General features: G+C 36.2%; 5 protein-coding genes and 1 long non-coding RNA gene across 7 annotated transcripts; 2 read left to right on the forward strand and 4 right to left on the reverse strand.

Annotated features, from left to right (window-relative positions):
- Nucleotides 1-2,840: 2,840 nt before the first annotated feature.
- LOC128128819 (protein GOS9-like) lies at nt 2,841-3,904 on the reverse strand. The gene is made up of 3 exons (XM_052767599.1): nt 3,758-3,904; nt 3,432-3,632; nt 2,841-3,331 (listed from the first exon to the last, which is right to left on the reverse strand). The coding sequence occupies exons 1-3, from the start codon at nt 3,821-3,823 to the stop codon at nt 3,095-3,097; spliced, it is 504 nt and encodes a 167-aa protein (XP_052623559.1). The 5' UTR covers nt 3,824-3,904; the 3' UTR covers nt 2,841-3,094.
- Nucleotides 3,905-11,770: 7,866 nt separating this feature from the next.
- On the reverse strand, nt 11,771-12,834 carry LOC128128823 (protein GOS9-like). The gene is made up of 3 exons (XM_052767602.1): nt 12,688-12,834; nt 12,362-12,562; nt 11,771-12,261 (listed from the first exon to the last, which is right to left on the reverse strand). Exons 1-3 carry the CDS (start codon nt 12,751-12,753, stop codon nt 12,025-12,027), a joined length of 504 nt encoding a protein of 167 aa, XP_052623562.1. The 5' UTR covers nt 12,754-12,834; the 3' UTR covers nt 11,771-12,024.
- Nucleotides 12,835-18,292: 5,458 nt separating this feature from the next.
- Nucleotides 18,293-19,356, reverse strand: LOC128128825 (protein GOS9-like). The gene is made up of 3 exons (XM_052767603.1): nt 19,210-19,356; nt 18,884-19,084; nt 18,293-18,783 (listed from the first exon to the last, which is right to left on the reverse strand). The coding sequence occupies exons 1-3, from the start codon at nt 19,273-19,275 to the stop codon at nt 18,547-18,549; spliced, it is 504 nt and encodes a 167-aa protein (XP_052623563.1). The 5' UTR covers nt 19,276-19,356; the 3' UTR covers nt 18,293-18,546.
- A 4,484-nt stretch (nt 19,357-23,840) lies between these two features.
- LOC111882841 (uncharacterized) lies at nt 23,841-29,188 on the forward strand. Of its 2 annotated transcripts, none has more exons than XR_002847247.3 (5): nt 23,841-24,196; nt 24,311-24,401; nt 26,567-26,663; nt 27,810-27,885; nt 28,127-28,336. It is a non-coding gene; the product is annotated as an uncharacterized LOC111882841 (long non-coding RNA). The 2 variants fall into 2 exon arrangements; XR_002847248.3 differs by lacking the exon at nt 28,127-28,336 and adding an exon at nt 28,761-29,188 and having other exon boundaries at nt 23,845-24,196.
- Nucleotides 28,791-29,591, reverse strand: LOC111882838 (protein GOS9). The gene is made up of 3 exons (XM_023879211.3): nt 29,454-29,591; nt 29,128-29,328; nt 28,791-29,027 (listed from the first exon to the last, which is right to left on the reverse strand). The coding sequence occupies exons 1-3, from the start codon at nt 29,517-29,519 to the stop codon at nt 28,791-28,793; spliced, it is 504 nt and encodes a 167-aa protein (XP_023734979.1). The 5' UTR covers nt 29,520-29,591.
- A 21,163-nt stretch (nt 29,592-50,754) lies between these two features.
- On the forward strand, nt 50,755-60,791 carry LOC111882849 (UDP-glucose:glycoprotein glucosyltransferase). The gene is made up of 36 exons (XM_023879222.3): nt 50,755-51,239; nt 51,343-51,702; nt 51,780-51,933; nt 52,025-52,196; nt 52,308-52,381; nt 52,547-52,643; nt 52,739-52,851; nt 53,255-53,370; nt 53,451-53,508; nt 53,595-53,747; nt 53,827-53,925; nt 54,204-54,356; nt 54,453-54,521; nt 54,638-54,720; nt 54,919-55,081; nt 55,174-55,308; nt 55,401-55,503; nt 55,586-55,680; nt 55,751-55,863; nt 55,944-56,127; nt 56,211-56,279; nt 56,377-56,522; nt 56,620-56,869; nt 57,004-57,060; nt 57,144-57,274; nt 57,366-57,454; nt 57,554-57,888; nt 58,244-58,339; nt 58,415-58,479; nt 58,567-58,669; nt 58,846-59,004; nt 59,098-59,238; nt 59,739-59,782; nt 59,875-59,989; nt 60,113-60,265; nt 60,375-60,791. Exons 1-36 carry the CDS (start codon nt 51,079-51,081, stop codon nt 60,564-60,566), a joined length of 4,800 nt encoding a protein of 1,599 aa, XP_023734990.1. The 5' UTR covers nt 50,755-51,078; the 3' UTR covers nt 60,567-60,791.
- Nucleotides 60,792-71,348: the final 10,557 nt, after the last annotated feature.

Raw genomic sequence — 71,348 nt, forward strand, 5'->3', positions numbered from 1 at the left:
AAGTTTGAAGTGGACGACTTGGTAGTTCTCTTATGTGGAAGATCCGAGCGGAGTTCCAAGGCTCGGGAGAACTCCGTCCACGTGCACAATAGGTGGATGTTTGCTAGATGCTTGTACCGACTCTAGGCATCTACGGCGAAGTAAAAGATAACAATGGTAACTCGTTGAGCTTGTGCGATGGTATAGTAATCAAAGTAGGTTACCATAGAAGTTGGATAGGGAAATTTTGGTGGTCGGAGGTGGTTCGGTGGTGGTGGTGGTGGTGATTTTTGTTGTTGTTGTTGTAAGGATGTTGACAAGTTGATCCAACTTGGTGGCGGTAGTGATGGAGAGACGGATAAGGGTTACCATTTGGTCTTGGAGGGTTGAGTTAGGGTTGTTAGAGGAGGAGCACGATTAGCTTTCAGGAGGCATTGAAATGAGAATGAAAGCACCAGTTGATAGCAAGCCAATTTGAGATGGTGAATCTCCCAAGAGAAGTAAGAACAAGAAACTTGGGGCAGTTTTCTGCTTACTTTAACCAAATGTAGGGTACAATTTACCGAAATGTGAAAGATATCATTCTAGCTAAATTAAGGAAACATACATGCAGGAACAATCGTTAGCTCGTAACTTAATGCAATTAGCTTTTACCGGAAAAGTGGAAGTAGGCCAAGCCTTCAAGTATGTGGACAGGGGTGGATGCTTTAAGGGGCCAGGAGGGGCCATGGCCCCTCCGTTTTTTAGCTTTCCAACTCCAATACTCAAGGAGTATGAATGTAGAAGCGGATCTCTTAGGGCTGATGCGGTTGTGTCCTCCCTGTTGTGTGGGACATATATGTGATGATTGACGAGACCAAGTAGGGCCTTCGAAGAATACATGCAAAACGTTCCCGTTATCCATTCAATGCCCTTATTCATACTCAAACCTTCTTGCTTCAACGATTCTTCGAGTGACTAATTACCGGTGGCAGAATTGTTGACTCCTACATTGCTAAATTGCTCATGTTTTATGGAAATCTACCCAAATTAATCTGTATGTTTCTTTCTCCGTCTCCATTTTAGTTATTTTCTTTTCCAAAATTGCTATATATTTGTAGTTAGAGTTCAATTATTAGGGTTTTGCAACCCAATTTTGATACAAATTCATTTTCATTTTTCAATGTTAACATCAATTTTGGCTTTGAAATCAGATTTCATACTCATAACATGTAGATTTGAATATGTATATGAATGAGTATTTTGAGATTCAATAATCAAAATTATCAACAATAAAACCAGGGTCATCGCTCCTACTCTTTTCCCGGTTGAAAAGTTGAAAAGGTTGGCTATTGATCTTTTGAGGTAAATGTATTATATTTTTTTTTTATTTCTCTTAGTTTTTTGGAATCTGATTCATATTGGTATGGCAGCATCATATTTTGTTAGTTTAAGCAAAATATTTGATTAAAGGATTAAAATCCTTTAAGGCTTTTGTAGGATGTAATACTTTGAGCTAAATATCTGATTACATGATTAAAAGATTAGAATCCTTTAAGACCTTTGCAGGCTGTTCTACTTTAAATTAATGACAGTTCATGATCATTGCATTTTTTTTATTACAGGGTTAAATGTGTCTTTTTAGTTACTAGATGAATAATGAGCTCATAAGTCCAATTCAATTAAATAGTTGTGTTTGGTTTATTTAGATCCATCATTTGGGCATTCTATATGCTTTATTTCACATATGAATATCTTGAAAGTAGCTAATAAATAGGTTTGATGCTTGGAGATTCTCACACACAGTAACTGTTGCTTTTACACTATGTACTTGTATGTTTTTGAGGCTCTCTATACTTAATCTCTTATGATCACTTGTTAGCCCTTTTTGGTGCTATTCACAGACGTAACTATGATGATATCAAAGAATATGAGCAAACTCTTACTAAACAGATCATGAATGATCATACTTTCTTTGTTAATGTTTACTTGATACGGTTATAGTTTTTCTTTTTATTGTAATAAATTTTCTTTACTTTTTATATGATTTATTTTGAAAGTTGGATTCGGCCCCCTAGTTCAAATGTCTGTGTTCCGCCCATGTATGTGGAGTTCCATACTTGTGCTTCAATCCTTGTAATGGGCCTTTCAAACTTATTTTTTGATGGACTTCAGTTTGCTGACTCTTTTCTAGTGTATGCGCGGTATCACTTCCCCATGGTTGAGTTGACAATACCCTTATAGCACTTAATACCCCCATTGTTGCCATATAAATAAATAAATAAATAAATAAATAAATAAACTGATGACAGCTTCTTGTTACACCCATTATCACCATTTAATTTTCATACATCGCTACAAAAAATATGGATGAATTTAAATGTATTAGAAGAAATTCTTCTTCGCCAAACAAATGCTCATTATGTGTGATTGTAGAGTCATAATTGCTATTTTTCCATAACTAGTTCATATGGCTAACTTCAAAACAAAGAAAAAAATATTTTCATTATATACAATTCCATACAACTTGTTTTTAACTATATTTAAGTGTAGCAAAATTTATCATTATTTACCAGATAATCAATTATCTAGTATTGTGAAAGAACACCTACAAACTTAATTCTTATTTGGTGTAATGGTTGACCAAAGAAAACATGGGTTTTGATGTCCTGATCATCTGAAGCCTCGTTTGAACAATGTAAAGTGCGACTTATGTTGTGTTGATGCAGCTGGACTATGAAGATGTTTCCTATTATTTAATTTTCTTACATATATAAGAAGAAATACGGCGAGTCAAAATATGTACAGTCCGTTATGTCTACAAGATTGTAGAGCGATCAACCATGCAATGAAGAAAACAAAAACGAAATTCAAGGGGGACATATTAGCAAACAGCCAAACTGAAAATATCCCATTAGAAGTGTTTGAGAGTACATGATCAAGACACCTAGTGCACAAGGGTGCTTATTGTAATTATATTTAGGAAACAAGATACGATCTTAAAACATAAAGCAATAATACGAGTTGAACATCAAAACAAGATAACACAACAATTTCACAAACACATCTCTCAGGCTTCTTTATTTTGACAAGGTTATGTATGCAGGCTGCAAATACATGATATTTGTCCGCGTTACTAATAGGGATGAAGAATGACACTGAAAGAGTCGAGGTAATCCCCGTAGTTTCCGCTGAATCCACCAAAGCTACCCTTAGCGACTGGCAGCGAGAAACTAGTCCCCTGGGTTGTGCCATATGGCCCATACTTCTTTTTGTTGGTTAGGAAAGACAATGACGTAATCACAGTGTAGCCGGCATATACTCCCACAGTTCCGCTAATCCCGATGAGGTTCTCATCATCAGCAAATGTAAACTGAAGATATACCCAAATAGATGATAAATGATGTATGATAAAACTAGAATATAAGTGCAGTACATGTTTAGGTAACAGATGTAATGAAAGCCCACTATACCGTATGAGGTGAACCACCATCACCACCATATGTTTCAGAATGGTGTTTGACATTATCACGATCCTTGTAAGTGAACCTGATTGAATCTACACACCCTGAGGCACTGATACGGATCTCGCAAATCCTGCCCTCAGGGATGAATGTCCAGGGATTAACTCCACCCTTACCTCCCCACGGTCCAACCTGTACGCCATTGCCTGCCTGCATATAGGGGTGAAATAAAATATATAACTAAGAAGTGGACATATCTTAGCAATCAACAGATGAAATACACCAGGTTAACCATAAACCCAGCATTTCCAAATATATATGGTGAAAGAGTATACCATGTTTGATCTGAATGTATTCTCAAAGGAAAAGATGAAACTCGTGGAAAGTAATAAGTTATACATTTAGCCCCATTAAGAGAAGGACTATTTATAGACCTGATCAGGTAGGGTTTTTAAAGTATAATGGATTCAGATAAGATGTCCGGTCTTCCTGTAATGAAAACATAAAAGTTTATATTGATTTACTATGATTGGGTAAATGTAATTCTTTAGTAAAAGATGTCGGTAGAATATGTTAGGGTGTAGTAACTTAAGGATGAATAGTAGTTTCACATGTGTCAATGTACGGTATCAATTTTTAGAGCACATGCTTGTTAGGTAGTAATTCAATAAGATGACAATAGATGCTTCTGTCATCAGTTTTCAAAGGCTTCCATCACAGACATTTATTCTAACAACCAAGCTTTTGAACACAAGTTTGGAGGTTTTTGAGCACATGTGGGTGATCTTTCTATTTCAATTTTGTACCAATCGTTTTTTCTGCATTTCTAGTTTGAGCAGCAAATTGTGTCCCTCTTCTTGTACTTTGAAATCTACAAGTAACTTGTTCTGAAACCCACCCATTTAATTATCATATCTTGTCGTGTCAACAAGTGTATTTTTGTGTTGTGTTCATGTCGGATTTGCAGTTTAGGGTTTAGACGTTTAAATATGTCGATAGATTGAAGGAGTAGGAGTTAGAGACGTTGAAAAGTAAATGTGAAAAATAGGAAGACTAGTAGTTTGGGGGTATTGGAATGAATATCACGATAAGTTTAGAGGAGGAAAGTCACATTGAAATGGAAATGGGTGAGTAAGATTGTGGAGTATAACATGTTAATGAAAAAGTGAAAAACTAAAAGTAAGTTTCAGCGGGACGGCTAATTAGTATATGATGTTAATTAAAAAGTGAAAAACTAAAAGCAGGGGCGGAACACGAGAAGTTAAATTAGGGGGGCCAAAATCAAATTTAAAAAAAAAACATATTAATAAGTTTAATTTGATTAAAGGATATGAGATATAGAAATTTTTAAATAAAACAACTAGTATGAAATATATTTATGTCGCTCATAAAAATGGAACCTTTTCGAATAGTGATCTTGATTCGGCTTACAAGTCTACTGTTCCTCAATTTAAATAAAATAAAATAAAATGCTTTATAATATTATTATTGAGGAGGTCTATAATCTCAACTCTAAACCAAAACAAAATTTTGATCATCATTTATCTTGGTGGAATAACCTTACCTTAGCTAAGCAGCTTATTTTTTTTCCAAAATCTCACTAAATGAGAATTTTGTACACGCTTTCAAGTATACGTTTGGTATTAACCAAGTGCTTTCTCTATGTATTACTATTTTTTATTTTTATATATATTACTATATTGAGATTGAGATGTTTAATTAAACATAAAAGAATAACCAAAATATTTATAAAACGTGGAAATAAATGCAAATAAAAGAACTGAAATTATAGTCTTAAAAAAGGAGAATGCACTCGGTAGGCCCACATTGGTTTAATGAAATAAATAAATAATACTCAACTTTGAAATATCTCATCCAATTCAAGTTTGCTAACGAGTTGCAAATAGACTAATAGGTTGGAACTTAGAACCCAAAAAAGCAAGGGGGCCATGGCCCCCCTTGGCTATAACTAAGTTCCGCCACTGACTAAAAGTAAATATTGACTGGAACGGTTAATTAGTAGCTTCCAAATTATAAAACGATTCAACCAAAGTTTTCTTTTACCACTAGTTTTTATTCTAGGCATGCTGAGTTTACCTAAAAGATGAATAGAAGTTGTCTATATATAAACGTCTCATTTTTGTGTTAGAAAGTTTAGACTTTAACATTACCCGTTTAATATTCGTGACATATCTACTCGTTCAATAAAATAGGTGGAAATCTTTTACCCATACTCGTCTATTTGCATGTCGTGTCGATAATTTCCACCCTTCAGTTTTTTATGGATTTCAGTTAGAGAAAATGGTTCTAGTCTCTCTTTAGGGTGAGTAATCCAATTACTACCGCAACGATATGGTAGTTTAAAATATTAATCTAATTACTCAATCGTTGTAGTTCAACCCACTTTTTATTTAGCGGAATTTGCAAGAATGGTCATGTGGTTTATAATTTTTTGTGTTTCGGTCAAAAAAACGTTTGTGCATAAACTAGTACTACAAAATGATATATTTATTTATTTTTGTTCGGTCTCAACTTAAAAAACTACTATAACACTTATAATTGTTTTTTCATTGGTTTTTTTGGTTTTATTTTAATTTTTCTAAAATGAAAAATACAAAAAGCATGTAACAACAATCCCATCCTTACTCCCCTCTCTTTAAAGACGTTGACTCAAAATCTTCTCCGAATGCTCTCGCTCAACTATCTAGGACCTAGCATCTACAACCCCTTCTCGCCGGAAAGTACCTTCGTCTCACTGCCTCCATTCCCCTATCATTCTCTATTTCTTGTCCCATTTTTCGTCTTTTGATAACGGTGAAACCACCACCACCATAATGTTTCCTAATCCATGGTATTGGTGCAACCATGGTAAATTATGCGATTTAAAATTATGGGTGTTACAAGTTGGTATCAAAGCCATGGTTTACGCTAATTACGTTGGATTATCCTTCCTAGGTTTAAACAATAAAAATAACGGTGTGTGTTCCTTGTGAAAGTGGTGTGATTATTTTTAGATTTGCGTGCCTGGTTTGGTAAGAGTTATGATTCGGATAATATCTCCCTATATAGATTAGGAGGTTATGTTAATTTTTTGTGGCAATGAGAACTGATTGGGAATTTCTATTACCATGTGAGACATAGGTAACTAGGAATTACCGAAAAAGAAAGCCATATAGTTTGTCTCTATGATAAAGTTGGAATTCTAATAGAGAACTAGAACTTTGAAAGTTATGAGAGTCCTGTTATTTATGTAGTAAAACTGTAGGAGCGGTTCGCAAGGGTGATGTTTTTTATCAAAGGAGTCTGGAAAAAGTCTTGGTGTCATGGAAGAAAGTCGTAACGGTTTACATTTATACCGATTAACTCACAAACTTGTTAGCATTGTTCGTCAATGCGTGGTTTACAGAAGAAAGGAAGATCTAATGTAATTTGAAAGGCATACCCTCAGAATATTAGAATATTATGCAGGTGAAATGATAGTGTGTATTATATAATGCGACGGTGGTAGTATTATTTATGAGAGGCTTTTAAGAAGATTAAAACGGGTGTGAAGAAGAGGACAATGGTACAACTAGTGTTGTCATAGACACTTGGCGAAAAGTTTAACCGGAACATGACTGTGTTGCTGACGTGGATAGAAAGGCATGAAGGTAAGAAATGCAAAGAGTACACAGAAGAAAAAGTTATGAAGAAGAGAGAACTTATAACTCCTAATTTGAGGCAACGTGTGGATCTGTAACGTATTAATAAATCTAGGGATGATTTATGTGTGTGTGAAAGGTTGTTATTTCCTTTTGTGAATCAGTTGAAAAGGTTGTATTAAACCTTATGATGGTAAGGAGTCATAAAAAAGGGATCAAAGAGTCATATGGATTCGTGAGAGTATAACAATCTCTTGTTAAGAGCTTAAGGCAAGTATTGAATTGAGTAAGGAACTTAATGATCAAGTGACTGATGAAATATGAGATATGAAACTTCAAGGACGTGTGACTCCTTGATGTGAGGGACTAGTGTATAATTACATCTCGTTAATGTACTAGTTATAGACCTGAGGTGCAAGGATATGAAACTTTTAGAAGCTGACTAGGTGATCAACGAATAGATATAATGGTACACTTCCAAATTCTCATATAGAGAAGGTAATAAGAAGAATAAGGAAATTGGTTCGGTAAAACTTGTGAATCGGGAAATAGAATGGTAAAGCAGAACTACACGACAATCATTTGCATGCAATTTTATGGCACGCGTATCACTACACACATATCAGTCGTTGTGATTTGAAAAAAACATGATGTTGTTCGTAATTGGAGTATGAGATGGGAAATTCTAGTTGGGTATGTTGGAATACTAACGGTGTGTGAATAAAGACATTTAGGTATCATGTGTTAAGTAACATTAGAACGTGTAATGTGTAATGTCTAGTGTACGAACATTATGCAATTATTAGACAAAGGATGTATTTGGATGTGATAGTTATGGTTAGTTGTGGAGTGATCATGTTTGATACTTCATTAAAGAAGTTAGAAGGAAGCCCGTTAAGTGGTTGCCCAATTACCGTTAGAATTAGAGTACCTTAGTTGAAGCATGATGGGAAAGGGATATGGTAATGGGATGCGTAAAAGATTCCAATGGTGAATCTGATTAGGGGCAAAAGAAAATCTGCTACAATTTGGTCCAGTGTTCTTAGTTTAGTTAACACGAGTATGAATTCAACTTCTTCAGCCGGTTGTGTGAAAATTAGAATTCTTAAAGGTGTTTGTGTCAAGTGGCACAAAAGGTCTGGGCATACTCCATCATGTTTTCACCCATAACCATGACTGAAAATTTCGAAATATGTTTGTGAGGTTGATTGAAGCAATTGATGAGACAAGGTTGGATGATGTTATAAGTACTACCACAATTGACTAAAACGGTAACGGTTTAGTTTTTAGAGAGAGGAAAACCCAAAAAAACGTTGTGGTGGAAAATGTAAGGAATTGATTTTTGGCGTAGTTGAGGTTCTCGGTAGTCGGTATGGGTTCAAGGAGATGGTCTTCGTCGAAGTGATCTGCATTGTCAACGACGAGCATGAACTGTGGGAGGTTACACTTGTCGCACAATGTTTTTTTTTACTGATTCAGGGGATAAGAAGGAGAATCGACGAGGATGTTTTGGTGTGGGTAAGACGGTCAGCATGGGTTAGGAAGTGGTAGTTGTTGGTGATGATGGTGTGATACTGGTTGCTGGTAAATTCTTGGGATATGTTATAGTAGATGAAGAACATGAGTTTAGAAAGTGTGGTTTTGCAAATCCGAGTTTATCTTCCAAGAGTTTGACTAACCCATATGCTTGATGAAGGGAAGTGGGGTGATGAAGTGCTAACTCGTTCTGAATGTTAGGAATATAGAATTCAACACAGAGAGTTGAGAGGAAGCAATTTAGAAGGGAATTGGTATCGTGACCTGAGAGGATGCAATTGCTGACTTTTTCGAACTCTAATTGATAGGCCGAAACAATGGTCAGTTGCCGAAGTTTGAAGTGGACGACTTGGTAGTTCTCTTATGTGGAAGATCCGAGCGGAGTTCCAAGGCTCGGGAGAACTCCGTCCACGTGCACAATAGGTGGATGTTTGCTAGATGCTTGTACCGACTCTAGGCATCTACGGCGAAGTAAAAGATAACAATGGTAACTCGTTGAGCTTGTGCGATGGTATAGTAATCAAAGTAGGTTACCATAGAAGTTGGATAGGGAAATTTTGGTGGTCGGAGGTGGTTCGGTGGTGGTGGTGGTGGTGATTTTTGTTGTTGTTGTTGTAAGGATGTTGACAAGTTGATCCAACTTGGTGGCGGTAGTGATGGAGAGACGGATAAGGGTTACCATTTGGTCTTGGAGGGTTGAGTTAGGGTTGTTAGAGGAGGAGCACGATTAGCTTTCAGGAGGCATTGAAATGAGAATGAAAGCACCAGTTGATAGCAAGCCAATTTGAGATGGTGAATCTCCCAAGAGAAGTAAGAACAAGAAACTTGGGGCAGTTTTCTGCTTACTTTAACCAAATGTAGGGTACAATTTACCGAAATGTGAAAGATATCATTCTAGCTAAATTAAGGAAACATACATGCAGGAACAATCGTTAGCTCGTAACTTAATGCAATTAGCTTTTACCGGAAAAGTGGAAGTAGGCCAAGCCTTCAAGTATGTGGACAGGGGTGGATGCTTTAAGGGGCCAGGAGGGGCCATGGCCCCTCCGTTTTTTAGCTTTCCAACTCCAATACTCAAGGAGTATGAATGTAGAAGCGGATCTCTTAGGGCTGATGCGGTTGTGTCCTCCCTGTTGTGTGGGACATATATGTGATGATTGACGAGACCAAGTAGGGCCTTCGAAGAATACATGCAAAACGTTCCCGTTATCCATTCAATGCCCTTATTCATACTCAAACCTTCTTGCTTCAACGATTCTTCGAGTGACTAATTACCGGTGGCAGAATTGTTGACTCCTACATTGCTAAATTGCTCATGTTTTATGGAAATCTACCCAAATTAATCTGTATGTTTCTTTCTCCGTCTCCATTTTAGTTATTTTCTTTTCCAAAATTGCTATATATTTGTAGTTAGAGTTCAATTATTAGGGTTTTGCAACCCAATTTTGATACAAATTCATTTTCATTTTTCAATGTTAACATCAATTTTGGCTTTGAAATCAGATTTCATACTCATAACATGTAGATTTGAATATGTATATGAATGAGTATTTTGAGATTCAATAATCAAAATTATCAACAATAAAACCAGGGTCATCGCTCCTACTCTTTTCCCGGTTGAAAAGTTGAAAAGGTTGGCTATTGATCTTTTGAGGTAAATGTATTATATTTTTTTTTTATTTCTCTTAGTTTTTTGGAATCTGATTCATATTGGTATGGCAGCATCATATTTTGTTAGTTTAAGCAAAATATTTGATTAAAGGATTAAAATCCTTTAAGGCTTTTGTAGGATGTAATACTTTGAGCTAAATATCTGATTACATGATTAAAAGATTAGAATCCTTTAAGACCTTTGCAGGCTGTTCTACTTTAAATTAATGACAGTTCATGATCATTGCATTTTTTTTATTACAGGGTTAAATGTGTCTTTTTAGTTACTAGATGAATAATGAGCTCATAAGTCCAATTCAATTAAATAGTTGTGTTTGGTTTATTTAGATCCATCATTTGGGCATTCTATATGCTTTATTTCACATATGAATATCTTGAAAGTAGCTAATAAATAGGTTTGATGCTTGGAGATTCTCACACACAGTAACTGTTGCTTTTACACTATGTACTTGTATGTTTTTGAGGCTCTCTATACTTAATCTCTTATGATCACTTGTTAGCCCTTTTTGGTGCTATTCACAGACGTAACTATGATGATATCAAAGAATATGAGCAAACTCTTACTAAACAGATCATGAATGATCATACTTTCTTTGTTAATGTTTACTTGATACGGTTATAGTTTTTCTTTTTATTGTAATAAATTTTCTTTACTTTTTATATGATTTATTTTGAAAGTTGGATTCGGCCCCCTAGTTCAAATGTCTGTGTTCCGCCCATGTATGTGGAGTTCCATACTTGTGCTTCAATCCTTGTAATGGGCCTTTCAAACTTATTTTTTGATGGACTTCAGTTTGCTGACTCTTTTCTAGTGTATGCGCGGTATCACTTCCCCATGGTTGAGTTGACAATACCCTTATAGCACTTAATACCCCCATTGTTGCCATATAAATAAATAAATAAATAAATAAATAAATAAACTGATGACAGCTTCTTGTTACACCCATTATCACCATTTAATTTTCATACATCGCTACAAAAAATATGGATGAATTTAAATGTATTAGAAGAAATTCTTCTTCGCCAAACAAATGCTCATTATGTGTGATTGTAGAGTCATAATTGCTATTTTTCCATAACTAGTTCATATGGCTAACTTCAAAACAAAGAAAAAAATATTTTCATTATATACAATTCCATACAACTTGTTTTTAACTATATTTAAGTGTAGCAAAATTTATCATTATTTACCAGATAATCAATTATCTAGTATTGTGAAAGAACACCTACAAACTTAATTCTTATTTGGTGTAATGGTTGACCAAAGAAAACATGGGTTTTGATGTCCTGATCATCTGAAGCCTCGTTTGAACAATGTAAAGTGCGACTTATGTTGTGTTGATGCAGCTGGACTATGAAGATGTTTCCTATTATTTAATTTTCTTACATATATAAGAAGAAATACGGCGAGTCAAAATATGTACAGTCCGTTATGTCTACAAGATTGTAGAGCGATCAACCATGCAATGAAGAAAACAAAAACGAAATTCAAGGGGGACATATTAGCAAACAGCCAAACTGAAAATATCCCATTAGAAGTGTTTGAGAGTACATGATCAAGACACCTAGTGCACAAGGGTGCTTATTGTAATTATATTTAGGAAACAAGATACGATCTTAAAACATAAAGCAATAATACGAGTTGAACATCAAAACAAGATAACACAACAATTTCACAAACACATCTCTCAGGCTTCTTTATTTTGACAAGGTTATGTATGCAGGCTGCAAATACATGATATTTGTCCGCGTTACTAATAGGGATGAAGAATGACACTGAAAGAGTCGAGGTAATCCCCGTAGTTTCCGCTGAATCCACCAAAGCTACCCTTAGCGACTGGCAGCGAGAAACTAGTCCCCTGGGTTGTGCCATATGGCCCATACTTCTTTTTGTTGGTTAGGAAAGACAATGACGTAATCACAGTGTAGCCGGCATATACTCCCACAGTTCCGCTAATCCCGATGAGGTTCTCATCATCAGCAAATGTAAACTGAAGATATACCCAAATAGATGATAAATGATGTATGATAAAACTAGAATATAAGTGCAGTACATGTTTAGGTAACAGATGTAATGAAAGCCCACTATACCGTATGAGGTGAACCACCATCACCACCATATGTTTCAGAATGGTGTTTGACATTATCACGATCCTTGTAAGTGAACCTGATTGAATCTACACACCCTGAGGCACTGATACGGATCTCGCAAATCCTGCCCTCAGGGATGAATGTCCAGGGATTAACTCCACCCTTACCTCCCCACGGTCCAACCTGTACGCCATTGCCTGCCTGCATATAGGGGTGAAATAAAATATATAACTAAGAAGTGGACATATCTTAGCAATCAACAGATGAAATACACCAGGTTAACCATAAACCCAGCATTTCCAAATATATATGGTGAAAGAGTATACCATGTTTGATCTGAATGTATTCTCAAAGGAAAAGATGAAACTCGTGGAAAGTAATAAGTTATACATTTAGCCCCATTAAGAGAAGGACTATTTATAGACCTGATCAGGTAGGGTTTTTAAAGTATAATGGATTCAGATAAGATGTCCGGTCTTCCTGTAATGAAAACATAAAAGTTTATATTGATTTACTATGATTGGGTAAATGTAATTCTTTAGTAAAAGATGTCGGTAGAATATGTTAGGGTGTAGTAACTTAAGGATGAATAGTAGTTTCACATGTGTCAATGTACGGTATCAATTTTTAGAGCACATGCTTGTTAGGTAGTAATTCAATAAGATGACAATAGATGCTTCAGTCATCAGTTTTCAAAGGCTTCCATCACAGACATTTATTCTAACAACCAAGCTTTTGAACACAAGTTTGGAGGTTTTTGAGCACATGTGGGTGATCTTTCTATTTCAATTTTGTACCAATCGTTTTTTCTGCATTTCTAGTTTGAGCAGCAAATTGTGTCCCTCTTCTTGTACTTTGAAATCTACAAGTAACTTGTTCTGAAACCCACCCATTTAATTATCATATCTTGTCGTGTCAACAAGTGTATTTTTGTGCTGTGTTCATGTCGGATTTACAGTTTAGGGTTTAGACGTTTAAATATGTCGATAGATTGAAGGAGTAGGAGTTAGAGACGTTGAAAAGTAAATGTGAAAAATAGGAAGACTAGTAGTTTGGGGGTATTGGGATGAATATCACGATAAGTTTAGAGGAGGAAAGTCACATTGAAATGGAAATGGGTGAGTAAGATTGTGGAGTATAACATGTTAATGAAAAAGTGAAAAACTAAAAGTAAGTATCAGCGGGACGGCTAATTAGTATATGATGTTAATTAAAAAGTGAAAAACTAAAAGTAAATATTGACTGGAACGGTTAATTAGTAGCTTCCAAATTATAAAACGAGTACACAGAAGAAAAAGTTATGAATAACAGAGAAGTTATAACTCCTAATTTGAGGCAACGTGTGGATCTGTAACGTATTAGTAAATCTAGGGATGATTTATGTGTGTGTGAAAGGTTGTTATTTCCTTTTGTGAATCAGTTGAAAAGGTTGTATTAAACCTTATGATGGTAAGGAGTCATACAAAAGGGATCGAAGAGTCATATGGATACGTGAGAGTATAACAATCTCTTGTTAAGAGCTTAATGCAAGTATTGAATTGAGTAAGGAACTTAATGATCAAGTGACTGATGAAATATGTGATATGAAACTTCAAGGACGTGTGACTCCTTGATGTGAGGGACTAGTGTATAATTACATCTCGTTAATGTACTAGTTATAGACCTGAGGTGCAAGGATATGAAACTTTTAGAAGCTGACTAGGTGATCAACGAATAGATATAATGGTACACTTCCAAATTCTCATATAGAGAAGGTAATAAGAAGAATAACGAAATTGGTTTGGTAAAACTTGTGAATCGGGAAATAGAATGGTAAAGTCAGAACTACATGATAATCATTTGCATGCAATGTTATGGCTCGCATATCACTACACACACATATCACTCGTTGTGATTTGAAAAAAACATGATGTTGTTCGAAATTGGAGTATGAGATGGGAAATTCTAGTTGGGTATGTTGGAATACTAACGGTGTGTGAATAAAGACCTTTAGGTATCATGTTTACGAACATTATGCAATTATTAGACAAAGGATGTATTTGGATTTGATAGTTATGGTTAGTTGTGGAGTGATCATGTTTGATACTTCATTAAAGAAGTTAGAAGGAAGCCTGGTAAGTGGTTGCCCAATTACCGATAAAATTAGAATACCTTAGTTGAAGCATGATGGGAAAGGGATATGGTAATGGGATGCGTAAAAGATTCCAATGGTGAATCTGATTAGGGGCAAAAGAAAATCTGCTACAATTTGGTCCAGTGTTCTTAGTTTAGTTAACACGAGTATGAATTCAACTTCTTCAGCCGGTTGTGTGAAAATTAGAATTCTTAAAGGTGTTTGTGTCAAGTGGCACAAAAGGTCTGGGCATACTCCATCATGTTTTCACCCATAACCATGACTGAAAATTTCGAAATATGTTTGTGAGGTTGATTGAAGCAATTGATGAGACAAGGTTGGATGATGTTATAAGTACTACCACAATTGACTAAAACGGTAACGGTTTAGTTTTTAGAGAGAGGAAAACCCAAAAAAACGTTGTGGTGGAAAATGTAAGGAATTGATTTTTGGCGTAGTTGAGGTTCTCGGTAGTCGGTATGGGTTCAAGGAGATGGTCTTCGTCGAAGTGATCTGCATTGTCAACGACGAGCATGAACTGTGGGAGGTTACACTTGTCGCACAATGTTTTTTTTTACTGATTCAGGGGATAAGAAGGAGAATCGACGAGGATGTTTTGGTGTGGGTAAGACGGTCAGCATGGGTTAGGAAGTGGTAGTTGTTGGTGATGATGGTGTGATACTGGTTGCTGGTAAATTCTTGGGATATGTTATAGTAGATGAAGAACATGAGTTTAGAAAGTGTGGTTTTGCAAATCCGAGTTTATCTTCCAAGAGTTTGACTAACCCATATGCTTGATGAAGGGAAGTGGGGTGATGAAGTGCTAACTCGTTCTGAATGTTAGGAATATAGAATTCAACACAGAGAGTTGAGAGGAAGCAATTTAGAAGGGAATTGGTATCGTGACCTGAGAGGATGCAATTGCTGACTTTTTCGAACTCTAATTGATAGGCCGAAACAATGGTCAGTTGCCGAAGTTTGAAGTGGACGACTTGGTAGTTCTCTTATGTGGAAGATCCGAGCGGAGTTCCAAGGCTCGGGAGAACTCCGTCCACGTGCACAATAGGTGGATGTTTGCTAGATGCTTGTACCGACTCTAGGCATCTACGGCGAAGTAAAAGATAACAATGGTAACTCGTTGAGCTTGTGCGATGGTATAGTAATCAAAGTAGGTTACCATAGAAGTTGGATAGGGAAATTTTGGTGGTCGGAGGTGGTTCGGTGGTGGTGGTGGTGGTGATTTTTGTTGTTGTTGTTGTAAGGATGTTGACAAGTTGATCCAACTTGGTGGCGGTAGTGATGGAGAGACGGATAAGGGTTACCATTTGGTCTTGGAGGGTTGAGTTAGGGTTGTTAGAGGAGGAGCACGATTAGCTTTCAGGAGGCATTGAAATGAGAATGAAAGCACCAGTTGATAGCAAGCCAATTTGAGATGGTGAATCTCCCAAGAGAAGTAAGAACAAGAAACTTGGGGCAGTTTTCTGCTTACTTTAACCAAATGTAGGGTACAATTTACCGAAATGTGAAAGATATCATTCTAGCTAAATTAAGGAAACATACATGCAGGAACAATCGTTAGCTCGTAACTTAATGCAATTAGCTTTTACCGGAAAAGTGGAAGTAGGCCAAGCCTTCAAGTATGTGGACAGGGGTGGATGCTTTAAGGGGCCAGGAGGGGCCATGGCCCCTCCGTTTTTTAGCTTTCCAACTCCAATACTCAAGGAGTATGAATGTAGAAGCGGATCTCTTAGGGCTGATGCGGTTGTGTCCTCCCTGTTGTGTGGGACATATATGTGATGATTGACGAGACCAAGTAGGGCCTTCGAAGAATACATGCAAAACGTTCCCGTTATCCATTCAATGCCCTTATTCATACTCAAACCTTCTTGCTTCAACGATTCTTCGAGTGACTAATTACCGGTGGCAGAATTGTTGACTCCTACATTGCTAAATTGCTCATGTTTTATGGAAATCTACCCAAATTAATCTGTATGTTTCTTTCTCCGTCTCCATTTTAGTTATTTTCTTTTCCAAAATTGCTATATATTTGTAGTTAGAGTTCAATTATTAGGGTTTTGCAACCCAATTTTGATACAAATTCATTTTCATTTTTCAATGTTAACATCAATTTTGGCTTTGAAATCAGATTTCATACTCATAACATGTAGATTTGAATATGTATATGAATGAGTATTTTGAGATTCAATAATCAAAATTATCAACAATAAAACCAGGGTCATCGCTCCTACTCTTTTCCCGGTTGAAAAGTTGAAAAGGTTGGCTATTGATCTTTTGAGGTAAATGTATTATATTTTTTTTTTATTTCTCTTAGTTTTTTGGAATCTGATTCATATTGGTATGGCAGCATCATATTTTGTTAGTTTAAGCAAAATATTTGATTAAAGGATTAAAATCCTTTAAGGCTTTTGTAGGATGTAATACTTTGAGCTAAATATCTGATTACATGATTAAAAGATTAGAATCCTTTAAGACCTTTGCAGGCTGTTCTACTTTAAATTAATGACAGTTCATGATCATTGCATTTTTTTTATTACAGGGTTAAATGTGTCTTTTTAGTTACTAGATGAATAATGAGCTCATAAGTCCAATTCAATTAAATAGTTGTGTTTGGTTTATTTAGATCCATCATTTGGGCATTCTATATGCTTTATTTCACATATGAATATCTTGAAAGTAGCTAATAAATAGGTTTGATGCTTGGAGATTCTCACACACAGTAACTGTTGCTTTTACACTATGTACTTGTATGTTTTTGAGGCTCTCTATACTTAATCTCTTATGATCACTTGTTAGCCCTTTTTGGTGCTATTCACAGACGTAACTATGATGATATCAAAGAATATGAGCAAACTCTTACTAAACAGATCATGAATGATCATACTTTCTTTGTTAATGTTTACTTGATACGGTTATAGTTTTTCTTTTTATTGTAATAAATTTTCTTTACTTTTTATATGATTTATTTTGAAAGTTGGATTCGGCCCCCTAGTTCAAATGTCTGTGTTCCGCCCATGTATGTGGAGTTCCATACTTGTGCTTCAATCCTTGTAATGGGCCTTTCAAACTTATTTTTTGAAGGACTTCAGTTTGCTGACTCTTTTCTAGTGTATGCGCGGTATCACTTCCCCATGGTTGAGTTGACAATACCCTTATAGCACTTAATACCCCCATTGTTGCCATATAAATAAATAAATAAATAAATAAATAAATAAATAAACTGATGACAGCTTCTTGTTACACCCATTATCACCATTTAATTTTCATACATCGCTACAAAAAATATGGATGAATTTAAATGTATTAGAAGAAATTCTTCTTCGCCAAACAAATGCTCATTATGTGTGATTGTAGAGTCATAATTGCTATTTTTCCATAACTAGTTCATATGGCTAACTTCAAAACAAAGAAAAAAATATTTTCATTATATACAATTCCATACAACTTGTTTTTAACTATATTTAAGTGTAGCAAAATTTATCATTATTTACCAGATAATCAATTATCTAGTATTGTGAAAGAACACCTACAAACTTAATTCTTATTTGGTGTAATGGTTGACCAAAGAAAACATGGGTTTTGATGTCCTGATCATCTGAAGCCTCGTTTGAACAATGTAAAGTGCGACTTATGTTGTGTTGATGCAGCTGGACTATGAAGATGTTTCCTATTATTTAATTTTCTTACATATATAAGAAGAAATACGGCGAGTCAAAATATGTACAGTCCGTTATGTCTACAAGATTGTAGAGCGATCAACCATGCAATGAAGAAAACAAAAACGAAATTCAAGGGGGACATATTAGCAAACAGCCAAACTGAAAATATCCCATTAGAAGTGTTTGAGAGTACATGATCAAGACACCTAGTGCACAAGGGTGCTTATTGTAATTATATTTAGGAAACAAGATACGATCTTAAAACATAAAGCAATAATACGAGTTGAACATCAAAACAAGATAACACAACAATTTCACAAACACATCTCTCAGGCTTCTTTATTTTGACAAGGTTATGTATGCAGGCTGCAAATACATGATATTTGTCCGCGTTACTAATAGGGATGAAGAATGACACTGAAAGAGTCGAGGTAATCCCCGTAGTTTCCGCTGAATCCACCAAAGCTACCCTTAGCGACTGGCAGCGAGAAACTAGTCCCCTGGGTTGTGCCATATGGCCCATACTTCTTTTTGTTGGTTAGGAAAGACAATGACGTAATCACAGTGTAGCCGGCATATACTCCCACAGTTCCGCTAATCCCGATGAGGTTCTCATCATCAGCAAATGTAAACTGAAGATATACCCAAATAGATGATAAATGATGTATGATAAAACTAGAATATAAGTGCAGTACATGTTTAGGTAACAGATGTAATGAAAGCCCACTATACCGTATGAGGTGAACCACCATCACCACCATATGTTTCAGAATGGTGTTTGACATTATCACGATCCTTGTAAGTGAACCTGATTGAATCTACACACCCTGAGGCACTGATACGGATCTCGCAAATCCTGCCCTCAGGGATGAATGTCCAGGGATTAACTCCACCCTTACCTCCCCACGGTCCAACCTGTACGCCATTGCCTGCCTGCATATAGGGGTGAAATAAAATATATAACTAAGAAGTGGACATATCTTAGCAATCAACAGATGAAATACACCAGGTTAACCATAAACCCAGCATTTCCAAATATATATGGTGAAAGAGTATACCATGTTTGATCTGAATGTATTCTCAAAGGAAAAGATGAAACTCGTGGAAAGTAATAAGTTATACATTTAGCCCCATTAAGAGAAGGACTATTTATAGACCTGATCAGGTAGGGTTTTTAAAGTATAATGGATTCAGATAAGATGTCCGGTCTTCCTGTAATGAAAACATAAAAGTTTATATTGATTTACTATGATTGGGTAAATGTAATTCTTTAGTAAAAGATGTCGGTAGAATATGTTAGGGTGTAGTAACTTAAGGATGAATAGTAGTTTCACATGTGTCAATGTACGGTATCAATTTTTAGAGCACATGCTTGTTAGGTAGTAATTCAATAAGATGACAATAGATGCTTCAGTCATCAGTTTTCAAAGGCTTCCATCACAGACATTTATTCTAACAACCAAGCTTTTGAACACAAGTTTGGAGGTTTTTGAGCACATGTGGGTGATCTTTCTATTTCAATTTTGTACCAATCGTTTTTTCTGCATTTCTAGTTTGAGCAGCAAATTGTGTCCCTCTTCTTGTACTTTGAAATCTACAAGTAACTTGTTCTGAAACCCACCCATTTAATTATCATATCTTGTCGTGTCAACAAGTGTATTTTTGTGCTGTGTTCATGTCGGATTTACAGTTTAGGGTTTAGACGTTTAAATATGTCGATAGATTGAAGGAGTAGGAGTTAGAGACGTTGAAAAGTAAATGTGAAAAATAGGAAGACTAGTAGTTTGGGGGTATTGGGATGAATATCACGATAAGTTTAGAGGAGGAAAGTCACATTGAAATGGAAATGGGTGAGTAAGATTGTGGAGTATAACATGTTAATGAAAAAGTGAAAAACTAAAAGTAAGTATCAGCGGGACGGCTAATTAGTATATGATGTTAATTAAAAAGTGAAAAACTAAAAGTAAATATTGACTGGAACGGTTAATTAGTAGCTTCCAAATTATAAAACGAGTACACAGAAGAAAAAGTTATGAATAACAGAGAAGTTATAACTCCTAATTTGAGGCAACGTGTGGATCTGTAACGTATTAGTAAATCTAGGGATGATTTATGTGTGTGTGAAAGGTTGTTATTTCCTTTTGTGAATCAGTTGAAAAGGTTGTATTAAACCTTATGATGGTAAGGAGTCATACAAAAGGGATCGAAGAGTCATATGGATACGTGAGAGTATAACAATCTCTTGTTAAGAGCTTAATGCAAGTATTGAATTGAGTAAGGAACTTAATGATCAAGTGACTGATGAAATATGTGATATGAAACTTCAAGGACGTGTGACTCCTTGATGTGAGGGACTAGTGTATAATTACATCTCGTTAATGTACTAGTTATAGACCTGAGGTGCAAGGATATGAAACTTTTAGAAGCTGACTAGGTGATCAACGAATAGATATAATGGTACACTTCCAAATTCTCATATAGAGAAGGTAATAAGAAGAATAAGGAAATTGGTTTGGTAAAACTTGTGAATCGGGAAATAGAATGGTAAAGTGAGAACTACATGATAATCATTTGCATGCAATGTTATGGCTCGCGTATCACTACACACACATATCACTCGTTGTGATTTGAAAAAAACATGATGTTGTTCGAAATTGGAGTATGAGATGGGAAATTCTAGTTGGGTATGTTGGAATACTAACGGTGTGTGAATAAAGACCTTTAGGTATCATGTGTACGAACATTATGCAATTATTAGACAAAGGATGTATTTGGATTTGATAGTTATGGTTAGTTGTGGAGTGATCATGTTTGATACTTCATTAAAGAAGTTAGAAGGAAGCCCGGTAAGTGGTTGCCCAATTACCGATAAAATTAGAGTACCTTAGTTGAAGCATGATGGGAAAGGGATATGGTAATGGGATGCGTAAAAGATTCCAATGGTGAATCTGATTTGGGGCAAAAAAAAATCTGCTACAATTTGGTCCAGTGTTTTTAGTTTAGTTAACACAAGTATGAATTCAACTTCTTCAACCGGTTGTGTGAAAATTAGACTTCTGAAAGGTGTTTGTGTCAAGTGGCACAAAAGGTATAGGCATACTCCATCATGTTTTCACCCATAACCATGACTGAAAATTTCGAAATATGTTTGTGAGGTTGATTGAAGCAATTGATGAGACAAGGTTGGATGATGTTATAAGTACTACCACAATTGACTAAAACGGTAACGGTTTAGTTTTTAGGGAGAGGAAAACCCAAAAAACGTTGTCGTTGAAAATGTAAGGAATTGATTTTTGGCGTAGTTGAGGTTCTCGGTAGTCGGTATGGGTTCAAGGAGATTGTCTTCGTCGAAGTGATCTGCATTGTCAACGACGAGCGTGAACTGTGGGAGGTTACACTCATCGCACAATGTTTTTTTTACTGATTCAGGGGATAAGAAGGAGAATCGACGAGGATGTTTTGGTGTGGGTAAGACGGTCAGCATGGGTTAGGAAGTGGTAGTTGTTGGTGATGATGGTGTGATACTGGTTGCTGGTAAATTCTTGGGATATGTTATAGTAGATGAAGAACATGAGTTTGGAAAGTGTGGTTTTGCAAATCCGAGTTTATCTTCCAAGAGTTTGACTAACCCATATGCTTGATGAAGGGAAGTGGGGTGATGAAGTGCTAACTCGTTCTGAATGTTAGGAATATAGAATTCAACATAGAGAGTTGAGAGGAAGCAATTTAGAAGGGAATTGGTATCGTGACTTGAGAGGATGCAATTGCTGACTTTTTCGAACTCTAATTGATAGGCCGAAACAATGAGTATTTTGAGATTCAATAATCAAAATTATCAACAATAAAACCAGGGTCATCGCTCCTACTCTTTTCCCGGTTGAAAAGTTGAAAAAGTTGGCTATTGATCTTTTGAGGTAAATCTATTATATATATTTTTTTTATTTCTCTTAGTTTTTTGGAATCTGATTCATATTGGTATAGCAGCATCATATTTTGTTAGTTTAAGCAAAATATTTGATTAAAGGATTAAAATCCTTTAAGGCTTTTGTAGGATGTAATACTTTGAGCTAAATATCTGATTACATGATTAAAAGATTAGAATCCTTTAAGACCTTTGCAGGCTGTTCTACTTTAAATTAATGACAGTTCATGATCATTGCATTTTTTTATTACAGGGTTAAATGTGTCTTTTTAGTTACTAGATGAATAATGAGCTCGTAAGTCCAATTCAATTAAATAGTTGTGTTTGGTTTATTTAGATCCATCATTTGGGCATTCTATATGCTTTATTTCACATATGAATATCTTGAAAGTAGCTAATAAATAGGTTTGATGCTTGGAGATTCTCACACACACAGTAACCGTTGCTTTTACACTATGTACTTGTATGTTTTTGAGGTTGTCTATACTTAATCTCTTATGATCACTTGTTAGCCCTTTTTGGTGCTATTCACAGACGTAACTATGATGATACCAAATAATATGAGCAAACTCTTACTAAACAGATCATGAATGATCATACTTTCTTTGTTAATGTTTACTACGATTGGTATTTGGTATAGTTACTACTTGATATGGTTATAGTTTTTCTTTTTATTGTAATAAATTTTCTTTACTTTTTATATGATTTATTTTGAAAGTTGGATTCGGCCCCCCTAGTTCAAATGTCTGTGTTCCGCCCCTGTATGTGGAGTTCCATACTTGTGCTTCAATCCTTGTAATGGGCCTTTCAAACTTATTTTTTGATGGACTTCAGTTTGCTGACTCTTTTCTAGTGTATGCGCGGTATCACTTCCCCATGGTTGAGTTGACAATACACTTGTAGCACTTAATACCCCCATTGTTGCCATATAAATAAATAAAAAAAATAAAAAAAAAAAAAAAAAAAAAAAACTGATGACAGCTTCCTGTTACACCCATTATCACCATTTAATTTTCATACATCGCTACAAAAAATATGGATGAATTTAAATGTATTAGGAGAAATTCTTCTTCGCCAAACAAATGCTCATTATGTGTGATTGTAGAGTCATAATTGCTATTTTTCCATAACTAGTTCATATGGCTAACTTCAAAACAAAGAAAAAAATATTTTCATTATATACAATTCCATACAACTTGTTTTTAACTATATTTAAGTGTAGCAAAATTTATCATTATTTACCAGATAATCAATTATCTAGTATTGTGAAAGAACACCTACAAACTTAATTCTTATTTGGTGTAATGGTTGACCAAAGAAAACATGGGTTTTGATGTCCTGATCATCTGAAGCCTCGTTTGAACAATGTAAAGTGCGACTTATGTTGTGTTGATGCAGCTGGACTATGAAGATGTTTCCTATTATTTAATTTTCTTACATATATAAGAAGAAATACGGCGAGTCAAAATATGTACAGTCCGTTATGTCTACAAGATTGTAGAGCGATCAACCATGCAATGAAGAAAACAAAAACGAAATTCAAGGTGGACATATTAGCAAACAGCCAAACTGAAAATATCCCATTAGAAGTGTTTGAGAGTACATGATCAAGACACCTAGTGCACAAGGGTGCTTATTGTAATTATATTTAGGAAACAAGATACGATCTTAAAACGTAAAGCAATAATACGAGTTGAACATCAAAACAAGATAACACAACAATTTCACAAACACACACTACTAGAAACTTGAGTTTCAGCTACGGATTTAGAGAGAGATTTATTCCGTAGCAAAATTTTGGTTTATAGAGAGGGAATTACGAGAGATCTACGATGGTTTAAAAAAGTATTTTATTTATTCAACATATAGCGAATTAGAGAGGGTTTAGCGAGTGATAAGTTACGGATCTTACAAGTCTTTATCGACGCGCCCTTATTCGTCGGTAATCGGTGGAAAACGAAGGCATTTGGCGAGGGTTCAACGAGGGAAAAAAAATCGGCGACTTTTTGTCTTCTGGTATGTATTTAGCGAGAGAATGCCGATGGAGCATACACACGTTATGTTTTTTTAATTGAAGATCTCTCGCTGATTGACAAATCCAATTCCAGTTTCACGAAGTTTGTGTAAGTCTCCTTCCCTCCCAAATCTGCTTTATCACTCCAATTGAACACGAAGTTTGTGTAAGTTTGACTCTCGAGTTGCAGCTTAACCTAATCTCACCATCTCCGTTCAAACAGATGACGACACCATGGACCATTGCAGCTTCGGATTCCGACAGCCTCCACATTTTTGAAACCTAAAATTATTCTTCCTTAACTTCCGATTCAGGTAAACCTGTTGATTTTATTTGCTTTAGTCATATATTAGGTTAGGTTTGGTTCAATTGCACAATATATTACGTTAGGGTTTAATTTCTCCATTTTTTTCCTTTTTCAATCGTCATTCCTCTTATATCGATTGCATCTATATTAGAATAGATACTTAGAATTAGAACTTGATATAGGGCTTGATTGGTTGCTTTAGTCCTATATAAACCTGGTAGCATAAGTTTTGTGCATCAAAGCTTCACCTTGAAGCTCTCCTGTCATCTCTGTACATGCATCCACATGCTCTGCAACAAGCCCAACAACACCAGTTTCATAGGCAATCATAGTAAACTGATAAATCCTCCAATCCGTGTCAGCTGTTTTCACCTGTGTAATATGCCTAAATGCAAGTCAAAATAAGTTTACTGATCAAGTAAAAAAACATTATATAGAATGCCCTAAAGTGATCAAGGTCTATGGGATTTTGAAATAGTGGTGGAGACAAATTCTTATTACTAGTATGTCCATGGAGAACTTTTTTTAAGGTGGGACACCTAGGATCCCTGTCACAAGATCAAACATGCTGTCAATAGCAAGCTGTCACTATTGTTCTCATGGCTTTATTGTGTTATGTGGAGACTTTGTAAAGAGGTTGAATTGAAGAAAAAAAAAGATAAATATAAAAGAAAGAAAGATGATAGTTAAATGTATGAGAGGTAAAAATGTAAAACATACATCAGGGGTTTTTGACATTCTTTGAAAATGGGGAAGACTTCTATCTATGAATCCATTTGGAGCTCGTTGACCTCCTACTGATTTGTTGACCAACACATGCAATCATTTGACTTATGTTGATTGTTTGGAAAAGAAATTAATTCTATTGAATTTGTTGTTCATAGAGTTATGGAAGATATTAGATTGAAGTTATTTGGTCTTAAAATTGGTTATTTGGGGCTGAATATAGAGATTTGTAAAAGTTGGAACATCCCAATCAAAAATGTCAATGGTTCTGATGGGGATTGATTTGAATTGTTTTTTGGTTAAAAGGAAGTGCTGGCAGGTTTGCTGTCGTGGTTTCAGGTTGATGAGAATAAGGATGGATTATAATAAATGTGTTGTTTTGAGCAATTGGCTTAAAGGGTATTTTTGTCAATTTTAGAAAATAAGAAATTTAGAAGAAGGTATCGTGAGTTGCAATTTCAAAAGTATCTATTTTTCTTTGATCTTTTTGGATTCTTGGTGGGATAATATTTTGAAGAATAGAGATTGCTGGATGCGAATTCAAGAACAAGGTCTGATTGTGATTTTTTTGGATAATGAGGAGGATTGGATTTTTTTATCTCAGGCATGCTATCGCACGATCATATGGAGGGAGGGATACTTGCGATTTGGAGATTTTTATTACTGGGATGGGAGAATTTTGGGTCAGGGGCATATTGGGTATATCCTAATTTTTGGTGAGTTTCGTTTCTGGTCGGAAAAGATTGCTGGTCGGTGTAGGGTGAATAGTACTTGGGATCTTTGTTTTAATGGAGGTTTAAGTGGTGAGGGCATTTTGGGAATTTCTTTTTTCCTCAATGAATTTTGGGGCTGGAGCGATCTGATTGCTAGTTGGATTGCTGTGCATATTAATTGCTTCCATGTATTCGATTTCCTTTTCATATATTCTTCTGGGTTTTTTTATTATCGGAAATGGTGGGAGTTCTTTTTTGACTGTTCTGAGAAGAAAGGTGTGAGGCAATTTAATCAATTTTTTATTATGGCGGTTTGGACCTGTGATTGGCATTTGAAGAATGATGTTCGGATTGGGAGTCATATTTGGTATTGTTTTGATCCTTTGGATGTTGAACATGAGGTGAATAAAAGTTATTGGGTTGTAAATATGGCTCACGTTGTTCGATTTTTTGGAGTTGGAACCAGGGGCATTTTGGTCATATATATAGAGAGATTGTGTTAGAATGATTGAGAAGGGGTTTAAACGTGATAAGGATTGGGTTCTGACTTTATTCATTTGTTATTACACGCATGAAGAGAGGTTTTATGGGAATGGGAAGTTTTATATTCAGGGGTATTTAAGGAATATTCGAAAGCCTAAAATGTAGTTTAGTATAAAGTGTTTTGCTTTTTTTTTTTTTTTATGTTTTATGTGCTTTACATTATGTTTATTTCTTTATATTTATTAAATAGGAGGTGGGAGTGAAGAAGTTCCAGTCGTGCTTTACCCATAGTTCAAGAGAGAAGCAACTGTTGAGCCTCTGTTCTCCTCTGTTCTCTGTTCAAACAGGTGTGATTATTTTATATTTGATCAAATATTTATTTGGTTTTAGTTGTGACAAAAATATTTATAATAGTCGTGACACTTAAGTTTATCCTCTGTTCTCCGTTCAAAAATATTTTAGTTGGTTGATTGTTTTGTAATTAAGTTCCCTGCATGCTTGTTAACTGGATCTGGTTACAGAAAAAAAAAGAACAAAAAAATATTTTTCATTCTGATCAAAATTGAAATGCATTGGATGTTATTTTGTTTGCCCCTGGTTTGCTTTTCTCTTTTCTGACCATTTTACCCCTGGACATCAATGCATGGATCTTTGCTCTATTTTGGTAACATAAGCCCCTCTGCGATTTTTTTTCTCCCTGTGGTTTCATTTTGTTTTGGAATTATATGGTAAAATGATGAATTTTCCATAAATCCTTAGATGCATGTGATAGAACAACTTTAATGTCTTCAAGTTTCAGCCCCTTTCCTTGAATTGCCAAACAATTGGAACAAATACCAAAATACCCTTTTAACCCTACAATTTCACAAGAAAAGTTTCAATTTCAATTCCAATTCTAATTCCTTCAATACCAACTCTTTATCTACTTCCTTGATTTGTGAGATTTGTGACATTTTTCAATAGATTCACATGGACCTTCTTTCTGCAACAACATTGCCCCTGCTTCTTAATCCAAAAAAATCGAAAATAGAACATAATATTTACAACTTCTCAATTCCAATTCCAATTCCAATTCCTTCAATACCAACTCTTTAGATAGATTCCATTCCTTCCTAAAAAACATTAACTCTCTTAACAAACCAATGCTGCAATCAACCTTCTTGTCCTTAACTCTCTTAGCCTTGTTCTTCCTTCTTTTCGGCTTCTCTTCGGCTTCAGTGTCATGTCATTCACAGAGAGCTCCTCGACATTATCCTCTTCAACAAGCCTGTGCAAAAACTTGGGTCATTAATCACTCATATATACAATAATGTAAATTCCCATTATTTCGTTAATTAACCTTGTTTAACTCACGTGTATGTGTGTATGCATGCTTCATTTCTGTAATTTGATAATTCATATTTTCTGTAAAACTTCATTTCCTTTCTGTATCTGTAATAAAATAATTACTTTTTTTTAACATCTCCCTAATTGCCCTGATTCTATGGGACCAGGGAGCTTCTGAAAGGTGAATCAGAGGGACTTTTGAAACTTCCTGCATTCCGCCCTTATGTTGAGCTCTATGCAAAGGTATATTGTGAACTTATTATTATTATAATATAATAACCAAATGTGATGCCAAGTAAACTTTGATCTTTTATTCACTCGGTAGAAACTAGAGAGGTTCCTTCCACAGGAAACCTAAAAGTGCACACTAAACGTGCACTTTTAAAACAAAGCCATTCCCATTGCTTTAATTAAGTAGAATTTTAATATAAAATGCTACGTTTTAACAGAATTTAGTTTAAAGCCATGTCATAATTGTTTATAGGTTTGACTGAAAGTGTGATCCAAACTTCCATCAGTGAAAAACTTTTTAGTTTTTAAGTTAAACCTTTGGGAGTTTGAAGTTATATGGATAGTTTTGGTTTTGGATGTTTTTTGAATGATACTTTGGTAAACTTTGATAGTTTTGGTATTGTAATGTTTGGTTGTATTGTTATTCGATGTTTTTTAGTATAAAAATTTGATGATTGTAGTATTTTTTTCTTTTAGAATCATAAAAAAAAATGATATTACAAGTTCGCGACGGATTGGTGAGAATAAAAAAAGTACTTTAATGCATCAATTTTGCGAGGGATTAGCTACGAAAAAAATATCATGTCTAAAGTTTGCGACGGATCAGTGATGGAACAAAAAATTAATGCCCTGAGATAATGTATTGAGTGACATTTAGCGACGGATATTCTGTCGCTACATTTGTCGCAAGGAAAAATCTCTCCATCGCTAAAACCCTCTCTGAGAAATTAGCCACCTATTAATTACCTATGGAGTGAATCCGTCGCTGATCCATCGCAAACAACATTTAGCGACGGAATAGCAACGGATACTTCCGTCTCTAAAACTCATGTTTCTAGTAGTGACATCTCTCAGGCTTCTTTATTTTGACAAGGTTATGTATGCAGGCTGCAAATACATGATATTTGTCCGCGTTACTAATAGGGATGAAGAATGACACTGAAAGAGTCGAGGTAATCCCCGTAGTTTCCGCTGAATCCACCAAAGCTACCCTTAGCGACTGGCAGCGAGAAACTAGTCCCCTGGGTTGTGCCATATGGCCCATACTTCTTTTTGTTGGTTAGGAAAGACAATGACGTAATCACAGTGTAGCCGGCATATACTCCCACAGTTCCGCTAATCCCGATGAGGTTCTCATCATCAGCAAATGTAAACTGAAGATATACCCAAATAGATGATAAATGATGTATGATAAAACTAGAATATAAGTGCAGTACATGTTTAGGTAACAGATGTAATGAAAGCCCACTATACCGTATGAGGTGAACCACCATCACCACCATATGTTTCAGAATGGTGTTTGACATTATCACGATCCTTGTAAGTGAACCTGATTGAATCTACACACCCTGAGGCACTGATACGGATCTCGCAAATCCTGCCCTCAGGGATGAATGTCCAGGGATTAACTCCACCCTTACCTCCCCACGGTCCAACCTGTACGCCATTGCCTGCCTGCATATAGGGGTGAAATAAAATATATAACTAAGAAGTGGACATATCTTAGCAATCAACAGATGAAATACACCAGGTTAACCATAAACCCAGCATTTCCAAATATATATGGTGAAAGAGTATACCATGTTTGATCTGAATGTATTCTCAAAGGAAAAGATGAAACTCGTGGAAAGTAATAAGTTATACATTTAGCCCCATTAAGAGAAGGACTATTTATAGACCTGATCAGGTAGGGTTTTTAAAGTATAATGGATTCAGATAAGATGTCCGGTCTTCCTGTAATGAAAACATAAAAGTTTATATTGATTTACTATGATTGGGTAAATGTAATTCTTTAGTAAAAGATGTCGGTAGAATATGTTAGGGTGTAGTAACTTAAGGATGAATAGTAGTTTCACATGTGTCAATGTACGGTATCAATTTTTAGAGCACATGCTTGTTAGGTAGTAATTCAATAAGATGACAATAGATGCTTCTGTCATCAGTTTTCAAAGGCTTCCATCACAGACATTTATTCTAACAACCAAGCTTTTGAACACAAGTTTGGAGGTTTTTGAGCACATGTGGGTGATCTTTCTATTTCAATTTTGTACCCATTTCCAGTTGGACCTGCGAAAAAGGGTTATAGAATATAGAACCGTGTTTTTGTGTAGGCGAGGCTTTTGGCTTATATGAAAACTAAGATAGAACCCGGTTAACGAATCTCGTCATATAACCAAAATGGTGCCCGGATCCAATTCTAAAAAACCGTGTCTTATAAGGTTTGTAAAATACTGCTTCTTTTATAAACAATCGGGACCTATAATATTTAGAAAACCTGGTTCTTTTATATGTATCAATCCATGTTATCCTTTGAGGTACAAACTGTAAATATATACTAGCTAGTTTCAAGATAATCTACCAAGTTCTTTTTATTTAACTTTTAATAATTTTATATTAAAATTACTTACAATTGTTACATTGTTATATTTTTGCATATATATCAAAATCTATAAAGACAAGATCTAACATGACCTATTTACTAAGGATTTATGGTATGAACCTTTTATATTGGACTCTCGGAAGATGTAAAAGTTAATGTCATAAAAATCCTCAAATTTGTAGGGTTTTGTCGGTTTTGCCCAAAGTTGAATTTTATATCCGTTTTTACTCTCATATTTTCCACAAAAAATATTTGGTTTTACCCTTTTTACCGGTGATAACAAGTTTTTCAGGTAACCATTATATTATTTTCACAAAAAAACCCTTAAGTTTACAGTTTTTATACGTTTTACCCTTACGTTTATAATTTTTTTATACTTTTACCCTAAGTATTTTATTTTATTATACATAATCATGCAGAAAAATCGTATTTATATACAAAAAAAAAAAGTTTAATTAAATATTGTATTAATTACATTTTTTAAATGTTATATATATATATATATATATATATATATATATATATATATATATATATATATATATATATATATATGGGTTTTTTTCCCAAGATAAACCGTTTAAAATGTAATAAAAAACAAATTAATGTTTTTTTAGAACTACAAATACATATTTTTATGTATTTAAAAATATACATATCAATAACAAATTTGTTCAATCATAAATGTGTTTATATATAATATTAAAAAAATATAAATACAACATTTAATTAAACATTTTTTTTCCTATATTAACATGATTTTTCTGCATGAATACGTATATTGTGAAAAAAAAATACTTCGGGTAAAAGTGTAAAAAAAATTTATAAAGTTAAGGGTAAAAACGTAAAAAAAAATCTATAAATTTTAGGGTTTTTTGCGAAGTTAATATAATGGTAACCTAGAAAACCTGTTATCACCGATAAAAGGGTAAAACCGAACATTTTTTGGAAAATATGAGGGTAAAAACAGACATAAAATCCAAATTTTGGTAAAACCGACAAAACCCTGAAAATTGAGGGTTTTTATGACTTTAACCGTAGATGTAAACCACAGCTTCGCATGGCCTCTTGTGCACAACAGTTGCTTCTTGTGCACAACAGTTGTTGAAGAAACAAATGACTTGCTATGGTCCACACACTATATGAAATTGTTCATCGTTTCCAACAAACATGTCTCCTGGAAATTTCCTTTGGCTGCACAACCGCAAACATGATCAATAAGCTGCACTATAGTCTAATGTTTCGATGGCGGTTATCATGAAATTCTAATTTTTTTTTAGAAGCCATGAATGCCTTCATCAAAATCCGACCATCATAAAAACCTACAACATTCTCGGTTTGTCAACATTTAATTATTATGGAAGAGATATTCAAAAATGTTTGTTTTTTAATATATAATTAATCACCCCTCTTGTGATGTGACTCACATGTAGCACAAAATTAGTACGGCTTTCATTTTGATATTCATTTCAATTGCTAAGAAACAAATAACTAAGATGGTCTCTGTTATAAAGTAGACGCACTCTGATACCACTTCTTATAAAATAGATTAACTATTAATGAGAAAAGCATAATCGAACAATCGCACGAACACCAAGATGTAAAGTGGAAAACCCGAAATAGGAAAAACCACTATGAAAACGACTAGGGATGGCAAAAATCCCCATACCCAATGGGGAACCCGAAACCCGCACCCATTTTGACTAGGGAATCCCCAAGTTGACCAGGGATGGGGACGGGGATGGGGAATACCCGAATAAAAAAAGTGGGGATGGGGATACCCATAATCCCCGACCCTGGACCCGCCCCCAACATATATTAATATATAAAAATAATACAGAACATATATTTATAATATAGTTTATAATACATAAAATTTGATCTATGTAACCTAACTCATTAGTAATTACTTGGTTGAAATTATACTTTTTGATTTTTCTTTTATCTAATTTAAACTCGTGTATATATATATTTTTTTCTCTTTGGTTAATCTATTTTACCTTAAATATCAATCTGATAATTTTTTTCTACTTGATTTTTCATGTATGTATTTATATTTGGTAGAAATTTTATTTATATTTTTTATGCAATTAATGGATACTTATATATTTTATAAAATCTTTAAACTTATGCTGGTAGAATTGAAATATAGAGTTTTTTCTTACGTAAAAGCTTGCATGTTAAAAGAGAAAAAGAAATCTTTGTTTCCCCGTTGGGGATCCCAGTCCCCGTTGGGGGTGGGGATGGGGGTTTATTTATATTCTCCGATGGGGATGGGGATGGGGATGGGGATTGGAATGAGGATTCGGGGATGGGGATGGAGACGGGGGTCCCTTGTGTTCCCCGCCCCCGTTGCCATCTCTAAAAACGACACTCTTATAAACGGTTACAATGCTGATAAGTCTCCAAGGAATAAAGGAGAGAAAGAAGATGTTGGAATGAATAAAATAAGACATCTAAGTGGTTTTATATAATAGTCTTACAAAGAGTCCTAAACAAACTCTAAAACCTTGTAAATGGGAAACACTCCTAATATATGACTAACTTGATAGCCAAGTTAAAGGTTTAGGATGATTATCAACAAACTCCTTCGTGAGACGAAACTAATCTTCAAAAAAAAAAAAACCTTTAAAACACATAAGTCGAATAATAAGAAGTGACAAAATCTCTAAGGACTAAACTCTCTCAAATGGCATAGACAGAAAAATTGTGAAAAATCAAATCACCAAAATGCCAACGGATACGAACCTTCAAACTCAACGCAGGTATCTCGAAAATACCTTCAAGGTATTATAAACTCATCAAAGACAATTGTAACGATGTCAACCCGCTTGTGCCAAAGTGTTCTTCATGCCATAGCAATAACATGCCACCGGATACACTCGCAAACTAAACCGCTACCTTGCTAAAATAAGGCTCTATCCAAAATTAGAGATAAGATATTAAATAAGTAAAAACTTCAAACCAAATTTCATACAGCATAAACGTCTTTCGACCCTAATACCTTTTAGTATCATAAATTTGAAAAATACCCTATGGTATTAAAATCCTAAAAATATCTTAAGATATTAAATGCTTGAAAACACCTTACGGTATTAAAGTCTTGAGTATTAAATTCTTGAAAATACCTTGTGATATTAAAGTCTTGAAATATATCTTACGATATTAATTTCTTGATGAAGTCAATCTTCAAATATTCTTCAATGAACGAGCGATAGGATCCCAGGATCCCAACGGCCAACACTCCCAAAACCAAAAACCTCTTAAAGTCGGCAATACAAAGGACAATAACCCAAAACTCTAAAAGAGTTCAATCCACAATAAAATCCAGTTACTTGTGGGTGATTCCAAACATCCTTCTCCTCCAAAAAGAATCGAACGCATAATCATAATTACCTCGATCCATAACTTGAGCCATACAACTTATCATCTTCACTTGCCAAAAGGAAAGTATATATGAGCCGTGATGAAAAATCGGGGTGGTAGTCATAAAAAACGATTTTAAATAACCTCTAAAAAGGTTAAGGAAAAATCGATTTATAAAGTCCAACAAAAAATAAAATTATAAGATGCGAAAAATTAATTTATGAGAGCTTGAAAAAATCAATTTATCAAATGATGGAAATTGATTTAAACCGACTAAAAATCAATTTAGTGTGGCTTGATGCTTAAGAAAATCGATAATAGCTGTCATTATTAGTAAAGCAATTAAAATGGGCTTATAAACACAAGGGAAACAACTAAAGTTGTTATAATAGGGCTTTAAGAAACATAAATAATATGGCTAATATAGGGTTTTGAAAAAGAAAAAAAAAAAAAAAGCGATTATGTGTTTTTTTGTATAAAACCCTTAAGAAAAGCAACAAGGCTTTGAAAAAGATTCTATAAGCTTGTTTATTTGCTTCCAAAAAATAGAACGATGATGGCGTTGTTACGTTGGGTTTAGATGAACCGATATAATCAAAGCTTCTATATCAGTTTTAAAGGAGGATGTCTATGGGGCTCGTATATAGCAGAAAATAAAAGCTCCAAAAAATGATCATAGTAGAAAACGATTAACCTGGAAGAAAGTAGCTTTTACAAACGTGATTTTGTAGCAGGTATAAGGCTCTCAAGAAGAATGATCAAATGGTCGGTAGATACGACCTATAAAGAGCCCATAATGTTGGTAACATGGCTTTAAAAGAAACAATGATGCTGCTTAACGGCCAATAAAATGACCAACTCGTAACGACCATGGAAACACAATTAACTCGAAACGGTGAGGGAATTCAAGAAAGTTGTAACCGGAAAGAAAATCGATCAACAAAACAGCCATGAAAGTCGATCAATGAAACAAAAGAATGATCCGCCAAAAAACCCAGTCAACTTGTAAGTGTGATTCAAATATTTGACCTCTCTGATACCACTTGTTATAAAATAGACGCGCTTTGATACCACTTATTATAAAATAGATCAATTATTAATGTGAAAAGTATAATCAAACAACTACACGAACACTACGATATTGTAACACTTGGATTTTGTAAGTTTTATATTTAACCTTCTCATTTAAAAGTTTTGCGTTTTAGTCCTTAAGCTAGTACATAGGGCGTACAGGGTAGTACACTTAGCGTACTACTCCGGATTGGATCGCACCTTTGTTTCACATATGGTGTACGTAAATAGAGTATGCATGGCGTACATATGGTTAATGAAACCCTCATTTTCAGGATGTTGCACCCTATTTACACCTTGTGATAGCCTCACTAGGTCATGTTTAGTCAGCCTCCATCCCCTCTTGTCCAGAAAATCGAACCCTGAGTGAGATTTTGAGCCTTAAAGTGTCATTGTGGTGCTTTGTAAAGGAGAAGAAGAAGTGAATCATTTGGAGAGTTGTGTTTGGAGCTTGAGATTTGTTCATCATTTGCTTTCCTTGTGAGGTAAAAAGCTTCCATCTTGCTAATTCATGATGTTAGATCTAGTTTGGTGCCATTTTGTGCTTTTTGAGTCCATGGTTTGATTGTTGGGCCTCTTGATTCACTCCAGAAGTGATTGATTGTAGATCTAGGGTCCTTTTGGTCCCTTTGTCCATAAAAATGCAAGCTTGGAGGTATTTATGGACTCATCAATGTATTACGCCCCTTTATTAAGCTCTTTTGATCTATAGAACCCCATTAAGCCATGCATGCACATAAAGTTGTCAACTTTACTTGATAAACCAACTTAAGGAAGTCAGATCTGAGTGTTAGAGTGAAGTCTTAACCGAATAAGAGCTTAATGTGGGAAGTTGGCCAAACTAGGGGTACGTTGGGCGTATAAGCCGGTACGTTGCGCGTACACGCCCAGAGCGAGTATGCTAAGCGTACAAGCTGAGTACGCCTTGTGTACTCAACAGTGGGCTTCGAAATTGTGGGCTTCTTAGAAATGGGCCCATGTTGGACTGTAGTAGTCTCGGGCCTTGTTGGGCCATCAAAATTCTATTGTTGGGTTGTTGATATTTTATTGGACTCTTTGGTTGGAGGCCCATGAAAGGGATTTCGCCTAATTTGGAAAATTAGGTCATATTTAGACTTTGGGTGATTATTTTGGAATTTGGGCTTTTTGGATAGTTGGATTGGGCCTTGGCCGTGGGCCAAGTTGGGGAAAAGGTAAAAAATATTTTACCCTAGTTTGGACTCTTAGTGTGAGTTGGGATCCAATTATTAATTGGATGTTATTTTGTGATTATATCGAGGGGATCTTAGTGGGCTAGCAGTCAGAGTTTTATTTGTGAGATTCAACAGTCAGAGTTTTATTTGTGAGATTCAGCAGTCTGAGGTGAGTTTCTTCACTGGGTTCAGTGGGTCGAAGGCACCAATGTCGGCCCATGATTATTATGATAGGATGCTAGAAGTATGTGTGACTCTTGCATGTGTTATGTGTTGGTATTTATACCAAGTAAGGCCCGATGACTGTACAGTATGTTATTGTTTTGTGATTATCACATGAGTTAGCATGATTATATGTTTCTATGATTATTATATGTATCGGGCGGGGCCCGATGTCAGGTGGGGCCTAATGAATGACATATCTATAACCCGAGTAGGACTCGATGTCAGGCGGGGCCCTTGGCCGAGTGGGACTCGATATCGGGCGAGGCCGGTTGTGGGGTGGGACCCAGTATGTGTTTATTTATTTATGGTATGTGGTATTTTGGGGAACTCACTAAGATTTGGGCTTACGGTTTTCAACTTATGTTTCAGTTACTTCCGGATCAAAAGGGAAGAGCTCAGGATGATTGCAGAGCACACACCACCTTTTTCCGCATTTTGAGATTTACTCTGATATGTTTTGATGTAGTGACAAATTTACTACCGGGTGTGTTTGAACTCAAACTGAGGATTTGGTAAAGTTTTTCAATAAGAAATGTATTTTTAGAAAAGGTTTGTCTAATACAAGAAAGGGTGTGGTGCATGCAATTAACCGAGCTCAAGTAAGTTTTCCCAAAATACCCATACATGTTATTTGATATCATTTGATTTGTGAATCCTATTGTATGTGCTTGTAGACTTGTATGCTAGTACTGATCAGTCGGTGATAGGATGGCCTGATTAGGTGATGCTTGGTTCTGATCACTTGATACTCGAATGTTGCTTACTTTGTGCTTTTTAGGAGTTCTTGCTAGCTTTAGCTAACTAGTAAGAGAATATACAAAGTTACATATTATGGAAACTAAATAATTTTATAAGGTTAGGTTTTAACTCTATTGCGTAGCTCTTGTTTTAGTCCAATTGTTGTGGTGTGAGACCTCTTATTCGAAGAATTATCTGGTTTTGGTGATCTTTAATTCTATTCGTGAGCTAGTTAGAGGAAGTTGACGTGATTTCCTTCTGCAACTAATGGCGGAGAGTGGTGTGGAGTTTGCCCTAGGAAAACCTAGGATGAGATCTAGTGTTAGGAGCCTTATTTTGATGAGGGCTAATCTTATGGATATAAGGTGACTTGGCGGATTCATGGAAATCCTTGAGGAAAGTACGGATTGATGTGGAAGGTAGTATGAGCGCATACTACAGGAAGTAGAGGATCTGTACTCGAGTCAAGGAAATCTACAACGAAACCAGGAAGCTTGTAGAGTTTGTGATCCCTCGATATATTCTGATGTGTATTCTGATGGTTTCTATTGTCTATTTTCAGTATGGTGACTCTACAGGGTGGACCTGTTGGTAGTTATGGTGCTGGGGAGCGCTCGGGCTCAGGTTTTGGAGTCGGACAGTTGGATGATCAGACGAGGGAGTTCATTTCATCTGAGATTATGCGTTACATTCTTGAGTAGTCTCCTGGGATCTTTGGTACGGTCAAGGAGGACATTCTGGAAAATTTGGATGAGCGGTTGAGCTCATTTCGTTTTAAGATGGTGGCCTTGGTAAAGGCGCGTTCTTTGACCTTCAGGGAGTTTCGGGCATGTGGGGCTCCAGACTATTTCAGGGAGAAGGACCTGATAGCGGATGTCGCTAATGCTTTCCACACCAGCAGTTGTCCCGAGGGAGCAAAGCTCAAACTTGCATCTTGTCTTTTGAAGGATAGGGCACAGGATTAGTGAGAGGAGGTTGGGCGGCCCATTGGTGATGAGGTTTTTGATTCCATGTCATAGGATGATTTTGTGACCAAGTTCAGGGCTGAGTTTTCACCAGTGATTGAGGTGCAGCAGTTGGCACGAGAGTTTCAGGATCTTCGTCAGACTACTGAGATGGTGGTTGAGATCACCGTAATGTTCTAGGAGGGGCACTTTTAGTTCCGCAGTATGTGGCGAACAAGGATATGAAGAAGGCGAGGTATCACGAGATATTAAGGAGCAATATTCGACAGTTTTGAGCCGATCCAGTTGCAAGACACTAGAGGATATGATATCTAGAGCCCGGGAGAGAGAGATTGGTATTAAGATGGAGAAGAAGAGGAAGTCGGATCAGGCTCAGGTTTCATGGGGATCGGGCAAGAGGGCCAAGGTTCTGGATTTGAGATTAAGATGCCAGCAAGGCCGGAGCCATTGTGGGAAGTGCGGAAAGATGCACGAGGGACCGTGTAGGGTGGGTGATTCGGGCTGCTTCAAGTGCGGTCGGACGGGTCATTATAGTAGGGATTGTACTTTTACCGCCAGTACAGGATCTAATCTGATTTGCTTTCATTGCAATCAGAGGGGCCACGAGAAGGCTCAATGTCCGAGTTTGGCTGAAGTAAGGCCTGTGTCTGCACCCGCTCCTGCGACTCTTCGGATGACTGACGGCCACTAAGGAAAAGCGGATGCACCTGTGGTGAGGAGCAGGGCTTTCCAGTTGATGGACGAGGAGACTCGCATGACACTTGATGTGGTGACGGGTATGTATCTTCTCCTTACCTCTTTATTTATATTGAATTGTTGCTTATATTTATGTGTTTTTATTTTAGGATCGTTCCTCATGAACGGTATTTCTGCTTTGGTATTGTTTGATTTGGGGGCTACCCAATCCTTTGTATCGCTTACGCTTAGCAAGAGGTTTGTTGGCGTTGCGGGGGAGTTGGATTGTCCATTAGATGTCTAGATCGCAGATGATAGATTTGTTCGGGTTGCGAGGGTTCATCGGGGTTGTACTCTTCAATTGTTCAGTGAGGAGTATTCGATTGATTTGGTTCCCATTCCTTTGCATGGGAACAAGGTTATTGTGGGTAAGGATTGGTTAAGCCCCAATGGGATGATGATCGATTGTGAGCAGCAGTTAGTCAGGATTCAAACCCCAAGTGGGGGAGAGTTAGTGGTTCATGGAGAGAGAGCTCAGAGTGAGCCGATGTGTTCAGCAACGAGAGCCAGACACTATATTCAGCAGGTTTGTTCAGGATTTGTCCCCTATGTTATAGATATATGGGATAAGGGTAAGGCGACCATGGATGATGTGTCAATTATACGAGATTATCCAGATGTGTTTCTAGAGGATTTTCCTGGGGTGCCTCCGGAGAGGCTGGTTGAGTTTAGGATTGATCTGGTTCCAGGTGCGGCTCCGATAGCCAAAGCACCATATTGGTTGGATCCTCCCGAGATGCAGGAGTTGTCTACACGGCTGCAGGAGCTGTTAGACAAGGGATTCATTCGACCGAGCAGTTCACCATAGGGAGCATCGATCTTATTTGTGAAGAAGAATGATGGGTCTCATCGTACGTAGATTGACTACAAGGGGCTGAATAAGGTAACATTGAAGAACCATTATCCAATCCTGATGATTGATGATCTTTTTTACCAGCTTTAGGGTGCATCTTGGTTTTCCAAGATTGATTTGCGATCGGGTTATCATTAGATGAGGGTTATTAGATGAGGATGTGCAAAAGACAACTTTTCTCGTTATGGTCATTATGAGTTCGTGGTGATGCCTTTTGGGCTCACCAATGCTCCATCCGCGTTCATAGATCTCATGAACCCTATGTGCAGGTTGATGTTGGATCTTTCTGTGATTGTATTTATCGATGATATCTTGGTCTATTCCAAGACCCAGGAATAGAATGCAGAGCACTTGAGGGAAGTGTCGGAGACGTTGAGGATAGAGATACTTTTCACAAAGTTCTCCAAGTGTGAGTTCTGGTTGCACGAGGTGCAGTTTCTGGGGAATCTTGTCAACCAGAATGGTATTCTGGTCGATCCGGCCAAGGTTGAGGCCGTGATGCGGTGGGAGGTTCTGAGGTCTCCATTTGAGATTCGGAGTTTCCTTGTCTAGCAGGTTATTATCAGAGGTTTATCCAAGATTTCTCAAGGATAGTTGTTTCTTTGACTCGGTTGACAAAGAAGACGGTTACATTTCGTTGGGGGCCTGAGCAGCAGGAAACTTGTGAGACCTTGAGACAACGATTGTGCAAGGAACCGATTTTGACCTTGTTGGAGGGTGTTGAGGATTTTATGGTTTATTGAGATGCATCGATCACGGGATTGGGAGCAGAATTTATGCATCGGGTCAAACAAACCGACCCTCCCAGGTCTAGAACATCAAATGGAAACCTTAACCATTCAAAATAAATCCATCAGGAATCCGAGATCTCAACTCATTCATCCTTTACACTGATAGGGCCAACTCAAACTCGAGAGTCCGGTTCAACAGCAGAATTGGAACCACTCATCTCCAATCTGATACTCAACTCATGACTTGCGATTCGCGAATCTACGCGTACATTACTTCTCTATCTCCTTCTGATTTGTGACAAATTCTCCCTAATTCAAGATATAAAGGATCCCGAACATCATGGAGACCTCAGTCTCACCCCTGGCCCGACCACTAGGTTCCTAAAGACTCAGTCATCAAGGCTACCTAAGCCTAAAAACTCCTCTGTGTCATGCTCTAAATAGAGAATACTACAGATTCCCGTAGTCTTACGATATTCTCACACTGACTCGTGAATGCTACAGCTCCAACATCACCTACTTACTCACTCATGAATGCTACAACTCTCCGCAGGCTTACATCACCTACTCACCCACTCGTGATTGCTACGCTCCCCGCAGGTTTACATCACTCACTCACTCGCCATGGGCTCTCCCCCATGGTTTTTCCCTGATATTACAAGGTGATTACTCTCACCTGGATCCTGCCACTCTCTTACCATCCCACAATCTCATCATTAAGCCAACACCCTATTGCGCTCATTGAACTCATGCTCCACGATCCATCATGGACAGGTGCACCCACCCAATCCTAACGACCATTATCGCAACAATGCACTTTCTCTTGATATGATTTACATTCTTGAACCATCCCCGTCCGATGATAACGAGTTGATGGGTTCCCACTGGAACAATAACCACTTAATACTCCACTTATCATATCATAAACTCGAGTCTCAAAATAATCTAAAAACTTAGGGCATCATACTCGGATACCCCGATATACCATCGTAGAATCTCACACTCGCTTGCCTTAACCACTGATCTCCCTCTCACACAACTCATAGCCTCGAAATATTCTACTCAAAATTGAAACAAGGAGGAATCGTCAATGGCTGAGAACACGTTGACGACCATTCGAAACCCCATCCTCTTACTACTTAAAACCCATACGAAGTTACTCATACCGACTCTGAACTAATGGACAAATCAATTGCTGCTCCTCCCGGAGTATAGATAACAATCTATACATTGAACTGGCAAATCCCAACAATTGAAACTGGACTTCAACGAACCAACCGCCTCGAACCCAACCATTGCAAACCCGAAGAGTCCATGACTACAATAAGATCTCTGACCAACGACTATTTGCCATGGATACACTCGTTCTTTCCTGAACACATCCCGTATGCATCATTTTGCTCTGCCCCTTACCTCATCCACCAATAAACCCAAGTCTCAATGTCTGTATTGCAGATCCCATGACCAAACCTTTTAACCGCTACTAGAACAAATTATTGACCCTCTCAACAGGATACTCAGTTCTCCCCCACTCAGGGTTCGAACCATCACCAATTGGCATACCAACAGTTTACTCCACAGACTATTTCTCCGGGTACATCACCCTTGACTTTGGAACATACCACATAATCACTCAATGATCTTCCTGATGGAACCTAAGCAACTCCAAATATCCTGTAACTTAGACAAAAATCTCAGAATCCTCCTAACGTGACTGCCTCTAATCATCTCGAAGCCTCAAACTGACACACCGTTGGATACCCCAACTGTTTCGAATTAGTCCCTACTCTCAATATGGAAATAATGCACTATCACGTACCTCGTCTTTGATTCCTCGATCAGCCTCCCATCATGGGAATCATTATAAAAGTAAGAGGCCCCACTCTCACAGTTAATACGCAACGTAGACAATGAGGGCCACCGCCCCGATATACTCCTCTTAATCACCGAAACTGCTGCTAAAAGTATGCCTTCCTCAATAAGGCACCTCCTTGTTCTCTTCCATCTTAGTCCCCACTGATGACTCCTTCAGGGTATATATAAGAAATATACCTCACAGCAGACACATGATGGGTTTTGGTCATAAGACATCCTATGTGCTCATACAAACCCTAATGCTTGGATCTAGGTTTCTCTATTGTACATGCTTTGAATCCAAGACTATAAACCCTAATTCTAGCATATGGAAATCAATATTAACATATAATTAGGTTTATGATATTACCTTGATTGTTATGTAGCAATAACAATCCCAATTCCTCCTTGAATTGACTTTGGAAGGCTTAGAGTCACAAGTGTCACTCCTCTAATGGATCACAAACACCATAAGCAAGAGGATGAAGAGGAGAGAGGATGGAGGCTGCCAAAACCGTGTGAAAACCTAGAAGGTTGCTTGTCCACATTTTTGAGCCTTAAGGGTTCTATATATAGTGAGACTATTAGGGTTATCTAACAAGGAAACCCTAATTTGGTTACTTAAGCCCTAAGCAACCCATAGACTCCTTTAATCAAGCCCATAGACGATTTCCTTATGGGTTTCCCCATAGAATTCGTCCACCTCTTGATTCAAGGCAATCCATGGCCCAAATTGCAATTATCTTATAATTACAATTCCAGTCCCTTAAGTTTAATTAATCTCTTTTAGTCACAAAACTAATTACCAATTAGTTATTGACTAATATTAATTAAACAATATGATTTCTCCTTTAATATATTATTCTCATAATATATTAATAAATCATATTTAATCCTTTCTCTCCATAATTCATCCTATCAAGTTGCTTTGGTGAAGGCAACCCAAAAGGACCATGCACCATTGGGTCAAATACATACCAAAATAGTTATGGACTTAGACACTAATCCAACAGTCTCCCACTTGGATAAGTCTAATAACTATTATGCGTATGACTTCAGATCCTGATCTGCAATCGTAGCTTTCCAAAGCCGCTATCAACTTTGATCCTATCAGATACGTGTGTCCTTAGATAAGGGATCATATATTCCTCCATTCTAGATATCGTATGAGACATGATTTCAAATCATTCTCTTTTGTACTATATCTCGATTTCCGATTTATGACGACTGACTAATTGAACAAATCAAATTAGCCCTAGCCCGACCGAGCATTTACGTTTGTCATCACTAAACCATCAAGGGGCCCAAAGATATCGCTTTTATCCTGCTTTGGTTAAAAGGAACGGATAAACTTTGATACAATGCTTGCTTGCACTCACTCACCGAATCACACAAAACAATATGTTTTATAACACCAAGTTACTAGTGCGTTTACATATTATCAATGTGCAACCGATTTGCAAGATACAACTCACACATCTCGGTTTCAAGAATATAAGATGTTATCGTCTCACCAATCACTCGTGATACAATTCATGGAGTGATCCAAGTGAGTGTGGGTTTAATCCAATGCTCAAATCATATTCATAAGCACTCATGAACGTTGTATCAAACATTTGATTATGTCTAATGCTCTTTAGACAGTCCACACACCAATTCACGACAGTCTTCTTTCATATCTACTTCCAACATATGAACGACTGTGGCCCGTTTGAATAATTTGACTGTTCTTAACCAATTAAATTATTCAGGAAGTCAAAACATGCAAATTGAAACACAAGAATAATACTAATCCCATATGGCCTCAAACCTTTGAGTATAAATAAAACACCTTTTATTTATCACCATATCGATTACTCATTATTTGTCGTTTCAGGTAATCAACTTCTTACTTGAATTATTACACTTGTCCCATGCTCCTAGCATGCACACAATGTTTACCTATGGTTCTTACTTTGTGAAATAGATCAAATTGAACACGTTTCCAATCATTCTCATTTCACAACTCCAAATCCTTTTCATAAGTGAAAGAATATCAAATTCATGCTACTTATAGAATATGCTAGATTCTAACATTCTATGCAACGATCCTTTCGTAATGTCACTGCACCAAAGTCACAAAGACTATTGCCAATGATATTACAAAGTCTTCTATCAGAGATTGTTACAAGACAATTCCTTAGATATGATGTCTCTCACTCAAAGTACATTACTTTGAACATCCTTTTGCATAAAAGTTTCTAATCTAGACATAGATTTTCCATATTCAATTCCGAATATGGACACGCTTCCATATTTTCCATATGACAACTCATTCTTAATAGAATCTTATCTATTCGTAATGATGTCAATATGGTCCATCCGGTATGGAAACATTTCCATAATTTCCATATGACAACTCATTCTTAATAGAATCTTTTCTATTCATAATAATGTCGATATGGTCCATCCAATACCATGCTTCCAACTACTCACAAGCGACCAATCCTCGTCGAACTTTGGATTGTCCTTTGATAGTTGTTTAATTATTTTAGTCAAAATCGATTCTAGTCCTTTTTCCCTCTAAATGCGCTAGACATTTGGAAAATTTTAGAATGGTCAAACATTAAAGCATTTGCAATCGATCCTATACCTGAAGCGTATGGGACACGACGCATAATGTTTTATTTGCTATGTTCTCAAAATTCGAATTGTGAAGAGGAATGCCGTAATCATAATCGAAATTTTAAGAACACACTATGTACCTTTGACTAAGTTTATTAACATTTCTCAACCTAATCCTTTAGATTTGAAATGAAGCATAATATTCTCTCCCTTAATTATAGCAAAACAACCTTTCAACTCTTACAACTTTGCAAAGTATGACTCTTGTTTTCTATAATTAATATTGCTAACCTTGCAATACTTTCCTTAATAATCATACAATCATAACTTTTATGCACCCACTATCATGATAATTACTATAAAACATAACACTTATGCTCCCACTAGCTTCGACATGTATTTATGAACATCTTAACTTTCAGAAAAGCAATACCTATTGAATTTCTTAAGTCCATGTTTCTAATACTTAATGCTTTGATAATCTTTTATCAAGGCCTCTTAAACTTATACACCTTTGCCTTAGATAGTTCATATGTGTGTCTAAACAATTAAGACTAATTGCCAAACCTCACAATTCAAATTTTGGAAAGGGATACCGTAACCATAATTGAATTCGAGAATGCAATTTTACAATCACTATCTTCTTAAAATCTTTCTTAGTGAAAGCATTTCCTCACAATCATTTTCATGAAGGAGGAAATCTTATGACACTTAGATTTTAAACGGTGTATGTGTTCCTATCCATGTGAATTTGTTAAAACCAAGGATTACGACAAATTCAAACTCATATGGACCGAACTTTCTTAATCTTGATTTCTTGACTTATGGTAGCACGGCTGCCCACCATGTCTTCCAAGTAGTCAAACAGCTCACCTTTTCCTATCAATGTATCTTTCATCGATTAAGGTGCTTTGCCATTTATGCGTTCAAAATGAGAACTCATAGAACTCACATGCATAATTAACTCAATTGGAATAGCACAGAAACAAAATAATGTCAACACGATAGGTTGTAAACCTCAACTCGTGTGCTAGTGATGATTGATAAGGTTTATTTGATTTGTTCTTGAAACCTTTCAAGACCATTAAGACTCCCACTGACTCTTTGACATATAAGATTCTCTTGTCAAAACATTTCTTGACAAACAAATATTCAAGAGTTAGTGTAGCTTTTATCAAAACTCTTCATAAATTGGTCCTAGTTGGTCTTTGTCTTATCTAAGACATCACAACTTACCACATTTAATGAATGTTTTAAACCTTCTTAATACTTTTCACTCATTGTCACAATCTTAACTCTAAGACTTGTTTTGGAACGAAGTATGATTGACTTCTTGATTTGACCATTTCTTCAATCTTGATTCCTCTTCTTGGACATACAAATGTACAAAGACTCACTTAGAGGATCAATTGAGATATGGTTCTTAATCATTAAGACCAATCATAAAGCATAAAAGGTACTCTCCCTTCTTCTTAGAATGGAGAAACTTTTATCTCTCTGCCTACTTGATTCTTGTTATTCGTTCTACTATTGATTTAAACTTTTTCAATCAATTCAGAATTACACTTAATCTTATAAGTATAATCATATTTACTAAACCTTTAGTAAATCATGACGAATATCTCGTTACTCTTATGGTGGACTTTGATCAACACACAACTTTGTGTACTCGATCTCCTAGTCCTTCACTTGACACTTTGTCAATGAATTAGTCTAATTTCCAAATACGAAATTTCTCATTCATCGTGCATCCATGTTGCATGATTCCAAGTTTCTGTCCAATTGAAACTTGGGTGATGAGAAACTCTCCCTATTTGGTAAATTCTCGACTTTCCATAACATAATAAGAACCAAATCCATTATTGCTAATAATAGAAACATTTTAACATCAATTTTTCATACACGCCATTGTAAGGATAAATAAAATTTAAAATCAAAATTTATTTTATTGCGGAAATTTTTTTCCTTACAATGCAACTCATTGAAAAACCTATGCTAATACGTCTTTCTTAGCAATCTAATTCTAACTCTAAGTAGTAGCTCAAGAATCTAATCTTCGAGAAACGCGATCCATTCCTTCACGGTTAGATTCTGCTCACTTCTTCCCTTAAGCTTCCTTTCTTTTCTTCGATCCTACAAAACATCAATTGTAATCTTATCACATTATGTATTCAGAATCTAGGATGAAGCTTAAAAGAGTTAGTCAATGGATTTTACCTAAATTAGAGCCATACGTTTCGACTCTCCCATCTCTTAGATCTCTTAGGTAAATGGGGCAGCTTCGTCTCCAATGCTCTTTCTCTTGGCAATAAAAGCAAATCAACTCCTTTGGAACAGGACATGGAACTACTTCAGACATCGCCTTTCTCTTATGATCAAACTTTTCGATCATAGCATGTCTTTCGTTGCCATTGTCTATATCCATAGAGGTCTCGAAGGCAGATTCACCAATCAACTTTGTTTTTTTATTGCGCCAAATCATTGCTGATTCGGCAGCAATAAGCATATAGGTGAGATCTATAAGGGTCACGTCGTAGTTCATCATATAGTACTCTCTTACGAACTCACTATATGAGTTGGGAAGTGACTGAAGAACCCAATCAACAGCCATTTCCTCACAGACAACGAATCCCAACATTCTTAACCTATCAATGTGTGACTTCATCCCTAGGACGTGTGCACACACGGACTTTCCTTCTTTATGTTTACTTGCCAAAAGGGCTTGAGTGATCTTGAACTTTTCAAGCCTTTGAACTTGTGGGTTAGGGAGAATAATTGGAGGAGGTAGAGGAAGTGAGGCAAGATTTCTTGTTCCTCGATCGAATCGTGGAATATCATTTTCATGTGGAATGCTTGTTCCACGGGATTTGGGAAGACCATAGTTGTCGAACTTTGACATCTACAAAACGGGAGAAAAACAAATTCAAGTTAGTTGATAGATTGAGTCCTTAGTAAATCACCCAAATGAAATACTAAGGCTAGGACCCAACACAATATTCTACAACTCGGGAGAGGGATGTCGTAACCCAAATTGCAGAACATTTGAAGGTAAGTGAATGACGATTCACTAATTTCCACCATGAAAAAAAACGAAAAAGAAATTTAAGTTTTAAATCTATGAAAACTCCTAGATCCTTTGAGATTCATTGAACTTTCAATGGCATGTTTAAATCTCGATATGCCCCTCTAGTTTGTGACTGGGATGCCGAGGATCACAAAGCGGGTGTGAATAACCATGCAAACTTACATGGTGCCCTCACATGTTACAGTCACCTATTCGATGTGCCGTTAAACCACACACGCTCCACCGAACTATGACAAACATTGACTCACCCTTTGCTACCTTTGCTTAGAACCATTTAGTGTGCCGGTAAACCACACACGCTCCACTAACGTCTTCGCAAGGGCACAAAGTGTAATTTCATGGAATTGCATCAATTCACTTTTGCCTAAGTAACTAAGATTGGGAATTTTATGAAAACATTTAGTTACTTTTATACTTCATTATACTTATAATGGAAGGTTTTGTCCTATCCTACCCATTCAGCTAACGACCCTCCACTAGTCAAGAGTCCGGTGGGTAAGAGTGGATACCCATTCAATCGCCATTTTATAGGCAATTTCCTTAAACACCCCTTATAGGGTGTATTTTATACTTTTAAAATTCTAGGTGGTCTAATTTAACAATTATACTTTTAATTCAATTAAATTGTAAACCTAAACTTTTATGGGTTTATTAAACTTCTTTTAATTATACACCTTAATTAATTAATAAAACCATAAGGGTGTGATTTGAACTTTTTCAAAACAATACTAGAGTTTTAGAATTTAACATTCCTAATTAAACTTTTAATTAACTTTTAAATTCCAAAACTTGAGGGCAAGTTTTGAAACATTTCAACACATTAGGGTTTAGAATTTAAATATACATCAAAATTAAACAATTTAATCAAAATTTAAATTCCAAAACTTGAGGGCAAGTTTTGAAACCTTTTTTCAAAACATTAGGGTTTCAACTATTTAAATTTCAAAACAACAAAACTTTTGGGTTCAAATTTAAACTATAAAACCTAAAGCGCAAAATATGAAACTTTTCATAACAACATGGATCAAATAACAAATAATCTAAATTAACAATTAATCACATAATTATCCATATTTGATTTATTTAATGATTTCTTGCAAAACAATTTATCAATTTACTCAAAATAATTAATCAATTATCACATAAGGAAACAATTATCTTATTAATTGATAAATATCTTCAATTAGATCAAAATTATAGTCAAATATATCATATAATCGGATTAATATTGATCTAACATGATAAGGTAACTATCCATAAACAAAAACAGCAAGAAATCCCGAAATACCCTCCATCTGACGAGTTGACTCGGCGAGTCTGCATGGACTCGGCGAGTTCAGCCATTGACTCGGCAAGTCCAGCCTCCAGAAACCTAAAAAACGAATTTTCCAGTTATACGAAGCATCAATACAATTGAAACCAAGCTAGGCTCTGATACCACTGATGGGTTTTGGTCATAAGACATCATATGTGCTCATACAAACCCTAATGCTTGGATCTAGGTTTCTCTATTGTACATGCTTTGAATCCAAGACTATAAACCCTAATTCTAGCATATGGAAATCAATATTAACATATAATTAGGTTTATGATATTACCTTGATTGTTATGTAGCAATAACAATCTCAATTCCTCCTTGACCCAAATAATTTAAGAAAAGTTCATTTTTTAGTCATCACATTCCTAGACCCAAATAATACCATATCCAATTTCATGGATTGTTGGTGTATTTGATTCTAGTTTATCATTTGGAATTATATCACATAATTTTGAGGACCAATGAATATCAAAATATATTTATAACAAACACAAATTCCTAAGACTTGCAAGTCTGTGAAGGTCTAATTTGGTTTATATCACATCACTTGAGAAACAAATGCTATCATAGGAAAGGAAAACATATATAATAAATACAAATAGCCAAGTGTAATGTCGAATTTGTGGCCAATATTTATTCCAATTCTTCATCTTTGATTTGTCTTATACAAATTGTCAAGACATTTAAGTCTCTGAAGTCTAATTTTGGGAAATTTATTCCAATTTTTCAACTTTAATTTGTCTTATACAAACTGATGCTACAAAACAACATACTTTCTCATTCTTATGGCTGCCGAAATCTATGAGTAAATAAAAGAATGAAGTTTAATTGAAGACTTTTACCAACATTAATCAGACTGGCATGCCAAAATTGCTTGAGCAAACACGAAAAAAAGTACAAATTAGAGGGTACCGATTGGGAGGGAGCTTACCTGTTGTAGAAGAAGAAGATCTGGCTGAAGGAAGGAGGAAATCCGAAGGGAGATGGCAGCGATAAGGAGGGAGATGGCAGCGACAGGAGCTGTTTGATGGGGGCGATGGAGGAGGCGTGATTTTGGACGCGGTATCTTTTAGGTCACCAGAAAATTTTGAGAGAGTAGGATGGTCTTTTGGCGAGTCAGCAACATCTTTAGAGCTGAGCGAGACATCTATTTGGGCCAGACAAGCTGACCGAGATAGCTCCTATCAAACATGAAACATCTGACCGAGAAAGCTGAAACATCTGACTCGGTTTGGGTCAGATGGGTATCAAACAAGGCCTAAGGGTAAAATAATAGTCAAATTGTTAAAGTTAATATTTTTAGACAAAAATTCACAAAATATTCAAAATTGGATCATTCATACACCACCAATTTTTTTTTTAATTTTTTAATTTTTTTTTAATCAAAACACATAATTTTAACAACACAGTGAGACCATATTTGTAACTTTTTTTTTTTTTTTTAACAAAGTTAAAACTTTATTACATTTCTAAGAAAACCTCTCGGTCACCTAATATTCATGTTAACATTTTCTCTTTTGGCTGAAAACGGACTAAACCTAGAATAACATAAGATAATGATAATTTTTGAATATTTTAGTGTTTAAGAGTATAATGTACAAATAAAAAGTTTTAACGATATTTTTCAAATTGAAACTTTGTTACCTAAGTAATTTTCCCTTTGATATAAGCTACTAGTATTATAATCTTCAGATTATCCAATGAAGCAATGCCATGTCAAATATCAGACGTGGTTATGTACATATTGCAACGTGTATACTTTGTCCATGTAATCGTTTACCATAGCTATGGTGCATTGGTGCGATCTTAAATCTTAATTTTCAAGTTCTCAATAGAAATCGTCAATTGACAAGAAAGAAGAGCATTGGGTAGGAACCCTAGTTAGCTCTAATCACTTCCAACAAGACTTGACTTACTTCACTCAAAACCCCAAGTCTCTGCTTCCGATAAAATTAGAAAAACCATCATAAAAACCTACGATTGAAGTTCATATCTTTGATGGGAGGGTTTTTAGGCGAATGACGACACTTGTGCATTCGTGATCAGCTTATAAGAACATATTGCCATTGAAAGCTTAGTTTCAAGCAATGAAGACCCGAATCAGATCTGGCTTCCAGATACTGATTATAATCGCCGTTTGCATAATAGTTTGTGGCTACTCGGTTTCTGCAGAGACCCAACGACCCAAGAATGTACAAGTTGCCCTTCGGGCCAAATGGCCTGGTACCTCACTCCTCCTCGAAGCCGGGTATGTTTGTCAATTTATCATCTACTATCCCATGGTGATTCCGTAAGTTGTAAGTTCTACTTAATTTCATTATGCGTTTCGTGAATTGAATTGTTATCCATAGGGAATTACTATCTAAAGAATGGAAAGACCTTTTCTGGGAATTCATCGAAGCGTGGCTTAATAACGAAAGTGGAAACACCGATCCTTTCACAGCCAAAGATTGTTTGCAAAAAATATCTAATTATGGGCAATCGCTAGTGACTGGTCCACTGGCATCGGTGTTTGATTTATCTCTTACTCTTCGATCTTCATCACCAAGATTAGTGCTTTATCAGCAACTAGCAGAAGAATCTCTTTCTTCGTTTCCATTATCTGATGACATTAATCCTAGTCCCGGTGGCAAATGTTGCTGGGTGGACACAGGTGGGGCACTGTTCTTTGATGTCCCTGAGCTGCTATTGTGGCTTCGTGATCCTCACAAGTAAGTCTTCCTAACGAATTATTCAACCTCTTTTCATCGGGTAAAGTATTAAGTTATTTACCAATCTGCCCTTGTAGGAATGGAGATGGCTTTCAACAGCCTGAACTGTTTGACTTTGATCATGTCTACTTTGATTCATCTAAAGGGAGTCCTATTGCCATCTTATATGGAGCTCTTGGGACAAATTGCTTTAAGGATTTTCATAGGACCCTTGTGGAGGCAGCTAAAGAGGTCCAGTAAAAACTATCTTTTTCTTGATACCAATTTTATAGATGCTGGTATTTGATAGGTTACTTACTGATAAAGTTATAAAAACTCACAGGGGAAAGTTAAGTATGTTTTGAGGCCTGTGTTGCCTTCAGGATGTGAATCAAAAAGTGGTTATTGTGGAGCAATTGGCACAAAAGACCCATTGAATTTAGGTGGTTATGGTGTAGAACTTGCTTTAAAGAACATGGAATATAAGGCCATGGATGACAGTGAAATAAAGAAAGGTTAGTCTTGTGAAGTCAACTCTGATCATCCTGGTTCAAAATTTATGCCTATATATTCCTTCTATTTGCTTTGCCAAAATTTAAATGGGACCCACGTTAATGAAAATACAGGTGTCACTCTAGAAGATCCTCACACTGAAGATCTCAGTCAAGAAGTCAGAGGCTTCATCTTTTCCAAGATTCTGGTATTTGATTGTCTTCATTTTTTCCATGTTCTTTAATTTCTTATGTTTTACCACTTTACTAGGATCTAAACTTTAAAGGGTTGTTGTTAGAAATTCATTTAGAAGTATAATCTTTTACAATGATTAAAATAAAGTTGTATAATTAGCTTTCTTGAACTAATGCAGGAACGGAAACCGGAGTTGACATCTGAAATAATGGCTTTCAGGGATTCCCTCTTGTCATCAGCAGTATCTGATACACTTAATGTGTGGGAATTAAAGGGTACTATTGCATTATCTTTAAAAATAACTAAGTTTATTTATATTATTGGGGTCTCGTTCTTGATTGTTTTTGTATTTGTGTTTCTTTAATCACAGATTTAGGACATCAAACTGTACAAAAGATTGTTCGTGCTTCAGACCCTCTTCAATCAATGCAGGAAATAAACCAAAATTTCCCTAGTGTTGTCTCATACTTGTCTCGTATGAAGGTACTTTTTTCTTTTTCATTTAAAAAAATTACAGAAAATAGCATCACACCATACATTTGGTTACTTATCTTAGCAATTTGTTATTCTTTCTTTATAGTATGTAACCTGAAACTTGTAAAATGTTTACTGATGTTAGATTACATATTGCTATTAAAGAAATTTAACTACATTACTATTAGAGTAAATTAAAAATATGGTCCCTGTGGTATATAGGAAATTACAGGTTTAGGCCAAGTTTTGGTTTTGTTGCAAAGTGAATTACAAATTTAGTCCCTGTGGCATAGATCATTGGATGATGAGGTCATGACTTTTATATTGACTTTTTGCTACAAATCGATGCAAATCAGATAAAAAAAATATGATGTTTTGGGAATGAATTAATCTTGTTTGAAAATTCATGCAGCTGAATGATTCAATCAAAGAAGAAATACTTGCAAATCAGAGAATGATTCCACCTGGCAAGTCCTTAATGGCTCTGAATGGTGCCTTAATTGATATTGACGATATCGACCTTTTTATGTAAAATACCTTTTCCTCTTTCCATCAATAAATTTAAACAAATAAATCTTCTGAAAACTTATAAAATATATCTTTCATAGGTTGCTTGACATGGCCCATCAAGAATTATCTTTAGCTGATCAATATACAAAACTAAAGGTACCGATTCTTTATTTTAAATATAATCATTACCCTGTTTTTTAAAAAAAAAAACTTCGGATTTATGTTTTTTTTACAAATTTTAGATTCCTTCAAGCACAGTCCGGAAGCTTCTAGCAACTTTACCACCTCCTGATTCAAATACTATTCGTGTTGACTTTCGGTCAGACCATGTTCATTACCTTAATAACTTAGAGGTGGATGCCAGATACAAACAATGGAGAAGTAGCCTAAATGAGGTATTATACTTTTATTGTTTTATTTCTCATAAAAGTTGAAAAGATTTTATTTTTATTAATTTTGGCTCATCTTTTTCAGCTTTTAATGCCTGTTTTCCCTGGACAATTACGTTACATTCGCAAGAATCTTTACCATGCTGTCTATGTGTTGGATCCTGCCTCCATTTGTGGACTTGAGGTAATTATATTTAGTCCAAAATTGAAACATTTTTCAATTTTGGTCCTTATTTGTGGATATATTATATTGATTTTGGTCCCTTGAACGTAAAACAAGTACCAAAATCAGAAACTACATGAAACCTTGAAATAAGGACCAAAGGGTTCCGTTTTGGACTGAACATGGTAAAATCAGAAATCACAGGGACTAGTTTTGTAACATACTTGGTTATGCTGATATTTAATTTAAACTTGCTGATTGAATCATGAAATCTTAATCATGTTTTTATTTTTTTGCAGACAATTGACACCATTGTGACTTTATTTGAGAACAGTCTTCCAGTGAGATTTGGTGTGATATTATATTCGGGAAAATTGATTGAGAAACTGGAGGAAAATGGTGGAGAATTGCCATCTTCAGACAGCTCAATTAAGGAAGATCTATCAAGCTTGGTAACGAGTTTTTTCCTTTTTTTTAAAAAAAAAAAATTTCTTTTTGCTGTTAATATATTAGTCACTAATTAATATGTGCATTCTAATGATCTGCAGACTATACGCCTTTTTCTTTATATCAAAGAGAGTCATGGGATTGAGAAGGCTTTTCAATTTCTCAGCAATGTATGGGTTTTAATTAGTACATTGATAGCTATTGAGGCTTTGTTCTTTTTTTTTTTAGTAAAAAAAAGGTCAAGTGTTGACTGAATAAATGAATGATGTTTGAAAAATATATACAGATACATAAATTACGGATGGAGTCAGGGGAGGAAGATGCACCCTTGCTTCACCATGTGGAAGGGGCATTTGTGGAAACATTACTGTAAGTTATGAAGATTATTTTAAAACTGAGTAAAAGTTGTTTTTATTATTGGGTAGTTTTTTCAAAGTATAATCTCCTAATAAGAAAAAGATTGAAACTACAATGCTATAATTGGGTAGCTTTCAAGAATACAATTTTTATAATATGATAGGAAAAAAGTACAATGCTATAGTATAATATTTTATATTTGTTTTGTAGGCCAAAGGCAAAAACTCCACCACAAGATACTTTATTAAAGCTGGAAAATGAGCAATCTTTCCATGAAGAATCTCAAGAAAGTTCTTTACATGTTTTCAAACTTGGTCTTGCAAAGTTGGAATGTTCCCTCTTGTTGAATGGTCTTGTCCTTGACTCAAATGAGGTTCTCTTTTTTATGCATATTAATTAAATTTAACATTATAATTTAATATTATTATTAAATAGTAATTTTCCATGGTTTTATTACATATTCAGGAAGCTTTAATGAATGCAATGACTGATGAGCTTCCAAGAATCCAGGAACAAGTTTACTATGGGCGTATAAATTCTCGCACTGATATTTTGGATAAATATTTATCCGAAAATGGAATTCATCGCTATAATCTACAGGTTTGAAACTATAATTCAAAATTGATTTCCCTAATTTTTATAAAGTATTTATCATGTTTTTGTACTAAATTCATCTTGTATTTTATAAACAGATTGTTGGAGGAAAGGCGAAGCCTAAATTTGTTTCTCTGACTCCATCGATTCTTGGAGATGAATCTTTGCTAAATAATATCGAATATTTACACTCTGTTGGAAGTAAGATTTTGGTCAATTCCTGCATTTGACTTTTGTAACCTGTTTGATATTTTTATTCTAATTCCAAAAATGCCCTTCTTAGCAATGGATGACTTGAAGCCCATAACTCATCTTCTTGCTGTTGATGTCACATCAAGAAAAGGGATTAAGTTACTCCATGAAGGAATACGTTATCTGGTACACTTAACACTATTAATTTAATAATTTATTATTTATCATGAGCAAAAAAACTAACACATATTTACAGCTGGCAGATTCTCCAAGGGGTCGTGTGGGATTTTTATTTAATTCTGATATTGATTCTGATTCAAATAGTCTCATCTTTATGAAGGTTCTAGAAGTCACAGCCTCATCATATAGGTCTGTTATTATTTTTATACAATCATCTTATTATGATTTTTATTTTGGTTGATGTAAATTTTTTTTTTTCTATTTTTCAGTCATAAGAAGAAGGTATTAAACTTTCTGGACCAATTGTGTTCATATTATGAGTCTTCTCAAGAAAGTCAAGAATTTCTAGATAAAATTTCTGAATTAGCTGATGCGAATGGAATACAATCTAAAGGATTTAAGTCAGCTATTTCTGAATTTTCTGTTGACAAATTTACACGTCATTTAAAGAAGGTATAAAAGTTTGTCTTTTAATACTGAAGTCTATCTTTATTACCAATATCACATTTACTAATATTTCTCAATAAAACACACAGGTGGGTCGATTTCTAAATGGACAACTTGGGCTTGAAAAGGGCGATAATGCAGTTATCACTAATGGCAGGGTGTGTTCCATTTTTACCCTTTGTACTTATTCTTAAAGGGAAATGTGGATTACTTCATTACACTAATTAGAAATTTTAATTAATTGGGATTCCATAGGTTGTTCGTCTCACTGATGATGCAACATTTTTAAGCCAAGATTTACATCTTCTAGAAGCTTTGGAATATAAGCAAAGAACAAAGCACATTGCTGACATCATCGAAGAGGTGACATGGGAGAATGTAGATCCAGACACACTCATGAGGTTTTTATTTTTGCTATTATCTTGACATATCTAACCATATTTCATTTTCTGATATGCACATAAAGTTGAACTTTTTTTATTTTCATTTTTTTTGTAGCAAATTCATGAGTGATATAATTATGTCTATCACATCTTCACTTTCTACACGAGACCGAAGCTCTGAAGGGGCCCGCTTTGAGATGTTGAGTGCAGAACACAGTGCTGTTGTTATTGGAAGTGAAAACTCAAGTATTCATATAGATGCTGTTCTTGATCCTTTGAGCTCTTCTGGTCAAAAAATGGCTTCACTTCTTCGGATACTGTGGAAATGTAGTCAACCAAGCATGAGGCTTGTGTTCAACCCAATGGTTAGTTTAAAGAAATTGTTTGACTATTGGTCAAATTTCTAATCTAAACTACCTTTGAATAAACTAATAAGCATAGTAGTTATCAATCCTTTTGAGCTTGTAACTAATACATTATAATGGTTTTTTCTTGACAGAGTTCCCTTGTTGATCTTCCACTGAAGAATTACTACAGATTTGTTACTCCAACAATGGTAAAGTCCACCAACAAGAAGCTTTCCAGGATTATTTTTGATGATGAGGATGAGGGCATTTAAGTCTTTTTTGTATATTTCAGGATGACTTCAGCAGCACCGATTTAACTGTACATGGCCCGAAAGCATTCTTTGCAAACATGCCACTATCCAAAACCCTAACCATGAATCTTGATGTTCCTGAATCATGGCTTATCGAACCTGTCATTGCCATGTAAGTTTCATTGTTATCCAAAATTTACAGTTTCACCCCCCGTAAGTTTCTCTTTCACTTTTTAACCACTTTACTTGCGTGTATATTTCAGCCATGATCTTGACAATATATTACTTGAGAACCTTGGTGACACAAGAACCCTACAAGCAGTTTTTGAACTTGAAGCTCTCATTCTTACTGGTAACTCATATTTCTTTTTAAACATCATTTATTAAGTATTAACACTTTATGTCTTTATACTTAATGATGAATCTAATCAATGATGAACTACTGAATCAGGCCATTGTTCAGAGAAAGATCATGATCCACCACGAGGCCTTCAAATGATACTTGGAACAAAAAAGAATCCCCATTTAGTTGACACACTTGTGATGGCTAATTTAGGTTATTGGCAAATGAAAGTGTCACCTGGTGTTTGGTATCTTCAGTTAGCTCCTGGAAGAAGTTCTGATCTTTACCTTCTGCAAGATGGTCAAGAAATGCGGTCAACAAAACGTATCATCATTGATCAGTTGAGGGGAAAACCGTTTCATCTTGGAGTTGTGAAGAAAAAGGGAAAAGAACACGAACAATTATTAATTCCTTCTGATGATGATGAATCTTCAAGAAAACAAGTTGGGTTTCGTTTATTTTTTAGTAAATAGTGGATACCTTACACTTTATTAAATTTTTTTACTTTTTGTTGAAATGGCACTGATGTGGACGTATGGCATGGCTGGTTTATTTTTACATGTCATATATCCATCCACATCAGTGCCACGTCAACAGAAGATACTAAAGTTCATAACAATGAACAAAAATATACAAATTTCCATAATAATGGAGGAAAATTGAAAGTTTGAGTCTTGTAAAAGAGTGAGGTGCCTAGGTGGCAGAAATGTGAAACTTGGTTGCTGTATAATGAAATTGTCCCTAAAAACAATTTTTTTTTTTTCATGAAATAAAGGCAGTTTTACTTTATATTTGTAGGATGATAAAGATAGTTGGAATTCTAATATTTTGAAATGGGCTTCTTCTCTTATTGGTGGCAATGTGCAAACAAAGAAGGGTGTAAAGACTGAAGTGGTGAGTATTTTGTTCATAAAGACTCCTAATAATTTATCATATATGACATGGAAACTGATTAATATTTTTTTGTAGGAAAATGTAAGCAATGGGCGAAAGGGTAAAACGATAAATATATTTTCGATTGCTTCCGGACACTTGTAAGTAATTTATCAGTAATCTTGGGTTCTTTTGAATTTGGAAGGTTTTCTTGTTTTTCTTATGTTTTTATTGTGTGATATATGCAGGTATGAGCGGTTTCTGAAAATTATGATTCTAAGTGTTTTGAAAAACACACAACGTCCAGTAAAATTTTGGTTTATAAAGAACTACCTTTCACCACAGTTTAAGGTTGTTTTCTTCTCCATATTTTTGTCCTTTTCTTAAAATAAGTTAGGGTTGTATGATGGAATCAAAGGACAGAGAAGGAATGGAATGTAACGATTCGCTCATTCCATTCCATTCTTTCCTGATTCCATTCCATCTAAACAAACATATTATTAAATCTTGTTATCATTTTCATGCAGGATGTGATTCCACATATGGCACAGGAATACGGTTTCGAGTATGAACTGATCACCTATAAATGGCCTAGTTGGTTGCATAAACAACAAGAAAAACAACGAATTATTTGGGCTTATAAAATTCTATTTCTTGATGTCATTTTCCCCCTTTCTCTCGAAAAGGTATTCATCTCAAAATCATATTTTCTTCTATAAAAAAAAGTAATAACCTAGGAATACGCTAAAAAACATGTGTATGTTTTGTTGTTTGTACAGGTTATATTTGTTGATGCAGATCAGATTGTTAGGGCTGACATGGGAGAACTTTATGACATGAATTTAAAAGGAAGACCTCTTGCATATACCCCATTTTGTGATAATAATCGCGATATGGATGGTTATCGGTTTTGGAGACAAGTAAGCTTTTGATTAAATTACATTTTTGGTCCCTGAGTTAACTAATTTTTGCAATTTTGGTCTTTATTTGAGGCAATTGTAAAGTTTTTTTTGTCTTTGTTCCAAGTAAAACGACTATTTTTGGTCCTTTAGTTAGCTGATTTTTAAAATGTTATAAAAACCTCAAATTTTTTCCGAAAGAAACTCACTTTTAACAATTTTTTTTTTGGAAAAAAAACTGCTAGAAGGGCCAAATAAAAAAATGGAAAATCAAGGTCTTTTTGCAGAAAATAAATAAATGTCGAGGTTTAATCTGTAAAAAACAGAATATACAAGGCCTTTTATGATATTAACCCTTTGAAATATGGTTTTTATGTGTAACTTTAATATGATCCACAAGTGTATGTTGAAACAGATGGACAAAAAAAGAAAATAACTACAATATTTACAAAAAAAATATAATAAAAAAATATCAGTCTGGTCTTAAATCTTAATCCGCTCTATATTGTGTTATTGTTTAGGGTTTCTGGAAGGAACATTTAAGGGGAAGACCTTATCATATTAGGTAACATCATTGTTTATATTTTATAAATTATATTCACATTGGCATTTCGTTTTTCTAATATCTATAAAAAATTGATTTATTTTATTTTACAGTGCTTTGTACGTAGTTGACTTAATCAAGTTCCGTGAGACTGCAGCTGGAGACAATTTAAGGGTGTTTTATGAAACACTTAGCAAAGATCCAAACAGTCTCTCTAACCTTGATCAGGCAAGTGTAAAATTTCTCAGATAAAGTAAAATAACGTTTGCTATGATTGGTAAAAAGAATTTTTTTTTTTTTTTCAGTATGTTGCTATTAATTATGTTTATAAAATTTCAATTAATGTTTCAGGATTTACCAAATTACGCCCAACACACAGTACCAATCTTTTCACTTCCACAAGAATGGTTATGGTGCGAGTCTTGGTGTGGAAACTCCACAAAAGCACGCGCTAAAACCATCGATCTTTGCAACAATCCAATGACCAAAGAACCCAAGCTTCAGGTCAGTTGTCATTTTCCAAATATGCCCTTAATTATATCTATTCTATATAATTCCCATGTTGGGTTGTACCCAATGCTTGAAAAGTTGTACCTCAAATTCTTCAACTCAGGGTGCTAGACGGATTGTAGCAGAGTGGCCAGATCTTGATCTTGAAGCAAGACACTTCACCTCAAAAATACTTGGTGAAGCTGTGAGCCCGGTAGAGAAGGTGGTTAGCCCACCGGCTCAACCACATGTACCCGAAGAAGCGGGCCCACCACCAACTGAAGAAGAAGATGAAGAATCGAGAGCTGAGTTGTGATATTTGAACTTGATATTAATAGAGATTTTTGTTCCTAAAAGGAGGCTCACACAGCATTTAGTCTTGAATCATGAACTCTAATTAAATTTTGGTGTTATTAGGTTACAGAATTTGATCAGTTTTGATGATTTTAGACAAATATGGTATTGGAATGAATTCCCAAAGTGTAGAATTTAATGTATGTCGAATTTATTATAGAATAAAGACAGATTTATTATGGTTGTACTATTTGCTTGTACTGTTGTATATTGATGTTTCTTTTTTAGTTAATTGACTTAAAGAGACTATGATCTAGAACTTGTTTCTTTTTTCCATATAAAATGACCATCTAGATCGTTGAGGGCAATTTATCAAAAGTTTGGATTTATTGGAAAAAAAGTTAATTTTCATGATGTAATTTCATTAAGCAGCTCCTTTTGTATGAAATAATAAAAAAAGTTAAATGTAAGAAGTAATGTGTTTTTATTGACTTGTTTATAATAGCTTTTTATTTTTATTTCTTGCTATCAGCAATGTAACTTATTTGTTTAAAGCAATTTTTAGGGCTGCAATTAGGTAGATTTTGGAAGGTATAAAATTGTAAATATGAACTCTACTTGATTAGAAGATTTTTTATCATATTATTTTTAAAATTGTAAATATGAACTCTACATTGGCATTAACCTTTTGCTCGTTATTACTATTTGGACCGAAGTCCCAAAGGATGTGATAGGCAATGCAATGATTAGGTTCAAATAAGCTTAAAACTCTTAAATTCGGTGTCAAATGGAGAAATTCAAAGTCTAGACCAAAAATTCTGGCGATGGAAGGATTAAATGTTGCTATTGTATATGTTATGGCTTGTATTGTTCTTCGTGGTACTAGGATTGGTCATCACGAATTTCGGGTTTCACATTTTTTTAAAAAAATTCTTGATGATGTCTTTTTTCTTGTTAAGTGGTCTCAACAAATTCCCTTTAATATCGTATGGATCTTGAGATGTTTTTGCTTGGCTTTTGGGGTTAAAGTTAAATTTGTAGAAATCGAATATTCATGGCGTTGGAATGGATTGGGCTGAAATTGATGCTTTGACTTTTATCATAGGATACTTCCTGGGGAAACATTCGTTCACTTATCTTGTTCTTCCCGCTGATTTTAATATGGATTGAACAAAAGGTTAAAATGTTAATATGGACAGATTCAAGAGTAAACTTTACAAATGGAAAGTTAAAACTCTTTTGGTCGGTAGCCATACAAATCTTTTGAAGTAGGTGTTGGGTTGATTAGGCATTTTTTATATGTCCATGTTAAAATGCCTGTTATCAGTTGCTTAAAAGCATGATATGCATATTTTTTGAAGGATAAATTAATGAAAGGGAGATTTATTGGATAAATTAGGATAAATTTATGGAAAATATGGAGAAAGATGGTATCGGTATTGGTAGCTTGGTTGCATTTAACCAAGCATTGTTACAGAAATTGATGTTGATGTTGGAGATTTTTTAACGAAAAATCTTTGTTTTGGATTCAAGTTATTGAAGTCATTGGAAGATAAAGAGAAATATAGTATCAATATTGGCAGCTTGGTTGTATTTAAATAAGTTGGTTCGTATGAAAATGGAGTTGAAGATTTTTTTAATGAGAATTCGTCGTTTTGGCTCCAAGTTATTGAAGTCATTCATGGGACAGTGGATGATTTACTGATCTCGAGGATGACATTAGAGTTAAAGTATGCAGTCAAGAATTATTGGGAGACAAATATTATATCACACCTTTTTTGATGAAAATGTGAGTAATAGTTCTTGCACTAGTTTTTGGCAGTGTTTGGCTTAGAGAGGTTGATCTAAAAAATAGATTCAAAAGACTATTTTTATTGGAGACTGAAATACATTTCTTGCTTTTGGACCAATTTGTGAATGGTTCTTTTGGGTAGAAATGGCGGCTTGAAATAATGGAGGTGATCTTAAATGAGTAGGAAAGAAAATGAGACAATCTTTGAAGAGTGGAGTACTTTGGATCCAAAACCAAATCACCATTTGAAACCATTTGGAGGTAAAAAGCTTTGATCTTGATGAAATTCTTCTTAAATCTTGTTTAGTCATGGTTTTGTGTTCATTTTGGTCCCATAAGCTTGACATTACGAGTATGGGTTACTCTAATTCATATGAGTTGTCCTTTCTGTTTTGGTCAAAAAATGAACAAGCAAGAATCGACCAAAGTGTATGAGAGGCTGTGATGTTCAGAATAATCCAACTATAAAATATTGATCAAAGTGACACAAGTTGTTTACAAGGAAAGCCCTTGATCCTTGCTAGGATCTCCGGCATAAAACCTTGGGAGGTGATAATGATCACCTTCCTCGATAATTTTATTGATTGAAAATGTCGATTATAGAGAAAATGTAAATAATATAAGTACAACTTTTGTTGTTCTGCTATGTGTCGTGTGTAGTGTGATGAATACATGTGTTTTTTATAGTCTAAAGCTAATAATAAAAACTCCGACAATTCCGGGATCATCCGAGATCAACTTATAGACGTTACTTGACCTGGTCTTCAAGGTCTTTTGCATGGTCACAATGATTATTTGTTGAGAATAAGTCTTTGGTTGATTATTGGGTCTTTTGCATGGCCACAATGATTATTCGTTGAGAATAAGTCTTTGCTGATTATTTCTGCACATGTGAGAAAAATAACAAAGCATATTGCTGGCATAAACGTTAGGAGAATAAATGATAATAGTCAGAATCCTGAAGTATCCTCGAGGATCCTGAATGTAATTCTGGGATCCTGACACTAACACTTTTAGACATTTTGGAGTGTTTAGAAGCATAAAAATGTGATCCTGATCATTAGTTCCTTCCACGCATGAACTAGGATGTCTTAATGAGTTAAGAGGTTAGGGATTTTGGTATTGAGCACTTAATAGCCATGTGAGACCATAAAGTTGGAAAATTTATGGTTAAGGACAACATTTGAGGACTAGATCTGGATTTTGGATGAAAGAGCTTAAGGATTAAGCTGTTAATAGAAGGGTTTGGGTGGCAAGTGCGTACGCTATGGTACATTGCACGTACCAGGTCAACACCCCGATTCTTGGTCAAGCCCGAGTACACTAAGTGTACAAGCTGAGTACACCCTGTTCGATTAGGTGTCTAAGCCCATAAATATAATTGGTATGTACTTGAATTGATAGTAGCACAGTCCTTAATTTTGGGTTGCCTTCAAATTTGGCAATTGAATATGATGACTTTTAGAGAGAGAAGAATGATTTATTAATTTATTAATTGGTTAATAAATTAATTAGAAATCAAAATAAATGGTTTATTAATGTATTATGGAAATAATATATTAATTAGAAATCATATCGTTTAATTAATATTTAATCAGAAATTAATTTGGAATTAATTTTGGGGTTAAAGGAATTAGTTAAAGTGCAGGGACTAAAGGTGACATGTCACAACTGGTAGATTAGGGCTAGGTTTCCTATCCCTATACAAGATAGTTTCCTTGTGTAACTATGTAGCACTATGTGTAGTAAAAATCAACGTCATTGGTATCTAAGTTTATACATCCAAAAATTGTGAATTTAGTCGAAACCTTCTCGTGAAAGCCCAAAACCTAACCCAATAAGCTATGTCCACTCAACTTTGGACCTTAGCCCAAGGCTTCTCGGCCCAAGCCCCTATTTGGGCCAAGACTCTCCTATTGGGCTCTAATGGGCCGATAACCTCTCAAGTTGATCCTATTGGGCCTAACGCCTTACTTTTAGTATCAATGGGCCGCAATTCACTATTGGGATTCCTAACGGGCCGAAAATTCTTATTTGACATAGTTTTGGGCCGTAAGAGTTGCATGGGGCCTTATTGGGCCATGAAAAATTATTTTTAAAGCTTAATGGGCCGAATACCTGTATTAGGAAACATTTTGGGCTGAAAGCCCTCTAATGGGCCCTTTTGTGCCGAAAGCCTTCACTTAGAGTCTCATTAGACCAAAAACCATTCTTTGGGCCCTAATGCGCCAAAAATCTCTATTGGGCTCTCACTCTAACCCAAAAATTCTTATTAAACTCAATCCATTTCTTTTGGACCTATTATTGGGCCGGAACCATTTTGGGCAATCCAAGCCCAAAAACTTGTGCAAACCGAAAACACTATTGGGCCTAGAGTGTTCTCGGTTGTCCTCCAAGCCCAAATTTTTTTCGTTTCACCCCTCTCTTTGGGCCGATTGGTTAGCCCATTTATATAAAAAAAATAAAGGGAAAAAGAAAACAAAAGAAATGGGTTAATGATGAGATTAATACTTAATCTTGAAGATCGATTAGATCTTAAACAGGTGAATAAATATTTAAACAGTAAGAACGAATGAAAAATAAAGAATAACTCAACGATGAATCAAACAGGTTGAATGATTATAAAATAACCCTCAGAAGAGCTCGATAAAGAACATCAACTGTAGAGGGTTGGAGGATTACAAGAACGATAAAAGAAACTGTAATGCTATCGTAATCTTCTTAATCGTTAATTCATTAACCTAATATGCATGCAAGCATATACTTATATAATAAACATAATGGGCTCTCGGTTGGACAGGCCCAAACCGGAATACAAAATTAAATAAACAAATAGCCGAGCCCAAAGACGCAACCCTTGAACAAATCTTCAACCCAACAATCTCCCCCTTTGCATCAATTGGAGCGAGATCTTCACTTGTTACTTGGGCCAGCAGCGGAGGCGGGTACCTTCTTCTTCACGGTGTTAAACAGATGAGAGATAAGAGCCATAATCGTCTGCCTAAACCTGATGTACCATTGGATCATGTCGTTGAAGTACTTAACATCATCCGCTGCATTCTCTTTACACCTTCGAATGATCGATAACACATGCTCCTGACAAGCAGTGGTGTAAAGATGTTTGTCAGCTAAAGCAAAGAGACATTTCTGTCCTTCTGCTCTAGTGAACATAACCGAATTGCGTCTCGGGTCGATCTTGCCCATCTTCATCTGATTGAGATCACTGGCCGATCCCACAGGAGCTATCTTCGGTTTCTTCTTGAAGACAGTGGCTACCTCCTGATCCATAAGGGCAACCTCCATGATGTAACAAACAATCATCCTCTTGAGATGGTCTATGATCGGACCAAATTCCGCTTCATTTGTCAAGAGGATGTTATGCAGAACAATCCAATCATGAGGATTTAAGTTCGGTAAGTCTGCCAAAGATATATGGTGTTCAGTTCTCGCAGACCCTCGAATCACCTTGAACCGAACGTTTATGAATCTACCTTCGGTGTAAGGCTTCAGTACCCGGACGTTCACTATCTTCTGGGCGCTCCATGTTAAATACTGAGGACGAGCAGCCTTCAGATAGAATTCGATCAACTCCCTATCCACCTCAGGGTTCGGATGCGGGACTTCAAAAATACATGAGAAGGCGTGGAAGATAAACGCCTTTCGAGTCAACGGCATGTCGAACTGCGAATCGACAGAATTATAGCAGTCGAACGAAATCACCGGCTCGAGCCATAGGATGCTGGGAGTATCTATGGCCTCTTTGATCATTCGCTCCCGAGTCCAGGCAGGGAAGAGAGTCTTCCTGCTCTCGAGGAGATCGTGGGCTTCCTTCTGCTTGCGTTCGGCTTCTTCAGCCTCTCGCGCCACACGATTGACATCATCATCCACATTGCGACTGTTTTTACGTTTCAACATGTCAGCAATGGTTTCATCATCTTCATCTTCATCTTCTTCCTCAGCTATGTGTTTCCCTTTATCCTTCACACCCGAACCCGAAGCTTGACCAGTCGGAGGTGGTTCGGTTGTGTGAGTAGCTTTGGAGGAAGGAGGTGGTTTCGATCCGGACTTTACTTCTCCCCCTTGTTTCGGATCGGACACGAAACTAGGTAAACCTTCGATTTTGCTGAGAAGGTCCAATGCAGGAGCAAGTTTTTCAGCAAGGGTTCGCCTCACCGAATGGTTTAGAATCGGATCGTGTGCTTCTAGGATGTTTGATAAGGCAGCGTGTACATCCGAAACACATGTCTTGATGACCTCCCTTTCGGATCGAAGAGCTTCAAGCTGTTGTTGAGAGTTTGATAGCTGAGTGCTCTTGACCTTTAGGGCGGTGGTTTTGCTTGCTAGAACGTCCATCAATGAGTTCTCAGCTGCGAGATCCTCCTGAAGCTTAGCGAGGCGCTCATCAATGGAGGCACGAAGGGCCGAGTTGTCGTCGCTTATTGATTGGCGAAGGTTGGCGAACGAGGTCAACTCCGTTGAGACGAACTTTGCCAATTGCTGAACAATCGGTTCCAAAGTTGTCTTTGTGGCATCAGCGCTCTCCTGTAGGGACTTCAACAGGGAAGAAGCGTCTGAGAATAGTTTATCGACTTTTTCGGTCGCTGCCTCACAAGCTTTTGTGGAGGCGTCTATGGCGGCAGTGGCTGAGGCTACCGAATCATGCTGAGCCCTGGAGAAGACATCAACAATCTTCTGAAGAGCGGCTTCAGAGAGAGATGACTGTTGGTTGGAAGATGAGGCGAGAAGTAAGTCAACCTTCTCGTTGAGCTCCTTAAGATGCTTCTTTGTCACTGGAGCATCATCCTCTTCATCACTCTGAACCTGAAACGGACTGAAATAGACCGAATCGAAGGTCATGTTATCTCCGCCAAGAAACGGGTTATCTCCATCAGAGGCATGATCTGGAGATGGTGGGGGTGGTGAAGCTGGGGGTGTGGTGGTTTTGGTAGGTTCAGGTTGAGTGTGGGGTGGGGTAGTTTCGGGTGGTGGTTGAGTATGGGTAGGTTCGGTTGTATGGGTTTCGGTTTGAGGTGGTTCGGTTACGGGTGGTGTTTCGGTTGTAGTGGTATGAACCCCCGTATCAGATACGTTGGTTGTAACCTTTGTAGTGGTTGTGGTGGTATCTGTGAAAATGGGTGGTGGTATAGGGAAAGAGGTTGGAGGAATAGTGGTAGTGGGGGTTATGGTCGGAATGGAAGTAGGGATGGTTTGAGGAGGTGAAGGAACTGGTGAATTATGAAGTTCCATCTCTGGGGTAGGTGAGCGAGGTGGTGTGTTGCCTCTTTGAGGGGTTTCGCCTCCTTGAGAGCCGTCCGAACCCGAACTCTCGTTTTCTGAGTCACTCGAAGAGGAAGGAATAAGAAGTTTTCGCTTCGGTTGAGTCTTCCTTCTCTTCGGCTGCGGGGACGGAGCAGGTTTCATTTGTTTCCTCTTCTTGGGAGAAGGACCTTTAGCAGCTTTGGTCACTTGCTTCCCTTTGTCCGCCTTTTTGCCCCTGTTCACCGGTCTGTCAGCATCGTGGATGGACTTTAGCATTTCCGGTGTGAGTTCCCTTGGTCCAGTTGCCCTGAACTCCTTGATCGTCTGGATTAGCCTGCTGTCAGAGGGAACGTCGCCATACATTGTCTCCGGAATAGAGCCAATGAACGAGAATTTAGATGCATCAGAGACGATGATCTTCTTGGTATGAAACGTACCGATTGAAGACATCGATGCACCAGCAGCAGTGGGAATATCAAACTTGTCCATGGCCCACTTTGTGATTAGAGTCCAAAACCGGGCATACGACACCTCAGAATGTCGTGATGAAGAAGAAAGGCTCTGGATGAGCTGTTGCCAGAGAACCAGCCCAAAATCTAAGTTGATCTCGTTGTAAACTGCATACATGATCGACAAGAAAAGTCGACTAGCACCGTCGGATCCTGAGCTCCGTTCCGACAAGCCCTTGAAGAGGACTGTGAACATGCCGTTCCACTGTGGCGGAAAGCAAGATTTCTTGAACTTTGCGACGGAGGTGAGGACCTCCGTGTACCCCATATTGTAAAACATGCAATACAGATGCCCAACCGGAATCGTCTCCGGATTAATTCTCGATGGGTCAGCAGCCAATCCTAGCAGTGTGCAGAAACGTTGTCGAGAAATTGAGGTCTTGTGATCAGCAACCTCGAAGAACACCCGCTCGACTGCTTTGTCATAATAGGCAGTCGTATAAACTTGCGAGAGAGTCGTCATTGGCACATACTCAATCCTGGAGAGAGCCGGAGCGATTTGGGAGTACATCAAGCACTCGATGATCGGCGACATGTAGGAGTCGTACGCCAGAGGGTTGAGATCGATCACCAGGCATTGTTGAGGACGAATAGGAAGGATGTGGGAGGTAGCATGGACTAAGGATGATTCCGCCATTGTTGAAGGTAGTAGAAGAAGAAGATGAACAGTGAAGCTTTTGGAAGTTTTTGCTCTTTAGAAAATCCGGAAGCAGTAAAAAGGTAAATGAGAGTGTAGACTGCCTTTTATAGTGAGGGAATGGAGAGAGAAAAATCGTTTCAAATCTTCTATGCGATGATCACGTAGGAGAGAGAGTGTCAGATTCCTAGGATCACGCCACCCAACAAGCGCCGTTTCAGAAGAAAACCGTTCAAATCCTCACGCGCCTTTAAGTGCCAGAGAGAAATCCCTTGAAATTCGCACACGCGTCCATGATGCCAGTAAAAGTATGGGCGTTATAAATCCACACGCGCCCCATTTTTACCGTCGTTTGAAATTCAATCCTTTTAACTCCCGCCGAGTCAGCAACCTTTCGTCTTATCTTTTAAACGGCATCTTTTGAATTAAATACCCACGTGGATTATTGTTGACCACAACTTCATAATTAACCACCAGAGCAATAAATCAGCTTGAAATTAATTAGTAACGAAATTGTGGAAAATCAAAGATTTTCGTGCAAAGAGTGTAAAAAGAAAAGAAATAAAGCAACTCTTTTTAGGATTTACTGTGATGTCAATAATGACACGAAACTAATGATCCCGGGCACGAATCTCTTCCTTCAAGGTCAAGAGAGACCTTAAAGTGTTAATGTGGATTCCCGTTGAATTACGATCAATCACTTATGAATAAATGTTGAAAGACTTCTTTTAGTTAGGCTAAGTAAAGGTGGCTTTCGCTTTGATTCAACAATTCTAATCTTGAAATAAGAAAGAAAGTGAACAAAGTACTTGTGAGACCGGTGTAGTCTGTTGAACAAGTAGGTAGGAATTAACTTTAAATTGGCTTGGAAAATATAAAATCTCAAAAAAAATTAAAAACGGGATCCCAAGGGAAGAAATGTTATGGTGTTTAACAATTTCATAGGAATCACACAAAATAAATTTGAGATTTCAGTAGGATACATCCGTCAATTCTTTGGTGAAAACTTGAGCAAATTAATTGTTCACCGTCAATTCAGATATGGTGTTGAATTTTGGGTTTTACTCAGCTCGTAGTGGCACGAAACTAAGATCATAAACACAGTTATTGTGTAACCATAAACCTCAGTGGTAATTTCTGAGAGTCTCAAGGGTTACGTTGATGAAACGAATGAAATGGAGAAGTGTAATGGAGATGGTGTAAGAAGATAAAGTACCTCTGCTGCGAAAATAAGGACCAAGCAGAAAAACTCTTAACTCATGTGAGAAAAGAGTGAGGTAGCTCACGATTAGAATAAATGTGGTAGCCTTATTGGGAAGACAAGGTTTGTTTATACCCGGTCATGAAGGCCATTATTCAAAATCTTATGAGGCTTGGGACACATACAGCAGCATGCTTCTAGGGACACTAAATTAATCCAACAATTATATCCCCATAAACGAACGAGCACAAGTGAAATTAAAAGAGAAAAATATTTTTGGAGTTTTTTTTTTTGGAAAACTTTGAAAAACCGAACCCGAACGTTCGGTTGAATTCGGTTGGGAAAAATGTGAAAAACCGACCCCGAGCGTTCGGTTGGTTTCGGTTGAAGAAAATTTTGAAAAACCGAACCCGAGCGTTTGGTTGGTTTCGGTTTAAGAAAATTTTGAAAAACCGAACCCGAACCTTCGGTTGGTTTCGGTTTAAGAAAATTTTGAAAAAACTGAACCCGAACCTTCGGTAGGTTTCGGTTTTGGAAAATTTTTGAAAACCAATAAATTGAGACATGCAATCAGAATATACTTTTGACAATAAAATAAAAAAACTTTGTACAAGAGATATACAACCAAGAAAAACTACCTTTGAAGTAATGAGCGAGTCAGATGGTTTAACCGAACCCGAACGTTCGGTTGGTTTCGCTTCTTACGTTGGAGGTTAAGAGGTAGTGTGAGGTACTGACTCTGATTCCATCATACCTAGCCCTTGCAATATTCTGTTGAATGATGCTTCAAGAAGAGCTTTGGTAAAGACGTCAGCCAGTTGATCAGTGGTTCTTACGAAATGAACTTCGACGTTTCCATCTTCCACGTGATCTTTGATGAAGTGATACCTCAGTGCTATGTGTTTGGTTTTAGAGTGTTGCACTGGGTTATGACAGATCCTAATTGCACTTTCAGAGTCACAATATAGTGGGATCTTCTTCATATTGAGTCCATAGTCTCGAAGTTGACTCTGGATCCAAATCACTTGTGAGGTGCAGGATGCAACGGCTATGTATTCCGCTTCGGCAGTAGACAACGACACACACGTTTGTTTCTTGGATTGCCAGCTGACCAACTTCCCGTCAAGGAATTGACAGCCACCAGTAGTGCTTTTTCTGTTGAGTCCACATCCTCCAAGGTCAGCATCTGAATAGGCTTGAACGAAGAAGCCTGAGTTGGAAGGATACCATAGACCTAAGGAGGTGGTTCGCTTGAGATAGCGTAAAATGTTCTTCACTGCAAGCATGTGAGGTTCGCGTGGGTTTGCCTGAAATCGAGCACAATAACACACAGAAAACATGATGTCAGGCCTGCTAGCAGTAAGATACATTAGTGAGCCTATCATTTGACGATAGAGCGTGATATC

Source organism: Lactuca sativa, chromosome 9 (assembly GCF_002870075.4).
Source record: "Lactuca sativa cultivar Salinas chromosome 9, Lsat_Salinas_v11, whole genome shotgun sequence".
Classification (NCBI taxonomy): Eukaryota; Viridiplantae; Streptophyta; class Magnoliopsida; order Asterales; family Asteraceae; genus Lactuca; species Lactuca sativa.

What these genes read in the sequence shown, in the direction of transcription:
- LOC111882849 (XM_023879222.3), top strand. Translation starts at nt 51,079, where the DNA reads ATGAAGACCCGAATCAGATCTGGCTTCCAGATACTGATTATAATCGCC. An exon ending in TCACTCCTCCTCGAAGCCGG is followed by an intron (nt 51,240 to 51,342) that starts GTATGTTTGTCA and finishes TGTTATCCATAG; the next exon opens with GGAATTACTATCTAAAGAAT. An exon ending in AGGGTGTAAAGACTGAAGTG is followed by an intron (nt 58,340 to 58,414) that starts GTGAGTATTTTG and finishes ATTTTTTTGTAG; the next exon opens with GAAAATGTAAGCAATGGGCG.
- LOC128128823 (XM_052767602.1), bottom strand. Translation starts at nt 12,753, where the DNA reads ATGTATAACTTATTACTTTCCACGAGTTTCATCTTTTCCTTTGAGAAT. An exon ending in ATACATTCAGATCAAACATG is followed by an intron (nt 12,563 to 12,687) that starts GTATACTCTTTC and finishes CCCTATATGCAG; the next exon opens with GCAGGCAATGGCGTACAGGT. An exon ending in ATGGTGGTTCACCTCATACG is followed by an intron (nt 12,262 to 12,361) that starts GTATAGTGGGCT and finishes GTATATCTTCAG; the next exon opens with TTTACATTTGCTGATGATGA.
- LOC111882838 (XM_023879211.3), bottom strand. Translation starts at nt 29,519, where the DNA reads ATGTATAACTTATTACTTTCCACGAGTTTCATCTTTTCCTTTGAGAAT. An exon ending in ATACATTCAGATCAAACATG is followed by an intron (nt 29,329 to 29,453) that starts GTATACTCTTTC and finishes CCCTATATGCAG; the next exon opens with GCAGGCAATGGCGTACAGGT. An exon ending in ATGGTGGTTCACCTCATACG is followed by an intron (nt 29,028 to 29,127) that starts GTATAGTGGGCT and finishes GTATATCTTCAG; the next exon opens with TTTACATTTGCTGATGATGA.
- LOC128128825 (XM_052767603.1), bottom strand. Translation starts at nt 19,275, where the DNA reads ATGTATAACTTATTACTTTCCACGAGTTTCATCTTTTCCTTTGAGAAT. An exon ending in ATACATTCAGATCAAACATG is followed by an intron (nt 19,085 to 19,209) that starts GTATACTCTTTC and finishes CCCTATATGCAG; the next exon opens with GCAGGCAATGGCGTACAGGT. An exon ending in ATGGTGGTTCACCTCATACG is followed by an intron (nt 18,784 to 18,883) that starts GTATAGTGGGCT and finishes GTATATCTTCAG; the next exon opens with TTTACATTTGCTGATGATGA.
- LOC128128819 (XM_052767599.1), bottom strand. Translation starts at nt 3,823, where the DNA reads ATGTATAACTTATTACTTTCCACGAGTTTCATCTTTTCCTTTGAGAAT. An exon ending in ATACATTCAGATCAAACATG is followed by an intron (nt 3,633 to 3,757) that starts GTATACTCTTTC and finishes CCCTATATGCAG; the next exon opens with GCAGGCAATGGCGTACAGGT. An exon ending in ATGGTGGTTCACCTCATACG is followed by an intron (nt 3,332 to 3,431) that starts GTATAGTGGGCT and finishes GTATATCTTCAG; the next exon opens with TTTACATTTGCTGATGATGA.